The following is a 52573-nucleotide window of genomic DNA, read 5'->3' on the forward strand; positions in this document are numbered from 1 at the left end:
ATATAGAACTTGATCCATTAGTGTGGTGTGATTAGATGTGCTCTTTTCATTTACAAATTATAAATTATCTATCTAATAAATAGGTAAGACATTTAATGAAGTATGTACATAATTTTAAGAAATTATATACAAGCCTAAACAATTTTTCTCACACAAAAGACCAACAATGCAGGGCATAAAATTAATTGCTCACAACACCTTGTTCCTTTTCATACCTACTCACTAGTAGGGATATTAAAGAAGAGTGAAATCACATGAGGAAACTGGATGAGACTCTGCTTACATCATTAAGCTGTGAGCCCTGGGTCAGTATAGTACAAATCAGGACAAGTAGCTGACACTCAGAAGAATACTACCAATCTTAACTCAGCCTCTCATACACAGCAGGGCAATTCTGATGTACTCTGAGCTCCACCTGCAGACAGTATATTAGAAGATATCAAACCAAGTCTGGCAAGGTGTGCATGTCTGTAATATCAGAACTGAATGAATTGAGGCAGGAAGATCTTGAATCCAAGGCTATCCTGAGCTACACAGCAAGACCCTGTCTCAGAAAAACAGGGCTAAAGATGTATTTCAATTGTGCTTACCTAGCATGGGCAAGGCTCTGCTCAATCTCCATCACCACCAGAAAAAAAAAGAAGAAGAAAAGATATCTAAACAGAATAAAAAGTGAAGCATGAGAGATAAACTAATACTTTTACAGTAGAATTGATTTTATAAATTTTATAAGTTCATCTTTTCCCAAATAGACACACAATAGCCTCTTGTTTACACATGGATTGCTTGCAAAAGATACAAAAGCATTCAGCAGATTCAAACAGGCAGATGATTTTCAGAAGAAAAATATTAAATGGATAAAACACAAGTCATCAAAACCTCAACCACATCTGTAGTGAAAATGCAAAAATCTCAAATTCTATTTTCCCTATAAAATTAGAAAAAGGTTAAAATAGTACATAAAATATTAGTATAAACACAAGTAAAACAGTCTCTCATATACTCCTATAACCTGCTGCAATTTCTTTGGCGATGACATAGTAATACATATCACCAATTTAGAAATAGTTACATACTGTGGTCCCCTCTTACATTTCTATCTAAGGACATAAGTATAAACACAATCAAACTCTTCTATACAATGATATTCTAAATGATATTAAATTTTAATAAAAAAATTGAATGTTGAGTACACACATTTGTATATTACATTCATATGTCATAACACATTGAAAAGAATGAGAACAACTTAAATATCTCATGAAAAGAACATGAAACTGGTTATTATATGACTGTAGTATGAAACTTGATTTGCCCATGGAAGATTAAGATAAATTTTGGAAGATTCTCGGGCCTACAGAGATGTCCCAGTAGTTAAGAGTGCTGGCTACTCTTGCAAAGGACCCAGGTTGGATTCCCAGCATCCCACATGGCAGCCAGCAACTATCTGTGGCTCCAGTTGCAGGAGATCCAACACCGTCTTCTGGCTTCTATGGGGTTTTCATGGTACGGGTATACTTCCATACATGCAGGCAAAACACTAATATACATAAACTAAAAATAAATTTAATTTTAAAAATAAGTTTGGAAGATTCTTATAGAATGTGAGAAAATACAATATAATACAAAGAAGAAAATGATATGTAATGGAGCCATATTATCTGTTTATGCATCACAAATAATGCAAAACTTCTTTTATAGAAAATGTGCACAATAATTGTAATATTATATTTTGTCAAAATAAAAGCCATGTAGAATATTGAAAAGTCATGCAACTAAAGTTCTAGACTTAGATTTATCCTTAATCTATATGTGCCAAAATTAATAATTACAGCCTTATGTTCTTATAAACATTATTAGCCTAGACTTATTTTTTTTTCTTTTTGAGACAGGCTCTACTGAAATTTTTTATTTTAATTTGGGCATATTGCCTTCCAAAAATTTCTCTAAATGTTCTTCTCTCATACCAAAATACTGTGAAATTTTGTTTCTGTTTCAATTGTCAATGTCAGTGACCAGTTAGTAGACAGAATCCAGAGAAAAGGAATTTGCTCAGGACTCTAGAATAGCAAATAGCACCTGCTGGCATCAATTCACATAAAAGGGAATCTGGTAAAGGAAGAGGGAGTTAGTAACCAGAAAGAAGTAGCAAAGCTCTACTTGCTGGAGGCTGTGGAGAAGAAAGGAAGATCAGCCAAGGGTGGGCAGCACCTGAGTCACTAATTAGTAGAAGAATATAATTTTGAAAGTGGATACTCAGTTCATCTCATATTCTTGATTTCAAACTGCTTCCTCTAACAAATTTTAGTGTAGTTTTAAAATAGATTTCAACATACTACTTTCAAAAGTTGTAAAAGTTCCACTTTGGGTGACTATGCTCAGGGAAAATGATTAGTTCTTCTCTCTCCTTTAATTTGATATAACCAAAGTATTGCGAAGCGTCTAACTTCATTGCAGTGCAAGTCTTTGTTCATTTCTTACATTTTTAGAAAGGCTTTCTTTTCGGACTAATTAATTGCCAACTATTCTAGGTTCTGTTAGTGTGCGCTAACATTATAAGGAACAATCTTTGCATAATTGCAATGCTGTATACTAAAAATTTGTCAAGAAAGGAATTATATGTTAAATATTATATCCACAAAAAGAAATAGACATAGAAAAGAGATGGGGAGAAATTTTTGGGTGTGATGGATAAATTTATGACACTCATAGTGATGACAGATTTAAGGGTATTGTGCCAATCAGTCTTCCTATTGCTGTGAGAAAAAAAACAATTGACATAAACACCTAAAGAAGAAAAGAATTATTTGAGTTCTTGAGGTTACTTGGCTCCACTGCCTTTATTTTATGATGAGACAGAGCACCACCACAGGGAATGAACAGTAGAGAGGAAAGCTACACACATTGGGTTAGCTGGGAATCAGAAAGAGAGGACATAGGAAGGGTCTGAGGGAAATATACAATGTGTGTTATAATTTGAATCTAAAATGTCCCCCAGAGGCTCATATTTTAATAGGAGGTCCCAAGTTTGACACTACATTTCTTTTCTTAATGTGTGCATGTCTGTGTGGGTTATGAGTATGGGTGTGTTTGTATGTTTAGGGAAGAACATCTGCTCATGTGGAGACCAGAAGAGAACTTCAGGTGTCATCCTCAGGAATACTACCCACTGCCTTTGAGATAGGGTCTCCCATTGACTTGGAGTTCAACAATTAGATTAGACTGGCTTGCCAGCAAGCTCTGGGGGTCTTTTTATCGCTGCCTCACTGGGGCTGGGACTGCAGATGTGTGTGACTGAGCTCAGCATTTTTACTTGGGTTCTGAGAATCAAACTCAAGTTCTTATGCTTATAAGGGAAGAACTTTACCAACTGAGCTATCTTCCCAGCTCCTATGGCCCTATTTTGAAGACTATAGGATCATTAAAGGGTGAAGCCTTGCTTGTGAAAGTGGTTCTCTAAGGGTGGGCCTTTGAAGGTGTTATTCATCCCTGATTTCAGCCAAAGTTTGCTTCCTGTCTACATTGTATAAACAAGCCTCTACTATACAACCTTGCCACTCTGTCTTCCCTGCTAGCTACTATGGGTAGAAATCTCTCTGTAATTTTGAACTGAAGTAAACTTTTCTCCCTTAAGTTATTTCTGCCAAATTTTCTGTCACAATAATGGAAAAAGTAACCAATAAAGAAAATTGGTACCGAGAAGTTGGGTTGTCACTAGGATAAACCTGACCATGTTATTAGATATTCAGAACTGGTTTGCAGGAAGACAATGATTGAGTTTGGAGATGCAAGCTAGAGAAGCCCAAGAAGGCTGTAATCAGAGTTTACTGGTTGACCCAAGTGAGAGTTCAGAAAACCAGAATGCCTCAAAAATGCAAATAGTAGATTGTCCTCAACAAGCTTCAGATGAAAACAAGGCTCTGAAAGAAATTACACTAGAAGCTATTCGTGCTGCATTCTAGCAAAGAATCTGGGTATATTATACTTTGTCCTGAACATTTTAGTGAGGTTAAATTCAAAAGTAATGGACCAACTAATTTGGTGGAAGAAACTTCAAGACATATTACAACTAGCATAACGCTATGGCATTGTTGTTCCTTACTGTTTTGAGCCAGATTTACAATAAGAATCCAGAGCAAAAAGTAGAGCAGAAAAAATGTGAAGAAAAACAGTTTAGCTAGGGAAAGTCTTTTAGCTAACACACTAAATGTGGCAAAGTGACTGCAACTGTTAAAGAAAGTAGCATCTTTAATAAGAAGTCAATTGCATTGCACTAGAAAGTTGCTGAAGGGCCAGATCTCTCCCATCAAAAATCTCTGGGCATAACAGTTCAAACTCATTTTAAAAACCATCATTTGAAAATAGAGTATCTGAAAAGAAAATGCTTGAACAGAGGGAGCCCCTAGGTGCCCTACTCAAAAAAGACCATGTACGGAAGTATCTTTCTGGATTTATCAATCTGGGCATTCAGAACTCAATCAAGCCATGGTAAAGGCAGGCTCAGTTACTTCTCAGGCTGGCCATAGAACTTGTATTCCCTATATGGTGCTGTTTTGAATGCATGCAGAGTGCACAAGTTAGAGGTTGTGGAGGTTTCACAGAAAAACTTTAAAGCCAAGGAAAGTGCAGCAAGACTACATTCCCTTCAGAGAGCCCCTGGGTGGGTTATTCATGAAGGTCTGGTGGTGATAAAGTCAGTACTGCAATGGGAGCCTAGAATGTTGGTGACTCCGTGAATGCTTTGGGACACCACAGCAGGGACTGGGAAGAGGGCAGACCAAGTGCTGCATGCTGCAGGGCTGTAGGGCAGAGCTATCCAAGTCTTTTTGAGCCCAGATGATGATACTACATGTACCAGTTGCTTGACATGCAGCTACAGGACTTGGTGTTTACCATCCTGAGCTTTGGTCTGACATTTTTTTCTTGTTATCCTCCCTTTTTAAATGGGGACATTTATTCTGTATTATGGTATATTGGAAATGTGTAGCCTTCCTTTTTATTTTGCATGGGCTTTTGACCAAGAATTTGCATTGAGTATCAGAAGAGACTTTGAACTTTTGAACAATGCCAAAAATAAGACCCAGGTAACTTTTGATGCTTGCTAAATGCATTTTGCACTGAGATGGCCATAAACATTTGAAGTCTCAAAGACAATGTTATAGTTTAAATCTAAAGTGTCCTCCAGAGGCCCGTGCTTTGAATGCTTGGTCCCCAGCCTGTGGCACTATTTTGAAAACTGCGGAGATTTTAGGAAGTAAAGCTTGGCTGGCAGAAGCAGTTCATTGCAGGCAAGAGTTTAAATTTAAAGGTCATATCTGCTTAGTTTCATTTACAGTCTCTGCTTCCTGTTAACCACCATGTGAACAAGCCTCCACCAGGTGTTTCCACTGCCATTCCTTTCCTAGCAAAATGAATTAAAAATTCTCTGAAACCAGAGCCAAAATAAACCTTTCCTCCCTTAAGTTGTTTCTCTCAGGCATTTCATCCCATTGATATGGAATATAAGTAACACACAATTTAAAGGAAGGCCATCAATGACCTTCTTCCTCCAACTAGGACCCATTTCCTTTAGCATATTCAGCCATGAGGTCATCCATGGATCAATTCATTCATGACATTAATGCTCCATGATCATTATCTGGGGACAAAACCTCAACAATTGAATCTTAGAACATGAAAACCACAACAGGTATATCTTAGATCTCATCTGATAGAAAATATTAAATATCTATACCAATAATATCTTAGTTAAGTAACATAAAAGGAAACGGTCATTCTTAAGAGTTTAGTGATAGAAGCAATATTACTGAATCGTTTACCTTTGTTTCCAAGGTTAATATAATGCCTTCAATAATATAATGAGGACAAAAGATCATAATTGATAGTTTAGGGGCAGGGACACAAAAAGTGAACAGTTTCATTTTGTCCTTGACCAGAAGCAAGAATTATTCTTGGTTCTCCAAGCAAGAATGCCAGAAGGGACCTCCAGTTTCTCTGGCACTCCAAACTGAGGAGACCTATCTGAAAACTACACATGAGAGTGCAGTCAGTCAAAACTCCAATCCAGACACTAATCCCTTCTGGTGAACAGCTTTGAAACTAGATCTCTGAATTTTCATGGTGGAAGTGGGTAATATATATTATTCATTTTCAATCCATCTCTTTAATGAGTCTCCACTCTTGAGAGGACAGTGTTACAGAGGTCACTGAAGCTTTGAACCCTACCTTTCATTTCCTTGGTAACTCTCAACAGTAAACTTCAGTTTTATCACTTCTTAAGACCTGGTAAAAAGAATAGAATACTTCTGACCTTAAATGACAACAGGTTCTTCTGATCTACTCCAACAATTAAAGCATTGTACTATTATCCCTTCCCTTAATTAAGCCAGTGGGACCTGTCAATTACCTGGCCAAGAGACCACTCCTCAGAAAGACTGGTTCACATAAAGCCACACTAAAGAAATGGGAGGAAACATTATCCCTTAATGAAATAATACACTTTTCCCAGAAACCCCATTCCTGGCACAATTACATATAGATCCCACATCACACAGTTCTGTTCAGTCTGCCCACTTTTCTGAATCTTAACTTAGAAAAGCATAACATTTCCTTTTTCTTCTTTTCTTTCTCTTTCTTTCAGATACTTGACAAAGCCTAAGTATGTTTTCTCTGGCACTTTGGGCTTTCTCATTATTTTTGTGGAGCCACCTTCTTCTGCCATGTAGCTGTTTGCTGCCATGCATGCAGTTGCTTGCTGACCTGCACTACTGAGCATGCCTGCTCAATCAAAAGGCATGACTTTCTTTCTTCCTCTTCTCCAAATACCTCCTCTCAAGCAGCTACCAAGATTAACATCCTGCCTGTCCTGATGTTTTCTCTCAAACTCTAATAAAATTGTCCTTGGACTTCATACAGGTACCACTTTTAAATTCTTTTATTAAGGAGACTAGACCCAAAGAAAGAACTTCAATTTCCCTAGTAACAACACAAAACATCAATTATTCCTGCTGACTCACTTAAAAGAGGTAGATATGGCTAGATACATATTATTCAAACTCCTGTGGTTCTAATGTTAATCCACAGGATGACTGTACACACCAGATGTATGATATGACAAGAGGAAGGGTTTTTGAAATAACAGTGACTGTGACTGGACCCTGGGGTGGGGGGGGACATGGAGGGGGTACTTAAGCTCAATATTGGTACATTTACCTAGCATCCAAAACCCTGGGGTTTAATTTGCAGTATTTCCACAAAGATAATAATAAATGAATAAAATACTCATTACCGCATTTTAAAAAATTGAAAAATGAAATATTCTAGTCAGTTATTGCTTTTATTCTTTAAGAAAATTCTGTGTAATAGAATTCATTGTTACATGTTACACTGAATTACCATTTAAAAATATTCTTAGCTGGAGCCAGCAGCTGTCGCGGCCACTGTGCCTTGACTCCCGCAGTCTCATTCACCCTCCCAGGTCCCCCACTCCATCTCTCCTCCTAGCAGGGGCACGGCCGATCTCTTGGCATGACACCCCAGACCTTTGGACTGACCTCTTAGCCCAGAATCCCTATTGCTTCCTGATCCTTTGCCTCCAGACCAACCCAATTCCTCCCTGTAGTCCCCAGGAGACATCAGGGCCCTTCTCATACCCCACCTCCCATTGCATTCCTGGAGGCCAGCATCTTTCCTGGAGGAATCCAGACCTTAAGAGAAAGCCTGAGAGCATCTGATCCTCATCCGACTTGGGGCTCTGTGGAAAATCCTGAGCAGCAAGAGGAAAGCAATTTGGCCACTCCAATATAAAATCAGAAGAGAGAACCTGAAGCCTAGACCAACCAGCTTTTCATGGCCAACAAGTAAACCACAAAGGCACATAAAGTTTACAAAAAGAAGCAGACCTAACATCAACAAAGGAAGGCTTGAGTCTCACACAAGAACCAGTTTAAACAAAAGAAATCCGTATGTCAAAGTCACAGAGAAAAATTAACATGAAAAATCAAAATAATATATACCCACCAAGTACCATCAGTCCTCTAGAGGAGTACAATGAGAATCCCCTAGAGAAAATACAGGACATGGAACTTAAAAGAACAAGTTTAACATGATAAAAGAATTCAGCGAATTTAAAGGGCACACAAAGAAAGAAATCAAAGAACTGAGAGAAGATAGGGAAGTGAAACACTCATTAAGCCAATTAGAAATGACAGGAGAAAGCCTCGCCAATAGGATGAATGAAATGGAAAACAGAATATCAAGACTGGAATATAAAGTGGATGAATTAGACCACTCAAGCAAAGATTATGAAAACTTTAAGAAAACACAAGAATGGAATACCCAGGAATTGTGTGACACCATAGAAACATCAAACTTACGAATCATAGGCAGATACAGGAAGGGGAAGAATCTCAAAATAACAATATGGACCAGATCTTCAACAGGATTATAGAAGAAAATTTCCCAAAGTTAAAGAAAGACATGCCCATACAAATACAAGAAGCATACAGAACACCAAATAGACAGGACCAGAAAAGAAACTCTCCATGGCATATCACAGTAAAAACAGTAGATGTACAAAGAGACAATACTGAAAGCAGCAAATAAAAAACAAGTCACATATAAAGGAAAATCCATCAGAATTACAGTGGACTTTTCAGTGCAAACTATGAAAGCCAGAAGAGGCTGAACCAAAGTATTCCCAGTTCTAAGTGACCACAGACGCCAACCCCGATTACTTTACCAATCCAAAATGTCTATTATAGTCAAAGGGGAAAAAAATCTTCTATGACATAATTAGGCTGAAAGAATTCAGGTCCATAAAACCAGCCCTTCAGAGAGTTCTTGAAGCAATACAAGAGCTGAAGAAAGGAATGACTATACCCAAGGGGTCACAGAAAGAAAATCAATGAAGGTATAATTTTGGAAATGCACAGCTATAACAAGAAAGTGAACAGAAATAAAAATGGCAGGATTCAATACACATCTGTCATTAAATATCAATGGACTGAACTCCTCAATCAAAAGATATGGACTAGTTGAATGGATTAGGAAACAATCCCCATCTTTTTGTTGTCTGCAAGAAACTCTTCTCATTTTCAAGGACAGGCACTATCTTAAGGAGAAAGAATGGAAAAAAACATATGAAGCAAATGGTACTAAGAAAAACGCATGTATTGCAATTCTAATATCTGACAAAATAGACGTCAAGCTAAAACTAATCAGAAGAGATAAAGAGGGCCATTTCATTCTGATCGAAGGAACTGTAAACAGTAAGAAGATATAACAATATGAACACATATTCACCAAACTCTGGTGCACCCAACTTCATAAAAGGAGTACTATAGGATTTTAAGACCCAGATTAATCCAAACTAATTAACAATAAGGGACTTCAGTACCCCATTGTCTCCATTAGATTGGTCAACAGGACAGAGAATTAACAGAGAAACATCTGAATTAAACAATACCCAAATAGGCCTAACAGACATCTACCGAATATTCCACCCAAGCACCAAAGAATATACTTTCTATTCAGCCCCCCATGGAACTTTCTCCGAAATCGACCATATACTGGGACAAAAAATAAACCTCAAGAACAAAAAGATTGAAATAATTCCATGCATTCTATAAGATCACAATGCACTAAAGCGTAAAATCAACACTGGAAGAAACCCTAGTAACTACATGAACACATGGGGATTAAACAACACACTCCTCTCAAAGGAGAAATTAAGAAAGAAATAGAAGTATTCCTGGAACTAAATGAAAAGGACAATACAACACAACAAAACCTCTGGGACACGTTGAAAGCAGATCTTAGAGGGAAGTTTTTAACTCTAAGTGCCTTCATTAAAAAATCAGAAAGAACACAAATAAATGACTTAATATTGCAAGTCAAGACACTTGAAAAGCAACAGCAAATGAAACCCAGACCCAACAGACAGGAAGAAATAACAAAAATCAGAGGAGAAATTAATGAAATCAAAACAAAGAAAATAATACAAAGAATCGACAAATTCAAGAGCTGGTTCTTTGAAAAGATAAACAAGATTGACAGACCACTAGCCCAGTTAACCAAAAGAAAGAAAAAACACCTCCAAATCAACAAAATCAGAGATGAAAGGGGAAGCATCAAAACAGACACAAAAAGATCCAGGACATTGTAAGGGAATACTTTAAAAACCTATATGCTACTAAATTGGAAAACCTAAAAGAAATGGACAGGTATATGGGAACCACCAAAACTAAACCAAGAAAAGATCAAAATGTTAAACAGACCCATAACATATAAGGAAACTGAAACAGTAATACAAAACCTCCAGGGCAAATAAAGTCCAGGACCAGACGGATTTATGGCAGAATTCTACCAGACATTTAAAGAAGATCTACATCTAATACTACCTAATTTATTCAAAAAGATAGAAATGGAGTGGAAACTTCCAAATTCCTTCTATGAAGCCAGCATCACTCTAATACCAAAACCAGGTAAAGACCAAAAAAGAAAACTATAGACCCATATCCTTAATGAACATAGATACAAAAATTCTCAACAAAATACTTGCAAACCGCATACACATTAAAAAGATCATCCACCGTGATCAAGTCGGCTTTACTCCAGAGATGCAGGGATGGTTCAATATACATAAGTCAATAAATGTCATAAATCATGTATATGGACTCAAAGACAAGAACTACATGGTCATCTCAATAGATGCAGAGAAGACCTATGACATAACTCAACAATCATTTATGTTCAAAGTCCTAAGGGGAATTGGACTCAACATATTTAAACATAATTAAAGCCATATACAACAAACGCACAGCCAACATCATTCTAAATGGAGAAAAACTGGAAGCATTCCCATTAAACTCAGGAACCAGGCAAGGCTGTCCACTATCTCCCCTCCTTTTTAACATAGTACTTAAACCTCTTGTAAGAGCAATAAGACAAGAGAAGGAAATTAAAGGAGTAATAATTGGAAGAGATCAAATTATCCCTTTTTGCAGACTTCATGATATTATACCTGAGACACCAAAAATGCCACCAGAAACTCCTAGAAATTATTAACATTCAGTAAAGTAGAAGGTTACAAAATTAACCTACAAAAGTCTGTAGCCTTTCTACATACCACTGACAAGCAATCAGAGAAAGAGTACATGGAAACCCCCCCATTCCCAAAAGCGGCAAAAAAAAAAAAAAAATGCCTTGGAATAAACTTGACAAAAGACATTAAGGACCTCTACAACAAAATTTTTAAATCTTTAAAGAAAGAGATTTAGGAAGACATCAGAAGATGGAAGGACAACCAAAGTTCATGGATTGGAAGAATTAATATTGTGAAAATGACCATCCTACCAAGAGTTATTTATAGATTCAATGCAATGCCAATCAAAATCCCCAAGACATTCTTCAGAGAGCTGTAAAAAACATCCTAAGATTCATATGGAAGCACAAAAGACCTTGGATAGCCAAAGCAACCTTGAGCACCAAGAGCAATGCTGGAGGCATTACTATACCAGACTTTAAACTGTATTACAAACCTATAGTCATAAAAACAAGATGGTACTGGCACAAAAATAGACCTGTAGATCAACGGAACAAAACTGAAGACCCAAATATTAGTACATGCAATTTCAGCCACCTGGTATTTGACAAAGGGGCCAAGAATATTCACTGGAAGAAAGACAGCATGTTCAGAAAATGGTGCTGGCAAAACTGGAGCTCCACTTGTAGAAGAATGAAACTAAACCTGTATCTTTCACCTTGCACAAAAGTCATCTCCAAATGTATTGACTTCAATGTGAAGCCTGAAACTCTGAAAGTGTTAGAAGAAAACTTTGGCAGTAACCTACAAGATATAGGTGTAGGAAAGGATTTTTGAAACCGGACATCAATTGGTCAGGAAACAAGGTCAAGAATTAAGAAATGGGACCTCATTAAACTAAAAAGCTCCTGTACATAAAAAAAGCAACCAAGGAAGTGGAGAGAAAACCCACAGAATGAGAGAAAATCTTCACCAGCAACACATCTGACAGGTTTAACACCCAGAATATATAATGAACTCAAAAAACAAAGAATCAAGAAAGGAAGGATTCCAATTAAAATTTGGGCTAAGAAGATGAACAAAGAGTTCTCAAGAGAAGAAAAGAAAGATGGCTAAGAATCATCTTAAAAAGGTGTTCAACATCATTAGTAATTAGGGAAATGCAATTTAAAACCACTTTAACAATTCAGCTTGCCCCAGTCAGACTGGCTAAGATCAAGAGAACAAAGGATACCAAAAGTTGGACAGGATATGGGGAAAGGGGAGTGCTCACCCACTGCTGGTGAGATTGCAAACTTTTTCAAATCCTATGGAAAGCAATGGGAGGAACCAGCTCATCCTATTGCAGAGACACCTGTACATCCATGTTTGTTGCTGCTCTTTTCACAATAGCTAAGAGATGGAAGCAACGTACGTGTCCCTCAACTGACAAGTGGATAATGAAAATATGGTTCATTTATATGACAGAGTTTTACTCAGCAGTAATGAAAGATGAAATCATAAAATTTTCAGGTAAATGGGTGGAACTAGAATCTGTTATACTAATTGAAGTAATACAGACTCAATAACAAAAAAATGACATATGTTCTCCCTCATATATGGGTCCTAGCACCAAATCCTTATAAGTGAGTATATATCCAGGCATAATTACAAGAACCAGGATAATGGGGAGGAACCAGGGAGGTAAAGGAAAAGAAATAATCTGAAAGAGAAGAACAGTAGGAAACAAACATTAGTATGGGGGATATGGATAAAAATGGGTTATTTTAAGGGGACAGATGAGGGAGGGTTATACAAGAAAACTTGGGGACAAAGGGAAAGAAGGAGCTCAAGAGAGATGGGACCATAGGAAAAGAGTATTATTAAGAGAGAAATGGGAAAATTAGGGGCACTTTAAATGGGGAAACCTTGGTGGAAGTGTTAGACAATGTGAGACATAAATAATGCCTAGCTACTTTTAAAAACCAGAGGGAACCATATTAATTGAAGAACCTATTGACAAATTATACATACAACTAGCTCAAGGAATATAATACATGTCTAGGCAAGGTTTATCTGAGAATGTTCGGTCTTTGTCCAAGCTTTGTCTATATGATGATTAAAAGTACCAGACTGGTGGAGCTAACTTTCTTGAATGTCTAACAGCCATACTTTGAGGCCCATACTAATTTGGTCAGAGGGACATAAAGGACAGTTTTTGCTCCTTGCCCTCCTAGGTAAACTAAGCTCCAGGGGAGTATGAGTCTCTCTCAAAATGTCCTGTAACTGGTACATCACCTGTTCTCTTGATCAAGGAGGCCATGGAGACCCCACCAAATGGACTTGAACCAGTGTCCAGTCTACAAAGAGGAGGATCAACACAGAGGAAACATTTCCTTCATGCTTCAAAGGGAAGCCAGCCACAGTCAAGTAGGACCTTTGCCTTATCTTCACATAGATGGAATTGGTAAAAGAAAGGAGCCAGGGGCTCCTCCCAAGCCCATGTGACCCCTGAGGACCAGATCCTCAAATGACCTTAAGAGTAAAAATGAATTGGTTTATCTGGGCCAACTGTATGGTCTTAAACACCCAAAGGAAAGTATAGCCAAAGATTAAAGCAATCAGTATAATTCTTTAAGAGTCCATGTGCATAGTTAAAAGCTACATAACAAGGTACAATGGCAGACATGAGATCCCTTCGAGTTGTTGGCCAGGGTGGCCCAAGAGACTCCCAGATAGTAACCCAGCATAGAACTGGGAAAATGAACAACAGACCCCAATCTTATCTAAAGGAATATTGGCAACTGATTGCTGCTAGATGAGGAACAGCTGATCTTCCTAAAACAAGGAACTCTAGATAGGCTGACTAGATTCACCAGAAGGGCAAGTAGTGGGGAATGGCTGGGGTGCCGACAACACAGTGGACAGTAACAGGGATAGAGTATATGGGCTCCAGTTGGGGGGATGCTATGGGAGGGTGCCATCTGGGATGCGGGTATATAGATGAATAAGATTTTGGGCGATGTTCTATATGAAATACATGCAAAATTTCAACAATTTTTTTAAATAAATTATATTTGAGGAAGAAGCATAAAAATATTTTCCATGTTAATTAGTAGAGGTGAAACACATTACCATTGAAATCTACCCAATGATTTTATATCCATGCTTAGGTAGACCTCAGAAAATAACCACCTGTGAATAGTAATAATCAGATACATAGAGATTAGAGATGCATGTGCAAACATCTGTTAGTTGCATTAAAATGATTTTTTCTGTATGAAACAGTATATTTTAAAATGAAATGGATATCTTTATTAAAGGTTAAACCCTCACTTAATTTTATGTCCTATAAATTAGATATATAGAGATTAAAAACACATGTGCATCTTAATGTCAATTGCATTAAAAATGAATTTTTCTGTATGAAACTGTGTATGTATGAAATAGTATGGAGATCTTTTTTAAAGGTTAAAGCCTCATTCAATTTTATGTCTTATAGGGTTTATACTGAGTTCAATATTGTATAATTGTATTAATTCAACTGTGAACCTAAAAATTTACAGCCAGTAGTGAAAAAGATGCATCTTTGCTTTGGAAATTGTTAGTGAATATGTTAACGCTGTAATGAAATGTTTCTTCTAATCGTGGTTATTAAATAATTTTTTTAAAATTCTTAAACTTCCAAGACAATTTTTACCTAATAATATTAGTCATATTTATTTGAGTGATTACTGATAACTCAACAATCATGGATATTTTATTAATAATTTTATAAAGTGAATGTATAGATGCATTTTAGGTAGAGGTGGGGTACAGTCTATTTCAGGCCAGAGGTGTAATGGAATGCATGTGGTGTCTTTGTTAATATAAATTCTGAGTGGCAAACATGAGTGCATCATGAAACCCCACTCTATCTTACTTAGATGAGACATAGCTCCTTCATGGGCAATTCATCCCCTTACACTTTTGGCAGAAGACTATTCTAAAACGTAGACAAAATCTGAACTGTACATTTCCATCTCTACATTTTTATAGGCAATATGAGTCCTTTCTCCTAGTGTCAATATATATGTGAGTCCTAGAAGTTCTGCATCTTTACTATGAACTTAGTTGTACCTCATTCTTCACAGATGTGTTAAATGAACAATATTTGCTGAATACTTGCTGTTGAGATTAGTATTCACTATATTAGTCCTGTGGCACCCAAGTACAGTTTCATATGCTAACAACCTAAGTCTAAATTCTATTTTCTCTACTTCACAGTCTCTTAAAAATTTATTGTTATTTTTCCTACTTCTGTATATTGGGGAAAATAATTATAGTTAACAAACTGCAGTTATCGACTGATTTTATGTAGGTTTTTTTTTCCTAACAATGTATTCAATTCTGAACAGATTGTGTTGTTTTAGTGAACAGCATAGCCATCTGTTAGGAAAAGGCATAGTTCATGACTCTTCATAACCTTTCCAAAAGTAACTGCTTACAACGAAACATTTATTAGCTAGAAACCACCACCTATATTCAAGCCCTTCCTTACTCCTTCCTTGACTTTAAGCTTCTTCACTCCCTTCATAAAATAACTCAATTGCACATTTATGTACAAATAGTGAAGTGATGGTTCAAGTGTAATGCAACAGAATATATCTGGGAACACAGTAAATACATGCTACTATTGTGTCAAATAAGAATGAACTACTATCAAAAATGAATATATTGATCAAAGTTTATTCATTTTTATTTTATGTTTACTTTTCCTCCCAAGAATCGGATACATGCAATAAAGTAAGAACATGAATAAATCCTTTGCATGTTAAATTGTGACTCAAATGATCATCAAGCAGATTGGATTCTCTGTCACATATCTGGTACTTGATACTATTCTAAAAACTTAGAGAGGAAAATCAAACCAAATAGAAACAGAAAAGTTACTTCATCTCTAAGCTCAAAATCTATAGAGACAACCTACTAGAATTCAATAAAAGAAAAACTTCACTGAAGATAAAAAAGATATTCAGACATTCTGAAAGGCTTTAGGCCAGTTTCTCCACATTGTTTCAGCAGGAGACAGTGCATGAATTGCTATCAATGTATGCAGGGAATCTCTTTTAAGTCTTGATACACTTCTCTTTTCATTTCCTGGAACCACATAGCCATATCAACACAGAATACATGTGAAATTTTGAGTCAGGATGTTTCAGAAGTCTAAAAGATATTTTAAATATTTTCATAGAATTAAACTACATCAGTGGGTTGAGTTTGGTTAATAAAGCCAGTTTTTTTGTTTTTTTGTTTTGTTTTGTTTTTTTCGCTAGACTATATAATGACCATTGCTCCAGCTCTTGGAGAACTTGACAATAAGACCTTCTTGCTAAACATGAGTTGTTGCACAAACAAGAAGAAATACAGCTGATACTGATGAAGCAAGGAATGGTGATACATGCCTTTAATCTCAACACTCAGTAGGCAGAGGCTGTTGGATCTCTATGAGTTCAAGACCAGCCTGGTCTACATAGTGAGTTCCAGGCCAGCAGGAGCTATAAGGAGACCCTGTCTTAAAAGTACAGAAAAAAAAAGCTGGTGTTAACTTCAAAGCTTCATCTCTACTGGTTAGCTTTCATAGTTCTGGAAGGTGCTTTGCATACTACAAGAGAAAATTAATTATTACCCTTACCCAGCTGTGAGTCACGTGAGCTTGCAATAGTTGCACAAATGTTATGGGAGTAACCAACCACTTTCTAACTTGATTTAAGGTCTGCTTCACAAGATGGAGTCCATACCTGTTATCAGGCCTGTGAACCTGTGGCTGGATAAGTCACAGGTCATAGGGAAAGCCTACTACGATTATTCTGCTAAATGGACATAGTATTAATCTGACTCCTAATGACTTTTTGTTATACCCGTATGTTAATGTAGCTCTCAATGCTCACCAGAGAAGCCTCCTCATACAGCAGATGGTGATAACACAGAGAGCCACAACTGGTCAATGTGCAGAGAATGAGACTGCAAAGTGCTTATTCCTGGATAGGACACTTGAATCAAACCTCTGCTTCCTATGACTCAGGGATCATTATGGAAAAGGGGGCAGAAAGATCGTATGGGCCAGAGATAATGGATGACTATAAGGAAAAAGAGTTTTCCAAACAGTTGAGTATTTCTTTATAGGAACTCACAGCAATGATGACAACATGCACAATACTCATCCAAGCTCAAATCAGACAAAATCCCAGCATGTAAATAGGGAGGCTAGTAGGAAGCCCCAGTCATAGCTGAAAAACTATTGGCAAGCAGTGGCTGCTGGAGAGGGAGAGACAGTTTTCTTCCAGGGTGTGGTGCTGGGTAGGCTGACCAGGCTCTGGTAGATTGACCAACATTTGGGGACACAGGTCACAGGTTTGACTTGATAGGTGAGAGCTATTGAGAGGGGTGCAGCTGGGGTGGGGGTCTAAATATGATCAAAAAATTATATGAAATTCATACAAATTCAATAAAAAAGAAGAAAGGCAATTTTCTTTGCAAAATTTTGATAGTGAAGCCAAGATAGAAGAAGAATTATCAGCAAAAATCTTTTCAATTGTAAGAATGGATTTAAGCATCAGTATGCTTTCATGATCTGTAAAGCCTTACCTAGCCTAATCAATGTGCTTGTTTAAAAAATTCAAATACTGTGCATTTATAACCTGTAAGAATCAAATAAGCAAATTCTGTGCCTGAAATGACTAGACATAATATCAATATTTAAAGTACATCCTAATACCCCTTTTCTCTCTTTTTTATTTTTATTTTTGTGTTTGTTGATTTTTACATCTATCATCTATCTATCTACCTATTTTGTATGTATAATTGTACTTGTGTCATGGCACATAAGTGGAAATCAGAGACTGACTTTCAGGATTAGTTTCTCTCATTCCACTATGTGGATTTTAGGGATAAAACTCAAGTCATCAGTCTTGGTGGCAAGTGCTCTTGACCACTAAGCCATTTGCAAGTCCCCTGCACATCTTAATTTTCCAACTAATTCACGTTCTTCATCTTAGAATCAGAAAATTGTGTTACCACATTGCTCAAATAAACAGTTTCACCAGGGGTATACCAGTTCTTGGAACCTTGTAAGCATTTATAAGAATTTATATTTATTGGAAGCAAATGTCTTCAAAAAGTAATCTATTAAGCATCAAATCTTTTGAATATTTCATAATTTGAAAATAATTCACTTTCACTTGGTCACTGCCTTTCTCCAAACCTCTAAAAAAGCATATGAAATAGTAATGTTAAAGACTGTCTCAGTCACCATGAACTTTCCCTATGCCTGAGAAAGTGCTCTTCACAAATGTGATTCAACAGGGCAAATGCAAATCAGTAAACATATGACAGGAAAATCACAAATGCAAATGCAAACTAATTGGAGCTTAATGTCAATTACACACTTAGAGTAGTTCTGGCAACTGCCAAGCTTTCCCTTCAATTAAATGGTAAATGTGAAGATGCAAATGAGAACTAGAATCCAGGATCTCACAATGAAATAAGTTTGGGGAAAATTCAAATCTCAAAGCAGAATCATTTAACCCCAGTCCCCATGGCCAACTGTACCTGTATCAGTGTGACAAAGGCAAGGTGGGTTGAACTTACTCTGCCAACACTTTTTAGAACACTTAATACTCAGTGGAGATAAATTCTAGCTTATAGAATATATATATAATATATATGAAGCAAATTTTAAAGAAACTTCTTAAGACATATTCATAGGATACATGTATTCTGAGTTGTAAGTAAAAATGCAGTTTCAATAATGAGAATTTTTTGTAAAATATGAAATTTATATAATTTCAATGTTAATGTTTTTGTTAACAAAAATTTTTAGATATTAGCTCATTCTTTTTTTAATCCTAAAACACTCTGGAAAGTTCAGAGAAAAGACTGTAGATCAGGATAAGTTGAGAATAAGGAAGAGAATATGCTGGTTGTTGTATATTCAAATCTTGGTTATTATGGTAAAGATATCTTAAATATAAAATGATTTCCACTGCTGCACTAAAGTATGAAGTATATGAATATGTATTTTACATTATAGCTTCTTATAATAGAGTAAAAACAATAGCTATCAAGATTCGTTCAAAATAAAATACCCAAAAGTTAGTACATATTTCAAAAATTTTAGTCTATCATACATAATAAGTTGACAGGTACATATTATCTTGAGATATATACATATATATATATATATATATGTGTGTGTGTGTGTGTGTATGCAAACCACTGCTCCTAATTGGTTAAAGCAGCTTTAAATCAGAGAGAACACTTAGTGAAACAAAATTGCAACTAAATCAAAACTATGCACATACTTGGCATTTGTAACTGTGTCTTAATATTTAACTTAGGCTAAGCTATAAACTCTGCAGCTCTCATTTTTCCTTCCTTCACCTCAGGATCATGACACTCACCTGGAGTTTGGAATTCTGCTGAAGTTTCATTACCTGCACTCAGAAATGGCGATGCTTTCAGGAGGCCAAGCAGGGGAAGGGAAACACCAAAGCTATGCTTTTTAAACAAAAGCATCAAGACTGAAACCAGGCAGAATGAAAACCAGGTTCATGATATGATTCATCAAGCCAGGATTTTAGAAGAGACGGAGATGGAATCAGCCTTGCTATAATTGGGTGAGCTGTGAAATGTAGAAGATGGGTGGGGATGATGGCATTTCAGAAGAAAGTCGGATGGATAGTATTGATATTTGCTTTCAATAGCCTGGGGGTTACATTACATACCATGGAGGACCCTGTGGAGCTCTAAAAAGCATAATCAGCATTGACATTGAATGGCAAATCAGGCTATTTGCTATTTGTATTTCTGGTGCTCTTATAGATTTCTCTCTTTAACATCTTGTTGAAATTATTTCTTCATAGAATATATAGATATATATGCATATATACATGTATATGTGATAAAGCACATTACATGGACAGACATTTGATCTGTTAGTGGAAACTAACATTTGTTGAGTGTTCACTGTGACCTATCCATGATACATTATATCTTGTTTCTCATATAATAGCTTATTACATTTTACATCTGGTACAATTTCAGTAAGGTTATATGAACACTTCTTTTAATTAAGGAAGGAAGCTCATATTAACATGGTGATTATTCCCCCTGCTGGTACCTAAAAGTTTCTGAACTATCTATCTGGTGAAGGAACAGGATGATAACAGGGCAGGGATCAATTGTACCCTACTGTTAACAGCTCTGCTTTGCCAATCCTAAAGCTAACATTCTACAAGGCAACAAAAACATGGTACATTTTAGGGAAAAGGATGGCTCTTAAAACATAGTATCCCTGAAGTTGCTGTTCAAGACTAATAAGGGAATTTTTTTTTGTAGAACAAAGAGTTGAACACAAGGAGGGAAAAATTGGGGAATTTTTGTTGTTATTGTTTATTTTAATATAATATTTTTTATTTGTTCTCTGAGAAATTCATGCATGCATATAATGTATTTCTATAATATTCCTCTTCCACCACCACCCCCAACTCCTCTGGGAAACTTCCTTTTTTAAAAATATTTTATTATTTTGTGTGTACAAATGTAATGCCTGCATGTAGGTAGGTGCACTCATGTCATGCAATGGCTGCAAAGGACAGAAGAGGGAGATCCCCTGGATCTGGGGCTACAGAATTTGTCAGTCACCATGTGGGTGCTGTGAGTTGAACCTGGGTCCTTTGCAAGAACAGCCAGTACTCTTAACTGCTGAGCCATCTCTCCAGCCCCCTCTTTTTAAAAATAACTCAAAGTCCAACTAGTGCAGCCCATACATGGCATGGGTATGGGGCCATGCACTGGAGCATAGTCAACTGGCCATGGACCACACTCCTAAGGAAAACCGACTCTCACTCCCCTAGAAGCCATCAACTATCAATAGCTCCTCAGAAAATGATGGACCTTGTGTGTCCCCCTTCCGTGCTTGAATAGACTGGCTTCATCTTGTGCAGCTCTTGTGTGCACACCTAGATATGGCAATGCCTTCTGGAGGCCAAACTACTGTGAATTCATGTGTGCAATGATGCTATTATGTCCAGAAGACACTGATACCTCCTGAAAGTGGTTGGTTAACTTTATCACATTCATGTCACGATTGCACCCTTGAGCATATCTTGCCAGACCAAATTTCACTATTGCTTGCAAAGTATATGTATATATACATTTTCTGAGGCACTATTGACAATTGATGGCTGCTAGGGGAGTGAGAGTCAGTTTTCTTTAGGAGTGTGGTCCCTGGCAGGTTGACTATGCTCCAGTGAATGGCCCCATACCCATGCCATGTATGGGCTACACTACTTGGACTCTGTGAATTGTTTTTAAAAAGAGGGGGCTTGAGAGAAGGCTCAGCAATTAAGAGTACTGGCTGTTCTTGAAGAGGACCTGCGTTCAATTCACAGCACATATGTGTGTGTTGTGAATATATATATATATATATATATATATGGAAGTTTATGAAATAGTAGATTTCCATATGGCCTTTTCAAATATCCTAAGTGTTCGTTATCCCTCCTTTTACCCTTCTTCTGCCCTCTCCTCTCATCAGGAGGGAACATTTCATTTAAGTTTTTCAGGATTATTATGAGTTAAAAAGTATTCTGGATATATAGAGATTAGAAATGCATGTGCTAACATCTTAGTGTTAATTACATTAAAAATGAATTTTTCTGTATGAAACTGTGTATTTTAATAATGAAATGGAGATCTTTTTAAAGGTTTAAAACCTCATTCAATTTTATGTTTTATGGGGTTCGTACTGAGTACAATATTGTACAACTGTATTAATTCAGCTGTAAACCTAAAAATTTATAGCCAATTTTGAAACAGATGCATCTTAGCTCTGGAAATTGTTATTGAATATGTCAATGCTATTGTAATGAAATTCTTCTTCTAATTATGTGGTTATTAAATAAATAATTTTTTAAAAAAGCATTCTGGGAAAAGAGCTACATAGGCTGCAGCAAGCCACATTTGAGATTGGACATTTGCAGCAATAAATAGAAGTAGGCATAGGCATTGGGGCTGTTGTGCTTGGCATTAGGAAAAAAGAAAAGACAAAACGGCAGTAGACTAAGTGAAGCATCTTTGCAATCAGATTTCTCTAAGATTGACTCAGAGATCAAGGTAGTTCATATACAAAAACTCTTCTGAGGATGCAATTGGAAGACCTAATCAGCATGCAAATCTTTATATTTGCATTCTCAGAGTTTCACAGAGTGAGTACCAGATTCAAAGAGTTGTTCCTCTTATTTTCTTCCTTAGAGAAAAGCATGCATGAGGTTCCACCACAATCCAGGGGCTGGCAGCAGGTCAGACTTCTCCTGTGTTCAAGACCATCAAGAAGGTCCTAAGATCATCTAAGGCAGTGCTGAGATTCATCATGGCCTTCCCTTTGACAGTTGTTTCTCATATGATCATCATGACAGCAGAGTTTTTCATAGGGATTACAGTGAATGGATTTCTTATCATTGTAAACTGTTATGACTTGGTCAAGAGCAGAAAGATCCTACTGTTGCAAATCCTCTTGATATGCACAGGGCTGTCCAGATTTGGCCTGCAGATGATGTTGATGACACAGAGCTTCTTCTCTGTGTTTTTTCCATTTGCTTATGAGACAAATATTTATGGTCCAAAGATGATGTTTCTTTGGATGTTTTTCAGCTCTGTAGGGCTCTGGTTTGCCACTTGCCTTTCTGTATTTTACTGCCTCAAGGTTTCAAACTTCACTCAGCACTGGTTTCTTTGGCTGAAATTCAGGATTTCAAAATGTATATTTTGGCTGCTTCTGGGCAGCTTGCTGGCCTCTGTGGGCACTGCAACTGTATGTATTAAGGTGGGTCTCCCTTTAATCGAAGATAGTTATGTCCTGAGAAACCCAGCAGTAAATGTTAGTAAAGTCAATTTGTTGAAAAATGATGAGTTGCTTCTTGTTAACTTGACCTTGGTACTCCCTCTCAGCGTGTTTGTGATGTGTACCTCTATGTTATGCATCTCTCTTTACAAACACAAGTACCAGGTGCAAAACAGGCTTCATGAGTTTTCAAATGCCAGAACAGAAGCCCATATGAATGCATTAAAAATGGTGACCACATTTTTTTGCTTCTTTATTTCTTACTTTGCTGCCTTCATGGCAAATATGACATTTAGAATTCCACACAGAAGTCATCGTTTCTTTGTGGTAAAGGAAGTCATGGCAGCATATCCTGCCGGCCATTCAATCATAATCATCTTGAGTAATTCTAAGCTCAAAGACTCGTTCAGGACAATGATCTGCCTCATGAAGAAACAGTGAAGAGGAGGCCCAATGGGGAATGTCTGTTTCCCTGATATGGATCCAGTGGACTCTTGCGTTTGGCCTGCTTACTCTCTTTCTCTCTGGCAGTTTCCTGCCAGGCCTCATCCCAGGACATGTGAGACATTAGTTACAATGTTGGATGGATAGGATATCTTCCATGTGTTGTGTACTTAAAATACTGTGATATCAATACATTTTCATAACTAGTACTTGCCTGGAGTACCAGTTCTGTTTTAGAAATTACAGCCAAAGTTCTAAGAGTTCATTGGGCAAATCAGTAATGGAGTTCTATTGTCTGTCTTTCTGGGTCATTGGGAAACTTCTGGTTGAGATAAGAGAAAACAACTGAATTTAGTTGGCGACTTGACACATCAGAAAAATTTGGTTGTTCATGTGCTGGATAGGTTTAGTTGTCAACTTGACACACCTGGGTAGAGGGAGCCTCAGTTGGGGAATTTCCTCCATTGGACTGACCTGTGGCCATGTCTGTGGGCTATTTTCTCAATTCTTGAGAGATGTGGTAGGGCCCTGCACACTCTGAGTGGTACCACCCCTGGGCAGGTGGTCCTGTACTGTATAAGAAAGCAGGTTGAACATGGGCTGGGGGACCAAGTCAGTAAGCAGCGCTCCTCCATGGCCTGCGCTTCAGTTCCTGCCTCCAGGTTCCTGCCATGAGTTCCTACCTTGTGCTCCTTCAATGATAAGCTGTGACCCAGGAGATGTAAACTAAATAAACCCTTTCCTACCCAAGTTGGTATTGGTCAGAGTGTTTTGTCCCAGCAATTGAAAACAAACTAAGACAGTGCACTTCAGTTTATTTTTCAAAAAGATTCATTAGTAAAATAAAAATGGTGCTGTAGCAGTTCATGTTATAGTGATGCCCCAGCTCCCGAGGGCAGCAGGGTGCCGTCTCATATGGGTCTGACTTCAAGTGGGTAGATGAAAGGGTCAGATACCATTTAAGCTTGCCTGCGTAAACACACATGAGAAATTCATCATCTCTTTTATTTACTTGTTTTTAGCAAAATGAAGAAATATTTTTTCAATTTCCTGAAATATGAAGCTCATTGCCACAGAGAGAATGTGGGGGAGGTTGCTGACTGAAAAGTCTCAGCAAGGAAACTTTCTGGGACCAGAAGTTGTGCCCAAGTAGGAGTCTGGCCTGGAGTATGGCAGCAGAAAGTGGCTTCAGGAGCTATAGTTAAAATTTGGAGATTATTACCACATTTGAATTCATCCTGCTCTTTAAGGATCTTAAGTACTCCTGCTTTGGGGAAGGAAAATAATTTTTCAATATTTTTCATTGCTTAGGTTACTAATTTAAACTTGTAAAACCCTCTTTGACTCCTAAACAAAAACTCAATGTTCTATCTTAATTGAAACAAATTGTAATCAAAATGGATTAAAAGTTTCTAGGATGAAGAAAAAACTAGATAGCTGTCTGTATATTCAATAATTTGCTACATGATAAAAGTAAATTTAGAATATAATCTAACAATTTTGACACTATTCTTTGAAGAAGATTTCTCGTATTTGAGTTGACATTGAATTTGTTTGGGACATTTGTATGAATTCAGGTTTCTGGGCCCCAATTCTAGCGTTTGTTTCTGACTCAGTGGAGTTTTGATGACACCTGGATTCAGTGCTAACAAATCTCCAACTATGCTGGTGGATTGGAGATGTACTTTGAGAACTGGTGGTTTACAATTACCATGGTCAGGAACCTGGCTTCTGAGACTAAGTTAGATAGGTTTGCATTTCACCAGTTCCTATTAATTGCATAAACTTTGGCAAATTATTAGACTCTTCTGCCTCAATTTTCTTAACTGTAAAATGTAATGATCAAAGTAGCTCTTTTCAGGGGCAGCAATGAGTGTTAATGAGTATAAAACACCTTGAACAGTTCCTAAGAGAAAAAAGATCAGTTAAAACCAAATATTATCATCATTGTATTATTTATTTATTAAATTAATTTCTCTATTATTTTACAATTAAAAAACTAAAATTTTTCGTGAACAAAGATGAAGTGTGCTTTAACTTAGAATGATAAACAGGGTTAGTATTTTGATGAGGCATGAATGGAAGTAGGTAAGTCCTTTGGGATGCCTAAAATACTGCAGATTGAATGAGGTGTTAAAATACGTGAGCCACTGGAGGATGACAAAAAGAGTATACAGATGGGAGCAGAGGAAGAATGTCCGTGGAAAGGCATTCTTAACCTGTTGTCTTGAGCTTTGGGAAAGGTTGCGACAATGATATCCGTGTTGGTGTAAGCTGTGGCACACTGCTGCACATTGGACTTGCTTGACAGAGAGAGACCTCTTTTGAGGAAATAGGGTCAAGGCACCATACTGTAAACAATATAATTTGAACATACTCAGCTGAAAAGAGAAGTTCTTGAGAGGCCCCTTGTTATTCAGATTTGAGCATCAAAAACATTGACAGTGGCCTCAGGCTCCATAGACCACAGCTGAGTTTAGCGTAGGCATAGTTTGATAGCATCACCTACCACCAAGGTGTATCTGCCTCACACAGATATGTTTGGTGGACATATCTACCATGAATTGATCATCATTTCTGAGAGTGATCAGAAAGCCCTTCTTTAGAGGGATCACTGATCATGTGTCTTTTAAAAATCTACTTTCATGATGTTCTGTGGTGCAACAAGCATGACAGCCCTAAAATAAGCCCAGATCTCCCCTGGATGGCCTAGGCGCTGACAGAACTGGGAGCTCATCTCTCCTCCTTGTAGTAGAAGTCGCTTCTACATTGAGCTTCCCTCTGGATTGCTTGCTTTTTTCCCCTGCAGAGAGGAACACAACTGTAACCAAGTCCCCAAAGTCACCAAATATTGGCCAAGTTTCCCAAATGACAGCTATGAACAGCTCCCACCCAAAGCCAGTATCTTTTGAGCCCAGAAATTTCAGCACGTTTGTCCTGCTTACTTTTACTTGCTTTCAGGTCTGCTCTGTAATAACAGACAGGAAGAATTCCTACCACCAAAATATTTACTTACAGTGTATCCAGCAGAGTACATAGATCTGGTGTTGATCCCAGTGGCAGCTGGGGGATCAGAAGGCCTGACCCTCTTACTCCTCTCCCTCATCTTTGGCGGTAGCTTTGTTCATCCTGTAACCGTGTGACACATCCGATGATGGCACAAAGAAGCTACCTTGCACACCCATCTCAGGGATAAACTGAGATATGTCTAACTTTCAATACCCTTGCTCTCTCAACAAGTTTCTAGAAGTTACCACCTCATTTCCCACTGCCAGTTTTCTTACTATTCTGACAGGTAATTCTTCATTTTATGGATCTGAATCTATGTAACTAGCTAAGGTATGCTATTATCTCCTCACCTGTCTTAATCCTTGATCCTTTTCTATCATGCTTATTTTGCCAGCATGAAAATCTTGCCTTTTTATAAGGAAGACAATTAAGAAGATTGTGAGCATCAAACCACAAGAAAGTATCATTATTACTGCTGCCTGATAAAGAAACTGATTCTTATTTTACCATTCTGGAAAATTTTAAGGCTTACTTTATGCCCTTATTACACTATAGAGTAGTTCAAATCAGTGACTTGTTATATAGTTAAAAAATTAATACTATAATGATTTTTCAGTTGATTCATTGGTATAAGTATGTTATGTAAATAACACAAATGTAAACACATTACTTAGAGCCCAGAAATATAAAAGTCAGTGCACTGACATTTCTATTTGCCTGAACTTATTACTGTCTCAACTTTGTGGGAGTTAAGAAATCTCTCACACATCCCATACATTTCATGTGATAAAATTTTAGTGTGCATTCAGAATATCTACCTCAGGGGAGAGAGTCTTTGTTGGTTCTGTACCTATTTCAAGTCGCTTAGCTACAAAATATTCCTTCCATATCAGGAAACTGAACATGCATCCATAGGAGTCTTGGAGATAATTCTGTAAAGTATCCTGATGTTTGATCATGCTGACATCCTTCAGTCCTCCCGTGTTACTAAGGACCAAGGCATCCTAGAGGATGGTTGCCTGGCGTTTAACAGATTGTCTTATGTTCCTACAGTTTTTACCTTTTCTAGAAAAGCATTTTCAAAGTTATAGGAATATGGAGTCATGTTATAATGTATATTTAGTCCAAAAATATAGTAACAATCACCTAGACACAAATAGGCACTTGAATATTTACTTTGGATTAAGAAATCTGTATATCTCTGTGAAAGAAAAAGAGGGATGAATCAGATAGTATAAGTTAATTCTATTTCTAAAAACATCAAGGTAAATTTAATTAATTCCACTGTACTGTCATATTCAAGAGAACAGAAGCTCAGGAAATTGAACTTCAGGAAACATTGTACAGGAAATTTTTGTGCTTCAGTTCATCAGCTGGGACAGAATCAAAAGTAATGCACTGCCACCTAGTGGTCAGCATTTACATTACCGGGAATAGATAAAATGTCAGAAGCTGCTGGGGAGAAGAGGTCTTTATCAAAGAAATTTTATATTCTGTCAGAAAAATAGGAGACGAGAATTGTGAATATTCATATCATAGAAAATATTGGAATAAATATGATCACTTTGGATTGGATAACCTATCAGAGAACTGGTTCTTTCTCCGTCAGAAGCCATTGACTTGCCTGTAGCTCTTCATGTAGAGGTGAGACCTTGTGAAATTTCCCCCATCCACATCCACCTGTTAACTGGTGTCGTCATTATGCAGGTCTTTCTTAGGCAGCCATGTTGTTGAGATTTCGTGGGTGCAGCTTCCCTGTCATGCCCAGAAGACACTATCTAGCAGCAGACATCCTGATCTTCTAGCTCTTAAATCTTTCCATTCCTTTTTCCTCGCTGCTCCCTGATCATTAGGGGTAGGGATTGCATTGTAGATGTATCAACTGGAGTTGGGTTAACCGAAGTCTCTGCGTTCTGACCAGTTGTTGAACATTGTAATAGTCTCTATTCCAAAAAGAAGCTTCTTTGACGATTGGTGAGAGCACACTTGTCTGCAGATATCAGAATGAGTATTTAGAATATAGTTAGAAATTATTTTAGTTTAGGAAAGAGAAGGAGTCTTGGAAAGTGCAATGCAAGCTACCAAGGGAGAAAAGCAAACAAAAAAATCTATAAAGCAATGAACCTCAACATGACCAGCCAAGCCAAATATCTAATGGTGTAGTAGTGGCACTTTTTAATGGTGTAACAGTGGCAGTTGTTGGAGATTGCCAAGAATAATTTAATTGGACTTAAAGCCTACTCAGTAGGAGGGAATTATTGACTGGTACTGTAAAAGTAAATTTTAAATAGACTTTCAGTTGTTTTGCAGAGCATGAAGCTTTTATTTTGAATTTTCTAGTTAATTTGATTAATTCTTTGGAATCTACTAATTTTGTATGCCATGTTGTATGAGGTGAATGTGCTTTTGACGGAAGCAAATAGTTGTCTATAATATAGCCAATGTGACATTATAAGCATAATTTAAAAGAAGAAAATTCAATTAGAAGAAAGTGACAAATTTTCTGTAATACAAATTATGAATATGCATGGATTTGTGGTAAAAATTGCTCACTGTAATCTTCACAGAGTGTTTTATGATGACCTTTCCTTTTGTTGACAGCATTTGGATGTCCAGGGCCTCTGCTCATGGCTATTTAGATCCTGAAATATCTACTATGATATAATTAAATTCAAATATGTAAGTAAATTAAAGTTAATACATTTACTAACAAAAATTTTATTGTTAATTAGAAGATTACAAAAAAATAAAAATATTTGTGATTTCCAGTATGAAATATTTGAGCACTAAATTCAAATGAAAGATTCTTTCTACATTGTTTTTATTTTGGTGAAATTTGGCATTATTTAGAAAGCAGATGAGAAGCTTGATATTTTAGACAATTTTCAAAGAGGGGGCTACCTACAACTTGCAGAATTTTCAAGCATAATTACTGCTATTGTGGCTGAACTACACAGAGGTTGCTTTTTTTAAGATCGAGAAGTGACTGAACAGCAGAAATTTTTCACTACCCAATCTAAAACATGAAGAACTATGCACAAGGTTTGTAGATATCCTTATCTCTATGATTTTATAATCTAATTTGAGCAAATGTTTAGATAGCTAAAAGACACAAGACAGGGGCTGGAGAGATGGCTCAGAGATTAAGAACACTGGATGTTCTTGCAGAAGACCTGGGTTCAAATCCCGGCACCCACATGGCAACTAACAATTGTGCGTAACTCCAGTTCCAGGGATCTGGCAGCCTCTTCTGTCCTCCACGGGCATTGCATGACACAGGTGCACTTACCTACATGCAGGCATAACACTCATACCTTTAAAATTTAAAAAAAAAAAAAGACACAAGACAGAGTGGAGCATGGAAGTCCATTATGATATTCAGATAAAGAAAATGTAAATCATGACACTATCAAAATACTATCAGGAGAGTATTTGATTGAAGGTGGAATTTTAACTGGTCCTTAAGGTATCAATATAGTTTTATAGCTGAAGGATAACTATACTTGTGGGATACAAGTTAAGCCTTTTTTTTTCTGCTGAGACAGGATCTCATGTAGTCTATGCTGGCCTAGAACTCACATGTAGTCAGTACTGCATTTATTTACTGTCTCTCTGTCTTTCTCTGTCTCTCTCTCCCCAGCTCTCCATCACTCTGCCTCTATCTCTCTCTAGTACTGGAGATTGAACCCAGGATCTCCTAAGCGCTAGGCAAACACTCTGCTATGGAGCTATATCCCTAACCTGAGTTTCTGTATTGTTATAGTCATCCAAGTTGAAATGATAACTCACTGTATTTTCCTTGTCTTTTTCAAATGGCCATGTGACTTGAGTATTGTTTTATATACTTATTGATCATTCATATATCTTCATGGAAGAAATGTCTATTGAAATTCTTCTCTTAATTTAAATTCTTCTTTTAATGTTGTTGATTTGCAAGAATTCTTTACACATAATGGATACTAAACTCTGATCGGATAAATAATTTGTAAATATTTTTCCTCATCTTTGGGGTCGATTTTCATTGTCTTGATAGTTTGCATTGAAGCAGAAAAGTTTTTTAATTGCAATGACATTTATTTTTTATTTTGTTCCTTATATGTTGAGTTTATATTTAAGAAACTGTCACATAGCCCAGAATCATGAATATTTATACCAGTGTTTCTTTACAGGAGTTTTTAAGTTATAACATTCTCAGTTCATTAATACATTTTGAATTTATCTTTCTAATGATGCAAGATAGATTTCCAAATTCATTTTTGGCATGCAGTTTTCCAGTTATCTTAGCACTATTTATTGAAAAAATCATTCTTTGCACTGTTTAGGCACCTTCATCCTCAGTCAGCTGACCATAGACATATGCAGTGATGTCTGATCTCTGTCTTTTGTATTAGTCTGTGAGTTCACCCAATACAGTGACACACTGCCCTGTGTATAGCTTTGTAGCAGAGTTGGAAACCAAGAGTAAGAAGTTTCACATTTTTTGCCCTTTAGTAAGAATATATGGGCTATTTTGGGCCACTTGTACCTATGGATTTTAGGGTTAGTTTGTAAACTTATAGAGATAAAAAGATTACTGAAGTTTGGCAGAAATTGCATGGAATTTGTGTTTCAATTTGAGAAAAATTGAAATTCTAAACACTACTCAGACTTCCATTCCATGAATTTGTGATGCTTTTCCTTTCACTTAAGTCTTTTTCAGTATTTTTATGGACACATTAATTTACACATACTAATGTATTCACTACGTTTTTCATACATGTATACGAAGTACATGAATCATATCACATGCGTCTACTCATGTACAATAACACTCCCTTCACACTCTTTCTGCTCTGTCCCTATTTCAGGTTGACTTGTTTAATTATACATATGAGAGAGAACATGCAATAATAGTCTTTCTATGTCTAGTTTATCTGACTTAGCATGATTCCCTCTAATTCCATTCATTTTGCTGCAATGATCAGATTTAATTCTTCTTTACGGTTGAATAATATTCCTTTGAATATGTTTCCCATACTATCTTTATCCTCTGTTGATGGGCAACTAGACTTGTATAATATCTTGCTTATTGTGATTGTTGACACAGTAAACATGTATATTAGGTGTGTCTTTTAACAAGCTAACTTCATTTCCATTGGCTGTATGCCCAGGAGTAGGAAACCTGGATCAGCTGATAGTTCTACTTTGTTTGGTTCTCTCAGGAATCTTCATACTGTTTTTCATAGTGAATGTCATAATTCACACCCCACAGTGTATAGAAGCTCCATTTCTTCCACATCCTTGTCAGCATTCATTCCTAATAGCCATTTTAGCTATTGTGAGGTGGTACCCTATCTGCTCTAATCTGTGGGCTGACTTTTCACTCTGTTCATTGTTTTCTTTGCTGTGTAGAAGTTTTAGTTAGATGTCATCCCATCTGTTGTTTCTAGCTTTGGCTTTCTGCGCTGTTAGCGCCCTATCCAGGAAATTGTTATCTTGCCAACATCTTGGAATGTTTCGTCTATGCTTCCTTCTAGTATTTTCTGAGTTTTAGGCCCAGTATGAAGGTCGCTGATCCATTTTCAGCAGATTTTTGTACATGGTGAAAGACAGGTTGTTTCTATCTTCTTCCTGTGGACATTCAGTCTCCCTGGCATCATTTTTAAAGAGGTTATCCTATTTTCTGTGTATGATTTTAGTAGTTTGTCAAGTATGAGCTGGTTGCAGGTAGATAGACATTGGGGGGGGTTCTACTCTTTTACATCAGTCTGTCTATTTATCATACTGTGTCTTGTATCACATATTGTACTGTCCCGTGCTTTTTCTTTTCTGCTGAAGTTTGTGTTGACCTGTATGGGGTGCTTTGTGATTCCTTGTGAATTTTAGGATGGGAACTTGTAGGAAGAATCCCATTAATTAGTATCTTACTATTTTTTGTGGGTAGTATTGACAACTTAACAATATTAATTCCTCTAATCTACCCTTTAGTATCTTCTTCGGTTTCTTCTCCCAGTATTTTGTAAGGTTCATTGTAGCCGACTTCACTCCCTTAGTTAAGTTTGTGCCTAGGTCTTTGATTTTTTTTGTGTGTGGCTATTAGGAATAGAATTGTTTTCATGATTTATTAGGGTGTTCATTATTACTATATAGAAAAGCTACTGATTTTTATGTTTTATGCCTCTACTAATTCCATTTATCAATTTTAACAGTCTTTGGCTGAGTCCTTAGGGATTTTCTGGTCTCTGACCAACTGGTCTAATTCAGTTTCCTTTTCTACCATCTGAACTTTACTTCAAAGCCTTGCTCACAAGCTCCAGGTTCTTCTTCTACCTGATTTCATATGTTGGTGAAGCTTTCAGCTGAGCTTTAATTTGGCATGTCCTCACTTCCAATATATCTGTTTGCTTCTCTTTCAAAATCTTTATCACTTTAATGAAATTTTTATTAATCTGAATCACCTTCTTAAACTCATTTAACTGTGTTTTCATGTCATTGAGCTTTTTCAAAATCCTTCTTTTGAATTCTTTATCAGACATTTCATTCATTTTGGCTTTCTTGAGCTCTATTACTAGAGCGATATGGTATTCCAAAAATGTCATATTCCCTTGGCTTTTTATAGTTCTTTTGTTCAGATTTGCACATCTAGCAGAATGAGTATCTCTATGTCACTTTTATGTGATGATTTAATTTTAACAAGCATCTATTTCCTGAAGATGTGGGTTCAGTTTGTTTTGCAATGTTGAGGGTTTCTTTTTTCCAGTTGGTAACTATTTTGCAATCTTCCTATACCTACTTCATCTTTAGTTACTGAATTTGGGCACTGTGTCAGAGCCAAAGAAATCCACTGCCTTTTGCATCACACGAGTGGAGTACTTTAGCAGATCAAGCAAGTATGGGATAGATGGTAGAGTGTGTGATGTATGCCCTTTATGGCTAATTCTACAATGAACTTATGAGTTGTTTTACCAGAGAAGACCACTCAAAGTTTTGCCAAATGAAAGTCTTTTATCAGCTTGCTAGTGACTACACAAGGGTATTGGAACACAAATGCAGTGTCAACATCTCTAGGGTAAGCTTTTATACAGATAAAACATAACCAGGTGTGAAAAGTTTAAGTTCCCAAGCTTATAAGTGGACCCCTTAACAATTTCTATTCTACTAAATAATTACTATTTTGCAAAAGCAAGCTAAACATAACCTACAGATGCCATACGTCTGCAGTTAGCAGGTGCATACAGAGCACACTTCTCTGTTCCCAAGACAACCTGGAGTCCTGCTGACCTGTGTCAGATACCCTGGGCCAACTGTCTGATAATTTCAGAGGATAGAGTCAGCCTAAACTTCAACATGGCATAGCTATGATCAAGAAGGTGCCATATCACAAACTGATGGTGACCCCTACAAGTGAGGGAATTTCCTCAGGCATATTGATGTTGGCACAGTACTCAGAAGGGTGCTGGGATATTTGGTTTCTCTTACTATACTTTTTGTCAGGATCTTTCTGAATTTTCTCTTCATATCCAGTGTTTTTAAATATCTTATTATATTTTTTATGTGTATGAGTGTATTGCCTGTATATAGGTAAGTGCACCTGTGTCGTGCAATGCCCACGGAGAACAGAAGAGGCCATCGGACCCCCTGGAACTGGAGTTAATGGAAAGTTGTTAGCTGTCATGTGGGTGCTGGGATTCAAACTCTGATCTTCTGTAAGAATAACCAGTGTTCTTAACCTCTAAGCCATCTCTCCAGTCCCTTTATAGCCAGTGTTTTTAGAAAATTAACTGTTCTTCCCAAACCATTTAGTCTAATTCTTGCTTTGCCGTCAGGCTTGCATTTGACTGGTACCAACATGAGGGCAGAGATCATGTCCATCTCTAACCATCCTTGAATTGTTGGTGTCCAGCAGTATCTGGCAGTTAGCTCCTAATGATGTATTTATATGCATGTTTATTCCCTACTAGATGATATTTGTTAACATCACTTGGAAAAGAAATCAACAATTTCCCCAGGCCTTGATGATAAAGCTGATTGTACACTAAACTCAGATTGTAAAGAATATGCCGCTAAAGGATGTGTGTGTGTGTGTGTGTGTGTGTCTGAGAGAGAGAGAGAGAGAGAGAGAGAGAGAGAGAGAGAGAGAGACCATCATCCCCTTGCGTCCCCCGACAGTTTTTCTCTCTCAGTCTTTTTTCTTATATTACTCTGCAATTATCTACTAAAGGATGTGTGTGTGTGTGTGTCTGAGAGAGAGAGAGAGAGAGAGAGAGAGAGAGAGATCATCATAGCCTTGCTAGTCCCGCCAATGTTGTTACCTCAATGCCTTATCTTCTACTAGGCTCCACGTATTCACCCACCACATCAGCCTCTTACAATCCCTTGGCCCCCTCTTCCACAATGATCCCTTAACCTTGAGAAGAGAGGGTGTGATAAAGATGGCCCACTTAGGGCAGAGCATTCCACAGTCTTTTATTTTTCACAGGTTGACTTGTTGTGGGTTTCTGTGTTAATTGCCAATGGTTGCAAGAAGGAGCTTCTCTGGTAAGAGTTGAGAAATGCACTAATCTATTGGTACAACAATAAATCATTAGGAGTCAGTTTAATAATATGCCCATTTATCAGGATAATGAGAGTAGGTTCTCCCATACAGCCTGTGACTTGTTTATCCATAGGCTCTTGGCCTTGATAACAGTGTCAGCTATGGGTTTCATCTTGTGAAATGTTCCTTAAATCCAACCATAAAGTGTTTGGTTACTCCCATAACATTCATGTCATTGTTACACCAGTGACCACATATTGCCATGCTAGTCATTATTTTAGCTCCCAGGATTCACAGCTGAGTAAGACAGATGATTATTTTTTACTTCTAGTAACATACAACTTTCTAGTACTATGAAAGCTAGCCAGCAGAGCTGAAGCTGCTCAGTACCAGCTTTAATTCTCTGTTTGTTCTACAAGTCATGTATGTAGTATCCTCAGCAAAAGGGTCTTAACCATCTGGAGGGCAACCAAGAGTAATGACAACAGCCAGTATTGGTTGAGAGTCTATGGGACCTACCTGGTTAACTACTCCAAAAGAGAAAACTCTAAAAAAAGATATATATATAAGCTATGTGCCGATGACGAGTAAGGCTTTACTCTAGCAGAAGACAACCTAAGACAGGCACGGTCCTTCTGTCCTAGATATAGCATAATCTGGATTTATAAAAAATAAAGAAGGGGGAGATGTTGGGAGCTATTAATCCATTATGTACATAAGATGTGGCAGGCTTGTTTACTGAGTTTGTGTTTTGCACACCAGTGCCTAATCTGCCAAATCAGGAGGAATGTGTTTATATGGTGGAGCTCACAAAACAAGTAATTGACCGCTCCTTGACCCTCAGATACAGGTGGGAAAAACAGCTTTTGAAACTAATTGAGTTCTTCTGTATAAAAAGGCGGAGCTGAAATAAACCGGGGCTGCAGTCTCTACTGAAGTCCTCCCAAGTATCTTTTCTGTCTCTTGTTTTTTCTTTCAATCCTCACTCCCCCTTTCAGGTACTGTCCATCTTGGATGGCAGGCACCAGCAGTGTATAACCAAGATCGGGGCAATGGCCAGTATTGTTTGAGGGTCTATAGGACCCCTGGTCAATAGCTTTCAAAGAAGGAGTCCATTCCTGGCATTGGGTTTTTTCCTTGCTAGCATATGGGGACAACATAAGGGGCAATGACCCATGTTATAGGGTAATCTCTTTTTATGTTGTACAAGTATATACATTAAGAAGCTTATACAGTAGTAAGTTTCCATATTACTTTTTCTAAAGGCCTTTAGTGTCAGCTGTCTTGTCCATACTCTCTCCTGTATGCTGTCTTCCCATTCTCCATCCTATTTAACCCTTTCTATCCCATTATTTCTCACTCTTCCTTTATATCATCTCATTCTTTCCTCATCCAGGAAGTCCCTCCCCTATTACTTCTAGTTAATTTCCTGACCTCTATGGATTTCCTAACACACATACCTAAAGACCCAAAGCTAAGCTGTCTTGTCCATACTCTCTCCTGTATGCTGTCTTCCCATTCTCCATCCTATTTAACCCTTTCTATCCCATTATTTCTCACTCTTCCTTTATATCATCTCATTCTTTCCTCATCCAGGAAGTCCCTCCCCTATTACTTCTAGTTAATTTCCTGACCTCTATGGATTTCCTAACACACATACCTAAAGACCCAAAGCTACCATCCACATATGAGAGAACATGTGATGTTTTTCTTTCTGGGTCTGGGTTACCTTACTCAAGACAATTGTTTCCAGTTCCATCTATTTACTTTCAAATTTCATAACTACATTTTTCTTAATAACTAAATAATATTCTATAGTGTGAATGTATGATAACTTCATTTTCCATTCATCAGTTGATAGAAATCTAGGTTGTTTCCATTTCCTGGCTACGTGCATACAGCAGAGATGAAAATGGATTAGCAGGTTTCTCTACAGAAGGATATAAAATCCTTTGGGTAAATGGCAAAAAATGATATGGCTGGATCATGTGGTAGAACTGTTTCAAGCTTTTCGAAGATTCTCCACACTGGTTCCATAGCGGCTTCACCAGTTTGAACTCCCACCAACAGTGACTAAGTGTTTCCCTTTTCCCACATCCTCACCAGACCTTGTCATCATTTGTTTTTAGGATCTTAGCCATTCAGAGTAAGATGAGATCTCAGAGTAGTTTTAATTTGCATTCCCCTGGTAGTTAAAGATGTGGAACATTTTAAAAAGTATTTCTCAGCCATTTGCATTTCATCATTTGAGAACTTCATGTTTAGTTCCTTGCCCCAATTTTTAACTGGGTATGTGCTTTTTTCTATTTGGTTTTTTGAGGTGGAAATACTAACCCTCTGTCAGATGTATAGCTGGCAAAGATTTTTTCCATTCTGTAGATTGCCTCGTCTATCAAATGCTGATGTCGTTTGCTGTACAGAAGCATTAGTTTCATGAGGTCCCATTTGTCAGTCTCAATACCTGCACAAGCATGATCCTGTTCAGAAAATTGTTTCCTGTTTCTGTAAGTTCCATCACATTGCCTCCTTTCTCCTCTATCAGATTCAGAATATCAGGTCTTATGTTTAGGTCCTTAATCCATTTGGAATTCAGTGTTGTTCATGGTTAGAGAATAGGGACCTAGTTTCATTCTTCTACATGTAGCTATCCAATTTGACCAGCATAATTCATTGAAAATGCCATTTTTTTTCTCCAATGTGTATTTTTTGCCCCTTCGTCAAAATCAGGAGGCTATAAGTACATGAACTTAACCTGGATCCTTAACTCTATTCCATTGATCAACATGTCTGTTTTTAAGCATATACCATGCTGTTTTCTGTTACAATAGCTCCATAGTATAATTTGAAATCAGGCATGGTAATACCACCAGTTCTTTTTTATTATTCATAATTGTTTTTGTCTATCCTAGGAATTTTTGTGTTTCCAAGTGGAATTTGAGATTATTCTTTCAATTTCTGTGAAGAAGTGTTTTGGGATTTTAAGTATTTTCATCTTCTGGTAGCTTTCTCAATTTCATTCTTCAGCATCTTTCAAGTTTCATTATTATGTTGATAAGTTCCCTGAATAATGAAAGGACATTGGGTTTTTTCAAAGGCATTTTCTGAATCTGATGAGATAATCATGTGGTTTCTGTCCTTAAGGCTATTTATGCAGTGGATTACATTTATTGATTTACATAGGTTGAAACATCCCACATCTCTTGAATGAAGCCAGTTTGATCATGGTGAATGATCTCTTTGATGTGCTCTTGAATTCAGTTTGCAAGTTTTTTATTGAGAATTTTTACATCTATGTTCATCAGGAAGATTGGCTCATAATTTTTGTTGTTGTTGAATCTTTGTCTGGGTTGGCATCAGAGGAACACTTGCTTCATAGAAAGAAAGTGGAAACGTTCTTTCTTTTTCTATTTTGTAGAATACTATGAGGAGTATTGTTATTAGTTCTTTAAACAGGTGGCAGAATTCTGTGCAAAATCCATTTGGTTTTGGTCTCTTCTTAGTTGGGAGATTTTTAATTACCTCATTTAATTGATTTCTATGATTATGTTTAAATTATTTCATCTTAATTTAACTTTGGTAGGATATATATATATATATTCATCCATTTCCTTTGAGTTTTCTAGTTTAGTGAAATACACATTTTTAATATGTCCATATAATTTTATGAATTTTCTTGGCATTATTGTAATGTTTCTTCCTTCATCTCTAATTTTATTAATTTGTGTTCTCTTTCTTTTGCTTAATTTGGATAAATGTTTATTAATCTTGTTAACCATTTCAAAGAAGCAACTCTTCATTTCATTAATTCTCTGTGTTTTTATTTCATTCTATCTCATTGATCTCAGACTTTATTTTGTCAATCTCTTCCCATCTACAGTTTTTCGGTGCTGCTTGTTCTTGGTTTTCCAAGGTCTTTGAGTTTATCATGAAGTTATTAATGTGAGCTGTCTCTAATTTTCTGATGTAGGTACTTAGTGCTATAAACTTTATAAAGTCTCTTAGAACTGCCTTCATTGTTTTCCATAGATTTTGGTAAGTTGTGTTTTCATTTTCATTGTTTGATTGAATTAATTTTTTAATTAGGAATTTTTTAATTTCCTTATTTATTTCTCCCTTGACCTAATTATTTCATTTAATAATGTGCTGTTTATTTTCCATGAATTTGTGTACTTGCTGTAGTTTCTGATAATGTTGATATCCAGCTTTCTTCCATTTGTTAGGATAGAATATAGACTGTTTCAATTTTCCTATACTTGTTGAGACTTGTTTGGTGTCTTGATATGTGATCAATTTTTAAGAACATTCCATGTAAGGGCTGTTGAGAAGAATTTATATTATTTAGTGTTTGGATGTAATATTCTGTAGATATCTGTTAGGTCCATTATATTCATGATATTTAACTTCTGAGTTTCTTCATTTAATTTTTCCCTGATGACTTGTCTATTGGTGACAGTAGGCTACTAAAGTCACCCACTATCACTGCATTATGATTAATCTGTGATTTTAGATCTAACAGTATTATTTAAATGAAATTGGGTGCTACTGGGATCAGTGTGTATGTTTAGGATTGTAATATCCTGTTGGCAAACTTTTCCTTTAATGAGTAGGCAATTTCCCTTCTTCGTCTTCTGACTAGCCCTGGTTTGAAGTCTACTTTGTGAGATACCAGAATAGCTACAATGGTTTGTTTTTTTAGTTCTGTTTGTTTGGAATAACTTTTTCCATCCTTTTACCCTAAGGTGGTGTCCTTTTTGATGGTGAAATATATGGTGATGGAGGTAGCAAAAAGATGGACACTATTTTCTAATCTAATCTATTATTCTGTGTCTCTTTATTTGGGAATTGAGGTCATTTACATTCTGAGTAATTATTGAAAATGTGGTTAATTCCTGTCATTTTTTAAATTTTATAATGTTTCTCTTTTGATTACTGTCCAGCATAGTTTATTTATTTCCCATGACCACTTGAGTTCTTTTATCCTTTTGTTCAGATTGAAGTATTCCTTCTAGAACACTCTATAGAACTTCCTTAATAGTTGTGGTTGTTTGAATGAGAGTGTCCCCCATAGGCTCCAAGTATTTGGACCTTTTGTCCCCCAGTTAGTGGCACTGTTTTTGCGAGGTCTTAGAAGGTGTGGCCATGCTGGAGGGAGCACATCACTGGGGGCAGGCTTTCAGGATCTCCAGTCACTCTCTTGCTTCCTATGCCTGCTTGAAGGTGTAGAGCTTAGCTTCCATTCTTCCTCCAGCCACCTCTGCCACCATGCGCCCCACCATGATGGACTCTTAACCCTTTGTAACCATAAGCTCAAATAAACTCTTCATTCTATAAATTGCTTTGGTCAGTGTTTCTATCACAGGAACAGAAAAGTAACTAGTACAGTAGTTGTAAGTCATTTTGGAATTTTTTTGAGAATTTTGTACATGAGTGTTGTCTTTGCATCATTTCCATCTCTCCCATCCTCCCACCAGCTTATCTGTGTCCTCCCACTCCCTCTCAATTTCTTGTCCTCATCTTTATTATTGTGAGATATGTATATATGCATTTATGGATATATAAAAATGCATAGCTGATGGATAGATAATGAAAATCATAGTGCCAAGCATGGGAAAGGGTCCATTGAGTTTATATATTTATATCAACATTTCCATCTCTCCCATCCTCCCACCAGCTTATCTGTGTCCTCCCACTCCCTCTCAATTTCTTGTCCTCATCTTTATTATTGTGAGATATGTATATATGCATTTATGGATATATAAAAATGCATAGCTGATGGATAGATAATGAAAATCATAGTGCCAAGCATGGGAAAGGGTCCATTGAGTTTATATATTTATATCAAATATCAACTAACATGTATTTAGGTCTGTCCGTTTGGAATTGAATAACCTCTCAGGAAGTTTCCCCTGAAGAAATCTAATTCTCCTTCATTCAGCATCCATTGATTGCTCACAGCTCTTCATCTTGAGGTGGGACCCTATGACATTCCCTCCATCTTCCAGGTCAATTCCAACGCAGCTGCACTGAGTCCTGTGTCCTAAGTGTATCCTGTCTTCAGCAATTGAGTCTTACTTTCTACAAGGCAATCAAGGGCTATGGCAATAGCCTGTATTGTTTGTGTGTCTCTTGGACTAATCTCACCAGCAACTCAAAGGGTGGTTTCACATGCCTAGCCCTGTGATTTGCTATACACATATACTCACATGCTTATTTTTTCTCTGTGGGCTTACTAAATACGTTTCCCTTTGTTTTTTCACACAAGTTTTATTTGTCTCTCTTTCCTCTCAGCTTCTCGCCACGCTCCCCAGTTAAAGAATCCCATTTCCCCATTTCCCCTGTGATAGCTCCTATTTGTTATCATCCCCCCCTTCTTTTCAGTTATTTCTTTCCTTTACCCCCACAGTTACTTTCCGTTTTCCAGGATCTTGCGGTTATATCAGGATATACATTCACATATAAGGACTTCAAGTTAGGATCCACAAATGATAGAGAATATGTATCACTTGTTTTTCTGAGTCTGGGTTACCTCACTTTGCATAATAGTTTCTATTTCCATCCATTCACCTGGAATTTCATGACTTTGTTTTTCTTTATAGCTGAGTAGAACTCCATTGTGTAAATGTCACAAGTTCATTATCCATTCATCCACTGAGGGACATTTGGGCTGTTTCTATTTCCTAGCTATTATGAAAAGAGCAACTCAAACATGACTGACTCTGTAGTGGGATATTAAGTCCTTTTTGTACTTGTATATGCCCAGGAGTAATAGAACTGGATCATATGGTGGAGACAGGGTCTCCCTGTAGCCCCAGCTGTCTGGAACTTATTATTTAGACCAGGTTGACCTTGAACTCACAGAGGCCTGCCTCTGCCCCTTGAGTGCTGGGATTAAAGGTCTGTGCAACCATGCCCAGTTGGTGGATCTATTTTTTTGTTTTTAAGAGCTCTCTATACTGATTTCCACAGTGGCTGGACCATCTTGCAATGCCACCAGTAGTAAGTGTTCCCTTTCCCCACATCCTCACCAACATTTTTTTTCTCATTTCTTTTCTTCATCTTAGCTGTTCTTACTGGGGCAAGATGAAATACTAAAGTATTTTTAATTTGAAGTTCCTTAATTGCTAAGGATATTGAACATTTTCTATTTCTTAGTCATTTTTATTTCTTCTTTTTGAAAACTCTGTTTAGATTTGAAGATATTTTTTAATTGAGTCATGTTTTCTTGTTCTTTGTTTTTTGAGTTATTTGTATATTCTGGAAAGTAATCCTCTATCAGATATATAGTTTGCAAAGATTATTGCTTATTCTTCACTCAGTTGGTAGTTTCCTTTGCTGTATGGAAGGTTTTTTTGTTTAATGAGTCCCATTAGTCATTTATTGACCTTAATTTCTGAGCTAACAAAGTCCAATTTAGAAAGCCCTTTCCCACACCTTTTTCTTCTAGGGTGCTGCCTATGTTTTCTTCTAACATTTCACCATTTCAGGTTTCACATTGAGACCTTTGATTCATTTGGAACTTACTTTTGTGCAGGTTCATAGATATGGGTCAAATTGCATTCTTCTACATGTGGAGAGCTTAAGAATCTTCTTCTCTATGCCTATAATTCATATATTTGGTCTTTTCATGGTGCCCCACAGCTCCTCCATACTCCATTCTCTGTTAATTTTTTTGTAATATTCTTTGTTTGAGTGTCATAATTATCCAATTTTATCTTCAAGTTTGATATTCTATTTTCCATTTGGTTCATTCTCTGGTAAGACTTTCTCTTGTCTTTTCTAACTGGCTTATTGATATTTTCAATTCCATCTCCATTTCAGCTTTTCTTAACTATTTCTATCTCTTTCAAATCCTGAATTGTCTTTGTCTTTTCATTCAGCCCTATATTTTTATTTTCTTTAGTCTCAGTCAAGATGCTTAAGCCATGGTTCCCATCCTGGTTCTGGGGAGAGAAGATGGCAAGCCTTTAATTTCTTTTTATCATGGAAAGTAATGTTTTTTAATATTCTTTTTTTGTTTTATTTTATTTTGGCCTTTTGATACAGGTCTCCCTATAGCCCCAACTAGCCTAGAACTGACTAGATAGGCCTCATTTTTCAGGCTGGCCTCAGTCTCTCAGAGATAGGCTTGTCTCTGCCTCCAGCATGCTAGGATTAAATGTGTGTGCCACCACACCCAGGACTACTTCTCCTTCCATTTTAATAGATTGTTTTTCTATGTGTAATAGTTTCAGTTGAAAGTTGTGGTCTTTCACAACTTTGAATGCATCTTTCCAGACCTTCCTTGCTTTAAAGTTTCCTGTCAAATAATCAGGTGTTATTCTAATGGTCTACCTTTATAAATGCCTTGACCTTTCTTGGAGTTTTTCAATAAACTTTCTTAGTGTTTTTAATGCTTTAACTGAAATATGTCCTGGATAATTTCTTTACTGATCCTATCTATTTAGTGTTCTATAGACTCTTGTACATGGTGGGCATCACCTTCTTTAGGTTTATGAATTTTTCTTCTATAATTTTACTGAAGATATTTTCTGTGCTTTCGCTGTGGTCTGCTCCTTCTTCTATGCCCTAATTTGAAGGCTAGGTCTTTTCATGGTATCCAAAACTCTCCCACATTTCACAGTTTTTAAAAATTTCTCATTGACCTTTACTGAGTGGTCTAATTCCTCTACTTTGTCTTTCATCCTTGAGTCTCTGCTTTCAACATGATCCATTTTGTTGGTGACGCTTTCCACTGACACTTTTCTTTTAATTTTCTTATTGAGTTTTTCATTTCCAGCACCACTTCAGTTTGGTATTTCTTCAGCACTTTGGTGTCTGTGTGCATTACTTTGATTGACTTACTATTTAATTCATCTCATCTTTGCCTTTGTGTTCTTTGACCGTAGCCATACTAGTTCTTTTTAATTCTTTGTCTGCAAGTACTTCTAGGACATTTTCATTTGAGGCCATTACTATAGATGGGATTTGTGATTTTTTTTTTTTTTGAGGAGGTGCATTATTTCAGCTTTTCATGTTGTTTTCAGTTCTACATTGGTATTTGTACTCTGGAGTTTGAATTTTTCTTTCTCTTTTTGTTCTAATCAACTTCTTTCAGCAGAGGTATTTATAATGTTCAGGAGCCGGGGATAGTGCTTAGCAGGTTTGAGATGTCAATTTCCTCTGTCCAGTACTAAGGACTATACCTGGTAAGTCCCAGTCAGGTAGCTGGCAGGACTCTGGTGAGTCTTGAAGAAAAGTGGGGGATCCTGGGTCTCCCAACCCAGTCAGAGAGTCCTTGATAGGGATTAGGCTGTGATCTGGCAAATTGCAAAGTGAGAGAGAGAGAGCAGTGGGGGGTAGTTAGCCCTGGCATGTGGAGGCAGTCAGGCTTTGGAGTGAGAGAGGGGGTTCATGCGAGGAGCCTACATGGATCTCTAGGCCACGTTGGGTAACTGGAGAGCTGGTGATCCTGGCAAGCAGCAGTGGTTGGGCTCTGAGGTGATAGTAGTGGGATGCAGAAGCCTATCTGGGTCTCAGGGGTGACTGGAGAGTTCTTGGTGGGGAGCAGGCTGGGTTCTGACCTCATGTCTTATTTCTTGATCCACTTTAGTTTTGTGAACTTATTCTTTTGGCTTAATGTTTATTCTAAATAAGAAAGTCTGCTTACATAGGGTCATACCAGGAATTTATTTAGCCAAAGATTTTTCCTGTGTCTCCGAGAGACTTTTATAGGAAGATGTGAAGGGTGCCCTAGTGTATTTGAATCATTGGGAATTAAATATGTATTTAATACATGATAGAATTTAAATGCTACTTCATAGCACTTATTAATATGTTAATTTCAAAATTTGACTTCATGACTTCTTATTTTCCTCCTCTTCTTTATTGCCTCAGTCTCATTTGCAGTCAATTTCTACAGTTTTATGTCTTTCAGATTATTTCTTTTGTGGGGAGCCAAACACAGTAATGCACTAAGAAATCTATAACTTTCTATCTGTGCCTGCTGCTCAAGCAAGAGGACCTGAGTTTGGGTCCTTAGCACCTACTCCAAAAAGGCAGATGTTGTTGTGACCTATAACCCTAGGGTTTTGGGGACTGGCAGGTGGCAAGAGACACAAAACGTCACAGGAATTCCAGGAGCTTGGTGGCTAGCCTGCCTATCCAAATGATGATCTCTAGCTTCAATAAGAGACCAGGTCTCAAGGGACTGAGGTGAACAGTGATAGAGGAAGATATCCTATATTGACCTCTGTCCTTTACTCCTGCACACATGGACAAGAACACCCTCACACATTTGGACACACACACACACACAAATTCATATCTATGAATAAAGAGAATTGTTACCTAATAAAACACAACCTCAAAATTTCTGAAAGAATGAGACCTTGTTTCACAGACTTGACCTCCACAGTTTACAGTAGTTCTCATTTTTATAAAATTGCTGATATTGCTGGAGCTTTACATTAACATTAACAAACTTTTTCTTGAAAGTATTTTAATGGTTTATTCTGTTAAAAGTAGTTTTAGAGTGACCTATGTATATAGCTAACGGCTAACCACTAATGTAGTCTAAATTGGAATATGGATAAAGAGCAATGAGTCTGACCACTAGGTGGCAGGATTTTGCCATGGTCCTAAATCTCAGAGTGTTGGGAGGAGGGAAAGTAATTTAATTAAGAACTGAACTTAAGATAGAAAGTGATTCTGTAACACAGTTCAATAGATTTGTTGGGGGGATGGTACAAAAATAAGGAATTACACTTGAAAATAAAACAGTTCAAAGGTTTTCAAATTTCAGAAAAATGTTCCCAAACAAAAAATCTATTAAAAATTCAGTGTGTATTTTAGATTATGGATGTTTATATTATGTATTCCTCATAAATATTTCATGTTCTTTTGTACCCTCTCTCCTTATTCAATTTTATATTATGTATGTATTTTGCATGACATACAAAATTACGCTAAAATTTCACTCTTTACTGTGTAAAGACATATGACAAACCTCTGAAAGACCCCTGTCCTCTGATGATGAAATGCGTTTTGTGAGCATGTTACTCCTGCACCTGTCATAACTAAGTATTCTGTTAGCAATTTCCTTTATATATTTATATTTTGAGAAAGAAAACTAGAAGACTTGGATACAGGAACAAATCGAAAAGTATTATTTTCTGACAAAATGATTGTTATTGAGTTTCTACTTTCTATCTTAGAAAGTTTCATTTCAATCCTCAATCACCCTTGTCTAATTTATTTTAACGTTACTGTGTTGATAATAATAATTTTTTTTCATATGACAAAACACACTTTTAACTCATTACCTCCAGTTCTAGTCAGTAAATAAAATTAAATAATATTTTTAAGGCCTTCATTTTGCCAAGGAATTGAAGTATTTACATTTCCATCCAGTTTTTCTGAATAAAACCATGACCTTTTCCTAAACACTTTTGACTTTTCTGTATCTAGTAGATGAATCCTGCTGATTTAGTCATCATTTTCCTGGTGACTCCCTGACCCTTTCCCCTGGATCTTTTGAGCACCATAAAGGCGCCTGTTGAAATCAGAATTCAATTCTAGCCTCAATAGATTTGGGTCAGGCTCTATGATTAATAATTCATTCCATGCCTTAGATAAAGGTCAGTCAGACATTGTTTCTCTCCCTATGTCCTCTTGATGCCAAACTCTCTGACCTGAACCTGAGCTTCTTAAGTCTTACTATCCAGATATTTCTTCCAGTGAATGGGTTGTCTTCCATTCACAAAACCTTCAGACTGCAATTTCATGATAAAATATATCAGGGCTTAGGCATGTATTAACCCTGTATGACCCAGAGCAGCTTTCCTATGCAAAGAGCATGCTGGATTAGGGTGTGTATTCTGGGCTGTGTTTCCCTGTTGTGCTCATGCTTTTAGCAGGTCGGTAAGGTATTCCCTTACTGAAAATTTGTTGGACAATTATTACTTATGGCCTGTTTTGTGCCATGTATTCTTCAGAGTGCTGAGACTATGAGGGTACATAAAATGAATATCTCTTCCTTCATAGAGCTAATATCTAGAGTGCTGTAGAAATGTGAGCTGCAACGACCATTCAGTATGGAAGTTCAGATGGGAGGCATGCAAGCTGGTATGTGAATCCAGAAAGTGGGAGCCCAATTCACATCACCCAAGGGTTATCAAGAAGAGCATATTAATTACTCGTGCTGGGTAATGAAGTGCCTCAGATCGTAGTGGCATAATTCCACCAGACAGGTATGTGCAAACATCCTGTGGGTCAGGTGTTTGGAAAGGAGGTCAGTTGTTCTGTTACACAGTATCTGGGCTCTCTGTCAGAAAGATTCAGATGGCTAGAAAGGGGAATCATGGTAGGTGTCCCCACTCACACGTCTGTAATCTGGGCAGAGACTATCAACTGCATTACCTTCATGTGACCCGAAATTCTTTACAACATAAAAACTTCAGGACAGTTATATCTTACCCATGGGTGACTGAGAAGTCCTTGGAACATGTAGCATGAGGGATAGGAGAGAACTAAGAGAAGGCAGGAAGATCAATAAGCAGGAGGTCGAAAGCCTGTTGAGAGATGGTGAAGATCTTCTGGAGGAATAGGACCAGGCGTGGAGAGACTATTTATAGGATGAATCCATTGGGCTTGGTGATAACTGGATGGAGGCATGTCAGAGGGGAATCAAGGACATTCTCTAGTTTTCTCTCTTAAGCCACTGGATGGATGACAGTATTGTTCACTGCAATGGAGGAAGGCTGGAAGACTGGCTTGTAGATGGGGAAGTTTATAAGCTCCACCTTGATGATACTGAATGAATCCTGAGACTGGGATCAAACATCCAGTGGGCATTTGAAAATATAGATCTGAAGTTTCCAATCTATACCTTTGTAATGCATTGGTTGGGGTAGTAGCTCATACATAAACTTGTAATAAGAGGAAGTACGGTCCCAACCAACAGCTGGGTGGTAAGTCTGGATGGCTGAGAGAGAAGGCATGCTGTGGGAAAGAAATGAAGCCAAGAAAGGGGCCTGAATTAGAAGATAACAGGAGGAAGAAATGGGAGTGTTAACTCAGTTTTGGAGTTTGAGATGACAGCCCAACATACTGTATTGTTAACTGACTTCAAAATGGTAGTAGTGGCTAAGGTGACCAACTTGTATCCATGGGAAGAGCTGAGGCCAGTGGTAGAGGTGAGAAGGGCAGCTGGTGTTATATAGACTCTGGGAAAAGGGAGTAGGCAAGTGTCCAGGAATAGCTCCTATCACTTCCTGGCAAGTCTGGGATCAGAAAATGACCTTTGAAAGGCTTCTTCCCACTACAAGGCATTTAGAGAACTGCTCTTCAGTGTCTCTAATAACATGTCACCTTACTGCAGCCATTCCTTCACCCTATAAGAAAGGTTTTATGTACCACAAATGTGAATTACTTTCTGTCAATGAAACCAATTAACATTGTTGAGGTTTATTTCACTCAGACTGGAATTTTTCTCAACCTCAGTTCATAATCTCTTCCATCTCAGTTGTATCTACAATGCAATTCAGTCTTTATCTATATCCATGGAATATAGACCTCAGGTTGGTTTCTTTCAGTAACTTGCAAATGTTCATTTCTTTCTGACTCAGGAAACTTTGCTTTAGTATTATCCCTTCCTTAACTCTGGCATCAATTTGCCTTTCATTTTCCTTGTAAAGATGCTCTGGAAGTTTAACAGAGCTAAGATACCACCCCTGGGCATAATTCTGCACCTTACACTTCCTCCAAGCAGGTGAAATTTCCCAAGACCCTGGCTCCATCTCTGCAGAGTGATTGAGTTGCTGTTACATTAGCCTAGAGACTCTTGATGATGGAAGCATAGCCGTAAATTAAGCAAGAGCTCAGGCCAGGGATGGAAATGGAATGCCGTAACGCTACAAGTAGATGGTCCTGGAGTCCAGAAAGCAAAGACACAAGCTCTTGAGGTGAGAATATGATGGTTTAAGGCATTAGAGAAGGGAACTGTGGAACTCTGTCCCTTTCCTTCCTGGGATCTAGCAAGACAATGCATTGAGTCTTCCTTCTCCTGAAAGATGGCAATCCACTCCTGTTGTCAAACATCTACCTTACTGGAGAGCACAGACTGGTTAAGTGATTCCTGGAAAAGGAAAAAGTGACGACAAACTTTCCCATTAATTTTGGACCCACTTTGGTGCATTCTCCCATCCCCCAGGATTAGTGGTCACTGGTCAGTCTCTATCATATTTATAAGCAACCAGTCACTGATACCATCCACTTTGTGCTCTTCAGAGTGCTGCAACCTCCCCCCCTTATCCCACTCACCTAAATGGAAATTTCATTAATAGGTATTAACATAATATTATTAATAGCTGTGTATTTGTGCCACAAAGACTGGGATGGAACATATACCTATTTGTATCTGGCCTGAAATATGTGACAAATTACTACCTTAAGCATCTATTTGCCTCCACTTGTATACAAAGATCCCTCAGGTAGCATTCCTGAGACTGTTTTTTAGACCCTGACAGCCATAACTTTAGTGAGTTGAACCGCATTAGGACCAGCTATACATTTGGAGACAGTGGAGCGGAGCTGGTCCCATTCCATCCCAAAGAGTGAGGGAACTCCCTCTGACTTGAAAGAACAAACCTAGTGTATAAAATCTGGGGAAAGAATAGGATGACTTGCATAAGAAGCCACAGGGTGACACTCACTTCTTCTTCTGAGGATTTGAAGTTTATTAGGCTCTCTTAAAACTTTTAAATTTTGCTATTAAATGGCCCTTATCTGGGCCAAGGCCTAGAATACTCTGGGGCTCATGAAGTTCAGTAACTGAGTAAAAACCCAGAGAGAGGCCACTGTCTTTCTCTGCCTTTCACATAACTAGCTTCTGAACCTGTGCACCTAAGAGCATGACTCACTGATGGTGGAGAGGTTACACAGGGTCATGGGAAGGGCAGAGTATCAGGATCCTTGTGGGGCTGAAGTGTCTGATCCAGAGTGTGCCATGGAGTCCTGTGCTATGTATCCACAGAGCATTCTTCATATAAAAGACCCAGGGATGACTTGGAGCCACTTGGCACAATTTTCTGTGGGCAGCTGCTCTCACCTGCAGGTCTGGAGGCCAAGCTACCTTCACCCCTGCCTTTGCAACATTTTCAGTTTGCCCCAGTGCCTCAGAATCCATGTCTATGCAACAGGGTCTTGGATTTGTGAGTTCTGGTCAGGCATAGATGGCACAGCAAAATACATTAGACTTCATGCCTTAAACAGCAGAAATTTATCTTCTCACAGTTATAGGCCCCAGAATACCAAGATTACGGTGCCAGCAGGGAACAGGGCGAGAGCCCTTTCTCTGGCTTGTAGATGGGCGTCCTTTTGCTGTCAGTTTGCATGGAGGTGGGGTTAAGGGAGAGCAAATTCTCCTTTGTGTTTTCTTAAAAGGGTATCAATCTCATCATGAAGCCCTGCATCACAGCCTCATTTAAGCTGACTATATGCCAAAGACCCCATTTTCAAATAGTATCACAATTGGGGGTAGGATTTCAATATATGAATTTGGGGAGACACAATTTAGGCCATTACATTTGGGCTACTCAGAAACTTCCCACTCAAACTCAGTCCCCTACAAAGGGGACTTTCCCATAGAAAGGGAAAGGTCTACTTGTTCTTATATTGGCATCTTCCCTGGAAGACTGCCCATTCCTATTCTGAGACTATTACCTTTCTGAACAAGTCCCCCCGTCCAGGTCTTTTATATGAAGGATGCTCTGTGGAGGGGAGAGTATGTAAGTGCACATGTGTCATGCAATGCCTTCAGATGTCAGAAGAGGGTGTCAAACTTCCCTAAAACTGGAGTTAGTGATGGTTATTAGTTGCCATGTGGGTTCTGGGAATCGAACACAGGTCCTCTGCAAGAGCAGTTAGTACTCTTAACTGCTGAGCCATCTCTCCGGCCCCTGAACAGTATTTTTATCTTTCCTGACTAAACACTTCTGAGCTGTCTAGACTGCTTCTCCTTGTGGCACATGCTCATGAGATTTCATATCTTTTCCTAGTGAAGAGCCTCTACAGGGGACTGGTGAGGATAAGTAATAGTTTGCCTCCATGCCTGCCCTTCTTCCTTTTCACATTTTATGGGATGGAATGAGTTTTGGGGCCTTTCTAGTTTCTCAGTTGAAGCAGGCTAAGGCAGGGACAGAGGAATGCTGAAGAGGCCACCACAGCAGAGAACAGAGGCTACCCATGCACAGCCCGCTTAGCTCTGCCAGCCACCCACCCTGATGGTCAGGACTTCTTCGCTGAAAGCAGTGATGCTAATTGTAGGGAGCAGGACCAGAGGATATACGAGTTAAGTGTATTTTAGTCCTTGCTGTCCCCTATAGCAACAGAGTATGAGGAGCCATGGCCAAACAGGTTTTTATATTTATTAACACAAGAATAATGAACACGATACATAATGCAGTCAAAAACAAGCCAATTTGGGTAGTCATCAATTTAGTTTAGTTCAATCATAAGCTCTACTCTGTCTATTGCTATCTCTCCCAGGAACCTCACCAGTCACAAGTTCCAGCATTGAGTGTAGCTCATGGTCCAATGCAGGTTCGACAAGGCGACGTCTCTTAGGCCTCCTCGACAGAGAGAGTTCAGAGGCCCGACACGGTCTGATCTGGAGGTGGAGAGAGGATCTGTGGGCAGCAGCTCTTCTTGCCTCAGTCAGATGCGCCCTGAGGACTGGCCTCTGAGCCTCTGCTTATTTTGAGTTTGACGTCATTGCTGACGTAGTCTCTCGACAAGCAGCTGTCGACCGAGTAGTTCAATAAGCAGGTGTCTGGTTGGTTGGTCCCCCAGGAGCTCATCACTAGCTAACATGCCTAAGTTTCTATTCCTAAATTCATTTCACAATTCATAATTTCACACATTTCATAATTTCATACAATTTCATAATTCTTATAGATTATTCAATAATCACACATTCTAAAGCAATTCCACCTTGTCCATGTACTCTGTTACAGAATTTACATTTCTGCTCCTGACACTGATCAAAATATTAAAAAGCAGTAATGCAGAACAGATGCCAATGGTTGACCATAGACACTGCCATACAGGTGCAAATGAGCTTGTGAGTGCAATTTGCTAAGTCGAATTTAAAAACTTCCTGACAGAAGGAGTCAATATAGTGGAGTGGATATAGTCTGAAGCTTGGCTTAAGTGATTCTGCTATGGCGTGTGTGTGTGTGTGTGTGTGTGTGTGTGTGTGTGTGTGTGTCTTACATCTACTGTTCCTCACTTCCTGCAGGGAGATCTCTTGAGGTCATAAAAAAAAGTAGCTAATGGAAATCTTATAGAAATAACCTTCCTATTTAGCAACCCCAAAGGGAAAATCTTGTCTCTGGACTTCTGTCTCCATGTCCACAGTGTTACAGTTAGGATTAGGGTTAGAGTTAGGGATTGGGCCACCTTAGGTCATGTGCCTGTTCTTATACTAATCGCTGTTGCCAAGGGCATGGGGTACTATAGTGAAATGTGTGTGAATTTTTGTTACTCTGCATATGTGATTTTTATTCAGTTGTCTCATATGACTACTGTGGAACAGATAAGGAATGATTCCTCAAAAATAATAATAGGTGTTGGGAGGCAAAAAAAAAAAAAAAAAAAATGAGGAAGAAAGAAAGAAATTGCTAGCCAACAGTCACCAGCAACAGCTCTGTAATTTTAGTGA

At 37.7% G+C, this 52573-nt stretch overlaps 1 protein-coding gene across 1 annotated transcript; it reads left to right on the forward strand.

The window, feature by feature from the left end:
* The first annotated feature begins 22436 nt into the window (after positions 1-22436).
* LOC103751169 (taste receptor type 2 member 9) lies at positions 22437-23348 on the forward strand. The gene has a single exon (XM_008854534.2). It carries the CDS (start codon positions 22437-22439, stop codon positions 23346-23348), a length of 912 nt encoding a protein of 303 aa, XP_008852756.2.
* The last annotated feature ends 29225 nt before the right edge of the window (positions 23349-52573 follow it).

This window comes from Nannospalax galili, unplaced genomic scaffold (genome assembly GCF_000622305.1).
Source record: "Nannospalax galili isolate Female #2095 unplaced genomic scaffold, S.galili_v1.0 scaffold787, whole genome shotgun sequence".
In the NCBI taxonomy this organism is placed as follows: Eukaryota; Metazoa; Chordata; class Mammalia; order Rodentia; family Spalacidae; genus Nannospalax; species Nannospalax galili.

Bases quoted from the DNA above. Each gene is read 5' to 3' on its own strand.
- LOC103751169 (XM_008854534.2), top strand. From the start codon at position 22,437: ATGGCCTTCCCTTTGACAGTTGTTTCTCATATGATCATCATGACAGCA.